The sequence below is a fragment of the Piliocolobus tephrosceles genome, chromosome 3 (genome assembly GCF_002776525.5).
Source record: "Piliocolobus tephrosceles isolate RC106 chromosome 3, ASM277652v3, whole genome shotgun sequence".
NCBI classification, from domain to species: Eukaryota; Metazoa; Chordata; class Mammalia; order Primates; family Cercopithecidae; genus Piliocolobus; species Piliocolobus tephrosceles.
Window position 1 is genome coordinate 106,074,796 of NC_045436.1, and position 72,089 is coordinate 106,146,884.

The window sequence follows — 72,089 nt, forward strand, 5'->3', positions numbered from 1 at the left end:
TGTCAAACACCTCCATCACAGCACTAGTCATGAAGGCAGTTTCCTCAGGTCAGCTGCCGCGCCAGCCTATAGCACCTGAGCCACAGGGGGCCCTTGCAGGGCTAGCAGGGCAGTATCTACCACCTCCAGGCCCACATCTCTGCCCTGCCTCTGAAGTTCTCTGACCTTGACCTGCATGAAGGCCAAGTCTTTTTCCCAGCAGCCAGTGTTGGACATCACATATAGATGCCCCTCAGAAGTGCTGGTCACAATCAAGTCATCGGTAAACAGCAACAGTGTCCTCTGGTTTGGCCTCAGCTCGGCAATGTCTCCAACCACTAGACTCTGCGTCAGCTTCACCGGGTCGCCACCATGTATCTTGGTCTGTACACAACTAAGCGGATGACACAAGACAGGAGGGAATGCCTGTAGGAGAAAACCCCGATGGGCCACTGTGCTCACAGCCCACTGCATTGTCGCCTCTGACGGGTGCAGACGGTGCACAGAGGCCACCACTCTGCCACACACGCTGGGAGATGTAGTTCTTAGCATATTTAAACACCAGCAAAAACTACAGTTATTAAAGGGAACAGGTAAGTATATAGATAAACTTAATGCACAGGAGGTGAGGAACTCTCTTTTAGACTTTCTTTCAAACACTGCCCACGGAGCGCTTTTTTCTTTAAAAAAAATTATTGCTCTCTCTTTTTTTTTTTAAATTATACTTGAAGTTCTAGGGTACATGTGCACAATGTGCAGGTTTGTTACATAGGTATACATGTGCCATGTTGATTTACTGCACCCGTTAACTGGTCATTTACATTAGGTATTTCTCCTAATGCTATCCCTCCCCCAGGTCCCCAGCCCATGACAGGCCCCAGTGTGTGATGTTCCCCACCCTGTGTCCAAGTGTTCTCATTGTTCAGTTCCCACCTATGAGTGAGAACATGCGGTGTTTGGTTTTCTGTCCTTGTGATAGTTTGCTCAGAATGATGGTTTCCAGCTTTATCCACGTCCCTGAAAAGGACACGAACTCATTCTTTTTTATGGCTGCATAGTATTCCATGGTATATATGTGCCACGTTTTCTTAATCCAGTCTATTGTTGATGGACATTTGGGTTGGTTCCAAGTGTTTGCTATTGTGAATAGTGCCGCAATAAACATACTTGTACATGTGTCTTTATATTAGCATGATTTATAATCCTTTGGGTATATACCCAGTAACGGGATCCCTAGGTCAAATGGTATTTTTAGTTCTAGATCCTTGAGGAATCACCACACTGTCTTCCACAATGGTTGAACTAGTTTACACTCCCACCAACAGTGTAAAAGTGTTTCCATTTCTCCACGTCCTCTCCAGCATCTGTTGTTTCTGACTTTTTAATGACTGCCATTCTAACTGGTATAAGATGGTATCTCATTGTAGTTTTGATTTGTATTTCTCTGATGGCCAGTGATGATGAGCATTTTTTCATGTGTCTGTTGGCTGCATAAATGTCTTCTTTTGAGAAGTGTCTGTTCATATCCTTTGCCCACTTTTTGATGGAATTGTTTGATTTATTTTCTTGTAAATTTGTGTAAGTTCTTTGTAGATTCTGGATATTAGCCCTTTGTCAGATGGATAGATTGCAAAAATTTTCTCCCATTGTGTAGGTTGCCTGTTCACTCTGATGGTAGTTTCTTTTGCTGTGCAGAAGCTCTTTAGTTGAATTAGATCCCATTTGTTTATTTTGGCTTTTGTTGCCATTGCTTTTGGTGTTTTAGTCATGAAGTCCTTGCCCTTGTCTATGTCCTGAATAGTATTGCCTAGGTTTTCTTCTAGGGTTTTTATGGTTTTAGGTCTAACATTTAAGTCTTTAATCCATCTTGAATAAATTTTTGTATAAGGTGTAAGGAAGGGATCCAGTTTCAGCTTTCTACATATGACTAGCCAGTTTTCCCAGCACCATTTGTTAAATAGGGAACCCTTTCCCCATTTCTTGTTTTTGTCAGGTTTGTCAAAGATCAGATGGTTGTAGATGTGTGGTGTTACTTCTGAGGCCTCTGTTCTGTTCCATTGGTCTATATCTCTGTTTGGCTACCAGTATCATGCTGTTTTGGTTACCATAGCCTTGTAGTATAGTTTGAAGTCAGGTAGCGTGATGCCTCCAGCTTTGTTCTTTTTGCTTAGGATTGTCTTGGCAATGCAGGCTCTTTTTGGTTCCATATGAACTTTAAAGTAGTTTTTTTTCCAATTCTGTGAAGAAAGTCATTGGTAGCTTGATGGAGATGGCATTGAATCTATAAATTACCTTGGGCAGTATGGCCATTTTCACAATATTGATTCTTCCTATCCATGAGCATGGAATGTTTTTCCATTTGTTTGTGTCCTCCTTTATTTCATTGAGCAGTGGCTTGTAGTTCTCCTTGAAAAGGTGCTTCACATCCCTTGTAAGTTGGATTCCTAGGAATATTATTCTCTTTGTAGCAATTGTGAATGGGAGTTCACTAATGATTTGGCTCTCTGTTTGTCTGTTATTTGTGTATAGGAATGCTTGTGATTTTTGCACATTGATTTTGTATCCTGAGACTTTGCTGAAGTTGCTTATCAGCTTAAGGAGATTTTGGGCTGAGACAATGGGGTTTTCTAAATATACAATTATGTCATCTGCAAACAGGGACAATTTGACTTCCTCTTTTCCTAATTGAATACCTTTTATTTCTTTCTCCTGTCTGTTGCCCTGGCCAGAACTTCCAACACCATGTTGAATAGGAGTGGTGAGAGAGGGCATCCCTGTCTTGTGCCAGTTTTCAAAGGGAATACTTCCAGTTTTTGCCCATTCAGTATGATATTGGCTGTGGGTTTGTCATAAATAGCTCTTATTATTTTGAGATACCTTCCATCAATACCTAGTTTATTGACAGTTTTTAGCATGAAGGGCTGTTAAATTTTGTGGAAGTCTTTTCTGTATCTTTTGAGATAATCATGTGGTTTTTGTCATTGGTTCTGTTTATGTGATGGATTGCATTTATTGATCTGCGTATGTTGAACCAGCCTTGCATCCCAGGGATGAAGCCAACTTGATTGTGGTGGATAAGCTTTTTGATGTGCTGCTGGATTCAGTTTGCAAGTCTTTTATTGAGGATTTTCTCATTGATGTTCATCAGGAATATTGGTCTAAAATTCTTTTTTCTGTTGTGTCTCTGCCAGGCTTTGGTATCAGGATGATGCTGGCCTCATAAAATGAATTAGGGAGGATTCCCTCTTTTTCTATCAATTGGAATAGTTTCAGAAGGAATGGTACCAGCTCTTCTTCGTACCTCTGGTAGAATTCGGCTGTGAATCCTTCTGGTCCTGGACTTTTTTTGGTTGGTAGGCTATTAACTATTGCCTCAATTTCAGAGCCTGTTATTGGTCTATTCAGAGATTGAATTTCTTCCTGGTTTAGTCTTGGGAGGGTGTATGCATCCAGGAATTTATCCATTTCTTCTAGATTTTCTAGTTTATTTGCATAGAGGTGTTTATAGTATTCTCTGATGGTAGTTTGTATCTCTGTGGGATCGGTGGTGATATCCCCTTTCTCATTTTTTATTGCATCTTTTTGATTCTTCTCTCTTTTCATCTTTATTAGTCTTGCTAGCGGTCTATTAATTTTGTTGATCTTTTCTAAAAACCAGCTCCTGGATTCATTGATTTTTTGAAGGGTTTTTGTGTCTCTGTCTCCTTCAGTTCTGCTCTGATCTTAGTTATTTCTTGCCTTCTGCTAGCTTTTGAATTTGTTTGCTCTTGCTTCTCTAGTTCTTTTAATTGTGATGTTAGCATGTTGATTTCAGATCTTTCCTGCTTTCTCTTGTGGGCATTTTAGGGCTATAAATTTCCCTCTACACACTGCTTTAAATGTGTCCCAGATATTCTGGTATGTTGTGTCTTTGTTCTTACTGGTTTCAAAGAACATCTTTATTTCTGCCTTCATTTCGTTATGTAGTCACTAAGGAGCAGGTTGTTCAGTTTCCATGTACTTGAGTAGTTTTGAGTAAGTTTCTTAATCGTGAGTTCTAATTTGATTGCACTGTGGACTGAGAGAAACTTTGTTGTGATTTCTGTTCTTTTACATTTGCTGAGGAGTGCTTTACTTCCAACTGTGTGATCAATTTTGGAATACATGCGATGTGGTGCTGAGAAGAATGTATATTCTGTTGATTTGGGGTGGAGAGTTCTGTATATGTCTATTAGGTCTGCTTGGTACAGAGCTGAGTTCAAGTCCTGGATATCCTTGTTAACTTTTTGTCTCATGGATCTGTCTAATATTGACAGTTGGTTGTTAAAGTCTCCCATTATTATTGTGTGGGAGTCTAAGTCTCTTTGTAGGTCTCTACGGACTTGCTTTATGAATCTGGGTACTCCTGTATTGGGTGTATATATATTTAGGAAAGTTAGCTCTTCTTGTTGAATTGATCCCTTTACCATTATGTAATGGCCTTCTTTGTCCCGTTTGACCTTTGTTGGTTTAAAGTCTGTTTTATCAGACTAGGATTGCAACCCCTGCTTTTTTTTGCTTTCCATTTGCTTGGTAGCTCTTCCTCCATCCCTTTATTTTGAGCCTATGTGTGTCTCTGCACATGAGATGGGTCTCCTGAATACAGCATACTGATGGGTCTTGACTCTTCATCCAATTTGCCAGTCTGTGTCTTTTAATTGGGGCCTGTAGCCCATTTACATTTAAGGTTAATATTGTTATGTGTGAATTTGATCCTGTCATTTTGATGTTAGCTGATTATTTTGCCTGTTTGTTGACACAGTTTCTTCCTAGCATAGATGGTCTTTACAATTTGGCATGTTTTTGCAGTGACTGGTACCGGTTGTTCCTTTCCATGTTTAGTGCTTCCTTCAGGAGCTCTTGTAAGGCAGGCCTGGTGGTGACAAAATCTCTCAGTGTTTACTTGTCTGTAAAGGATTTTATTTCTCCTTCACTTATGAAACTTAGTTTGGCTAGATATGAAATTCTTGGTTGAAAATCCTTTTCTTTAAGAATGTTGAATATTGGCCCCCACTGTCTTCTGGCTTGTAGAGTTTCTGCCAAGAGATCCGCTGTTAGTCTGATGGGCTTCCTTTTGTGGTTAACCCAACCTTTCTCTCTGGCTGCCCTTAACTTTTTTTCCTTCATTTCAACCTTGGTGAATCTGACAATTATGTGTCTTGGGGTTGCTCTTCTTGAGGAGTATCTTTGTGGTGTTCTCTGTGTTTCCTGAATTTGAATGTTGGCCTGCCTTGCTAGGTTGAGTAAGTTCTCCTGGATAATATCCTGAAGAGTGTGTTCCAACTTGGTTCCATTCTCCCTGTCACTTTCAGGTACACCAGATCAAACTTTACTTTGGTCTTTTCACATAGTCCCGTATTTCTTGGAGGCTTTGTTCATTTCTTTTTGCTCTTTTTACTCTAAACTTCTCTCACTTTATTTCATTAATTTGAACTTCAATCACTGATACCCTTTCTTCCACTTGATCGAATTGGTTACTGAAGCTTGTGCATGTGTCACGTAGTTCTCGTGCCATGGTTTTCAGCTCCATCAGGTCATTTGAGGTCTTCTCTACACTGTTTATTCTAGTTAGTCATTCGTCCAATCTTTTTTCAAGGTTTTTAGCTTCCTTGTGATGAGTTCAAACATCCTACTTTAGCTCAGAGAAGTTTGTTATTACCGACCTTCTGAAGCCTACTTCTGTCAACTAGTCAAAGTCATTCTCTGTCCTGCTTTGTTCCATTGTTGGCGAGGAGCTGCAATCCTTTGGAGGAGAAGAAGTGCTCTGGTTTTTAGAATTTTCAGCTTTTCTGCTCTGGTTTCTCCCATCTTTGTGGTTTTATCTACCTTTTGTCTTTGATGTTGGTGACCTACAGATGGGGTTTTGGTGTGGATGTTGATGCTATTCCTTTCTGTTTGTTAGTTTTCCTTCTAACAGTCAGGTCCCTCAGCTGCAGGTCTGTTGGAGTTTGCTGGGGGTCCACTCCAGACCCTATTTGCCAGGGTATCACCAGTGGAGGCTCAGTTGGAAATGCAGAAATCACCTGTCTTCTGCGTCAGTCACACTGTGAGCTGCAGACCAGAGCTATTCCTGTTTGGCCATCTTGGAACAGGAAAAACTCTTTTTTGTTTTTAACCCCATTTATTCCTTCATGTAAGAAGACTGATAGTTAAATGTCTAAAAGACAGACAACAGATAAAGGCTAAGAGAAAAGTCATTTTTTTTAATCCTGGCATCACAGGCTTAATCATGTCAAGTTTCAAGACAACCCCAGCAGCCATCTGACCCTGTTCCTGCAGTTAACTAGTGGAAGGGTAGTGTCAAGAGTGACAAAGTGTAAGAGTAGTTACCTGTGATTTCCTTCTTAAAATAAAGTGGAGGCCAGGCACAGTGGCTCACACCTGTAATGCCAGAGCTTTGGGAGGCCAAGGCAGGATGATCCCTTGAGGCCAGGGGTTCAAGACCAACCTGGACAACATGGCAAGACCTCATCTCTACAGAAATTTAAAAATCAGCTGGGTGAGGTGATGCATGCCTGTAGTCCTAGCTACTTGGGAGACTGAGGCAGGAAGATCACTTGAGCTCAGGTGTTTGAGGTTACAGTGAGCTATGATTGCTTCACAGATTGTTGTCCAATCTGGACAACAGAGTGAGACTCTGTCTTTTAAAAGTAATTAATTAATTAATTAAAACAATAAAATAAAGTGAAGAAGATTCAAAGTCCCACTATCTAAGGTCTGTCAGGAGAAACAGATAATAGGGAAATGGTAACAGCCGGCACCCACAGAGTGCTACTTACTACGTGCCAGGTGCTGTCCTAAGCACTCTACATCTGCCAACTCATTATTCAGATGAGAGAACTGAAAGAATCTTTGCTTTCAACCATCAGTTATATTGCCTTTTCACAGGCAAGGCAACTGCAGTTATGTTGCAATTTTCAATTGCATCTGCAATCAGATGCAAAGGAATTGCTAAAGACTCAGTAGTTGAGGGCTATCTTTTGATCCAGGACCAAAGCAAAGAAGAACTACTTTCATTTTTAACAAGGGCCCAGATGCAGGAAGTAGACCTCTCAAACAGTGTGGTGTGAGAGCAGTATGGGGTGGCAAAAATAGGATCCAGGCCATCCTGGAAATAGTCCCCTGGCCACAGAAGTTAATTGTTACCATCAGTGCCTTAGAAAGGAAGAAGTAGCGACTGACATCAGGACTTCAGAATTGAGTCAAGTTCAGAATAGATGCAGTCATTCTTTACTTCTTTTGTCATCTTCACGAAATCGTGAATTATGAAATTCCTCTGGGAATGTTTATATGTTGATACCTGCACAAAATAGACCCTACCTAGTAATAATCATCTCTATTTTGGTGCATAGTTTTTTGTATTTCCTGTGTGCGTGTGTGTGTGCACACACGTGTTTGTGTGTGTGCATGTGTATGTGAGTGTGTGTGGTATAAATGTTTCCAATATGCATAAAGGGCCTGGACAATATGATATATATGTGTGTTTGTTACTTTCTTTTAATCTAGAAATAGGAATTTAGCATTTAAAGTGCCCTAATCAGGAATATACTCTCCAGGACAGGTTTGAAATTTTTTTTTTTTTGAGATGGAGTCTCGCTCTGTCACCCAGGCTGAAGTGCAGTGGTATGATCTCGGCTCACTGCAAACTCTGCCTCCCAGGTTCGCGCCATTCTCCTGTCTCAGCCTCCCGAATAGCTGGGACTACAGGCACCCGCCACCACGCCTGGCTAGTTTTTTGTATTTTTTTAGTAGAGACGGGGTTTCACCGTGTTAGCCAGGATGGTCTCAGTCTCCTGACCTCGTGATCCGCCAGTCTCAGCCTCCCAAAGCGCTGGGATTACAGACATGAGCCACCGCACCTGGCCTTGAAATGTTTTTCTCATGTCTCCACATTCCAGAGGACCTATTACAAGTGGTTTGACTATTGCTATCTCAATGTACTAGTTGTTAATATACTTTTCAAATGATAGAAATAGTTTTTAGTTGGCAAAATGTGTGGTGTTTAAAATATGTGGATTAGCTAGGCAAAGTGGCATGTGTGTGTGTGATACTACTCAGAAGGCTGAGGTGGGAGGATTCTTTGAGTGCAGGAGGTTTTTGTCTGTTTGTTTTTGTTTTTGTTTTGTAGAGATGGTGTCTTGCTATGTTGCCCAGGCTGGTCTCAAACTCCTGGCCTCAAGCAATCCTCCTGCCTTGGCTTCCCGAAACACTGGGATTATAGGAATGAACCACCATGCCCAGCCAAGCCCAGAAGTTTGAATCCTGCTTGGGCAACATAGCAAGACCCCATGTCTAAAAAGATTAAATTAAATTAAATTTTAAAAATAAAATGTGTGAGGCCAGGCGCAGTGGCTCACGCTTGTAGTCCCAGCACTTTGGGAGGCCAAGGTGAGCGAATCACAAGGTCAGGAGATTGAGACTATCCTGGCTAACATGGTGAAACCCCATCTCTACTAAAAATACCAAAAATTAGCCGGGCATGGTGCCAGGCGCCTGTAGTCCCAGCTACTCCAGAGGCTGAGACAGGAGAATGGCGTGAACCCAGGAGGCAGAGGTTGCAGTGAGCCGAGATCACACCACTGCACTCCAGCCTAGGTGACAGAGCGAGACTCCATATAAAAATAAATAAATAAATAAATAAAATATGTGGATTAATTAGCAATACTGTAGAAGAATTTGTGTCCTTATATGTACAGGAGAGCATAAAATTTATGAGCCCAGCAGCCTATCTATATCTTTCAGAGTGGTCTTCGTGGCTTAAACTCTGATTTGGACCTGAAGATTCTGGTACCTATTCTGAATAGTAAGTGAGCTTAACTTGCCTCTAGAATATTACTGCATCTGCCTTGATTAATTCTTTCCTGCAAGATACTTGGCAGTGTGCCAATGGTAGAGACAACCGGTTTTCTACCAAATAGTCCATTCTCCTCTTCTTCCTAGGGGCTTGGCTACCCCCTGCCGCCCCATCCAGCTCACCTAAGAGATAGCTGTAGTCATGTGGCTAAGTTTCACCTGATGGCGTGTGAATAGAAGAATGTATACCTAGATTTCTGGGCCTACACCTTAAGAACACGAATATGCCTCTTCTGAGTTCTTGTTCCCTTCTTGCCATTTGGTTGGCTAGAACTTTGCTATGCAGACAACAAAAGGCCCAGACAGTAGTGTAGAATCATGCTGGAAGGAATCTGAGCCCCTGAGTGGCTCATGAAGCAGACCACCTGCCACCTTGGAACATTCACCTCCGTCTCTAGCTTTAAACCGTTGTATTATTATTACAGCAGCTTTTCCTTATCTCAACTGATACAGTGCCTAAGGGACTGAGCTGAGCTTGTAAGAAGAGGATGCCTGCTTGCTAATGATGACAGAGGTAGCAGAATTCCATCTAGAGCTGGATACCAGGGTAACATGCCAACATTTAGTGAATTTGGAGGGAAGAGCAACACAGGCCTACCCTACCTCTTACATGTAGAGGCCTTCAGCATCTCCCAGTAAGAATCTAACAGGTGTTTTAAAATGCGGACTTTGTTCACAGCTAATATTATACACTACAGTGAAAATGGAAAGCCTTTCTTCTAAGATCAGAACAACACAAAGATGTCCATTCTTGCCACCTGTATTCAACATATAGTATTGGAAATCCTAGCTACAGCAATTAGGCAAGAGAAATAAATAAAAGACATCCCGCAAATAGGAAAGGGAGAAGTTAAATTACACCTGTTTGCAGATAACATGTCCTTATATATAGAAAACCCCCGAGACTCCCCCAAAAAACTGTTAAGATAAACAAATATAATAAAGTTGTAGGATCCAAAATCAACACACAAAAATCAGTACACTGAAAACTATTTAAAAATCATTAGAAAAATAGAAGAAGACACAAATAAATGGAAAGATAGCTCACGCTCATGGACTAGAAGGATTAAAGTTGTTAAAATGTCCATATTACCCAAAGTGATCTATACAATGGAATACTATTCATCTGTGTCTGGGTGCCTTAGACCACAGAATTATCTGCCCAACCCACTTGGAGCCTATTTACAGGGCCAGTACAGCCTCTTTCCTGATTAAATCCTCCTAAGGGCAGAATGCACAGCTGGAGTACACAACCCTAGAGGCTAAGGATGCCCAGGGGACGCACATTTTATGAAGTGGGTGTGGTTAGAGCTTAGCTGTGTAGCATCAGGTGTCCACACACGTGTCCACAAAGCCCTTTGCGGTGTAGGATGGAGCATAGGTAGAAATAACAGAGGAACTGCCCTCAGACCAGGGATGGGCAGCCAGGGAGCCAGCTAGCTCCATAATCTGGAGACCCCAAGGAGTCTGAGAATTCTAAATAGCAACCTGCCCTTCCAGATCATTATAAAAGTATATTTGTCAAGATGTGAGGGTAGAACATATTTTATTTAACAGCTTGTTACAAATATTTAGACCTGGCCGGGCACGGTGGCTCACACTTGTAATCCCAGCACTTTGGGAGGCCGAGGCAGATAAGTCACTTAAAGTCAGGAGACCAGCCTGGCCAACACGGTGAAACCCTGTCTCTACTAAAAATACAAAAAAATAAATAAAAAATAAAAAATTAGCTGGGCATGGTGGTGGGCACCTGTAATCTCAGCTACTCGGGAGGCTGAGGCAGGAGAATCACTTGAACCCAGGAGGCAGAGGTCGTAGTGAGCCAAGATCGCGCCACTGCATTCCAACCTGGGTGACAAAGCAAGACTCTGTCTCAAAATAAATAAATAAATATTCAGACCAATGTTATGTTGGCTTATTGCCCCAGACCTAGAGGAGTTGAGGGAAACAAGCTCCCAGAGGAAAGATGGCATTGGTGAGCCCTGATTTATAGCATGTGCCAGTTTACACGATATAAATACCCATCGGTGATTTCACACTATCCACGTGATGTCATTGAACGTGGAATTGACCCAATTGGCTCTCTTGAGCCAGTATGAACAGGCCAAAACTCATAAATAGTAGGGGCTGGTGTCTTAGTCTGTTCCTGCTGCTAACAAAACACCTGAGACTGGGTAATTTATAACAACATACATTCAATACTGACAGCTCTGGAAACTGAGAAGTCCAAGATCAAAGCACCAGCAGGTTCTGTGTCTAATGAGGGTTCAGTCTCAGCTTCCAAGATGGAGCCTTGAATACTGTGTCTTCACATGGTGGAAGGCAGAAGGGCAAAAAGGGCAAATACTGTGTAAAGCCTTTTTTATAAGGCATAAATCCCATTCACAAGCAAGGAGCCCTCATGACTTAATCACTTCCTGAAGAACACACCCTTTGATATTATATATTGGTGACTAAGTTTCAACGTATGATTTTGAGGCACACATTCAGACCATAGCCACCATACTGGCCCTGCATTCTATCCTCTTGCTTGCTTCTCTTCTTCTTATCCAACTTTTTCTCTTCCCTCCTTTTCCATCTCTTTTCCCTCTTAGGAACAACATGGCTTTTTCTCCAGAATGTGCAGAATAAATCTGTAACTATCTTCTGTTGCTTGAGCTGGACCTTGGTCTTATCCTTTACCCTCACTGGTTCTTTAAAGGACTTTTTTTTAGGATTTCAGGAATGTTGTCATTGATACATAATAATTATACAAATGAGTGATATTTTGATACATGCATACAACGCACAATGATCAAATCAGAGTATTAGGATATCCATCACTTCAAACATTTATCATTTCTTTGTGTTGGGAATATTTCAAATATTCTCTTCTAGATATTTTGAAATATACGATAAATTATTGTTAACTATAGTAACTTTACTCTGCTGTCAATACTAGAACTTATTCCTTCTGTCTAGCTGTATGTTTGTACCCATTCACCAACTTCTCTTCATCTCCCTACCCACTACCCTCCCCAGCCTTCAGTAACTGTCATTCTACTCTCTACCTTCATGAGATCACCATTTTTATTCCCACATATGAATGAGAACATATGATATTTGTCTTTCTGTGTTTGGCATATTTTATTTAACATAATGACCTTCAGTTCTATTCATTTTGCTGTGGATGATGGGATTTCTTTTTTTTTAATGATGAAATCATATTTCATTGTGTGTATATATATATATATATATATTTTATATATATATATACACACCACATTTTCCTTATCCATTTATCCATTGATGGATAGTGAGGTTGATTCCATATCTTGGCTATTGTGAATAATGATGCAAAAAACAAGGGTACAGATATCCCTTATATATACTGATTTCCTTTCCTTTGGATACCCAGTATTCAGATTGCTGCATCGAATAGTAGTCCCGGTTTTAGTTTTTTGAGAAACCACCATACTGTTTTACATAATGGCTGTAACATATTATCTTCTCACCAACAGTGTGTGAGTTTCCTTTTCTCCACATCCTCACCAGCATTTTTTTTGTTTGTTTTTTATAATAGCCATTCTAATTGGAGTGAGATGTTATCTCATGGCTTTGATTTGCATTTCCCTGATGATTAGTGATGTTCAACATTTTTTTTCAAATACCTGTTGGCCATTTGTATGTCTTCTTTTTTTTTGAGACGGGGTCTCACTCTGTCACCCAGGCTGGAGTGCAGTGGCATAATCACGGCTCACTGCAGGCTTGATCTCCCAGGGTTAGCCTCCTAAGTAGCTGGGACCATAGGCATGTACCACCTCAAGTGATCTTCCCACCTCATCCTCCCAAACAGCTGGGACCACAGGCACATGCCACCATGCCTTTTTTTTTTTTTTTTTTAATAGAGACAGGGTCTTACTATGTTGCCCAGGCTGGTCTTGAACTCCTGGGCCCAAGCAGTCCTCCTGCCTTGGCCTCCCAAAGTGCTGGGATTATAGATGTGAGCCACTGTGCCCAGTTTGGATGTCTCCTTTTGAGAAATGTCCATTCAGATCATATGCCCACTTTTTAACAGGATTATTTGAGGATATTTTTGTTTTATTTTGTTTTTACTATTGAGTTGTTTGAGTTCCTTATATATTCTGGATATTAGTCCCTTGTCATATGAATAGTTCTCATTTATTTTCTCCCATTCTACAGGTTGTCTCTTCACTCTGTCTTTTCACTCCGTTGATTGTTTCATTTGCAGTGCAGAAGCTTTTTAGTTTAGTATAGTCTCATTTGTCTATTTTTTGTTTTTGTTCCCTGTGTTTTTAAAGTCTTAGCCATAAACTCTTTCCCTAGGCCAATGTCCCAAAGCATTCTTCCTATGTTTTGTTCTAGTAGTTTTGTGTTTCAGATCTTATGCTTAAGTCTTTATTGCATTTTGAGTTGATTTTTGTAAGTAGTGAGAGATAGGAGTCTAGTTTCATTCTTATGCATATGACTATCCAGTTTTCTCAGTATCATTTATCGAAGAGGGTGTTCCTTTCCCAGTGCACGTCCTTGGTGCCTTTGTCAAAATCAGTTTGCTGTAAGTACATGGAATGTATTTCTGGTTCTCTATTCTGATCCATTGCTCTATATGTCTATGTGTATACCAATAGCATGTTGTTTTGGCTGCCATAGCTTTGTAGTGTGTTTTGAAGTCAGGTAGTGTGATGCCTCCAGCTTGGCTTTTGTTCAGTATTGCTTTGGCTATTCAGAGTCTTTTGTGGTGCCATATCAATTTTAGGGATTTTTTTTTTCTATTTCTGAAAAGAGTGTCAGTGGTATTTCAATAGGAATTACATTGAATCTGTAGATTGCTTTGGTAGTATGGTCATTTTAGCAATATTAATTCTACTGATCCATGAGCATGGTATGTTGTTCTGTTTTTGTGTTCTCTTCAATTTCATCAGTATTTTACAGTTTTCCTTATAGAAGTCTTTCACCTCCTTAGTTAAATTTATTCCTAGGTATGTTATTTCTTTCTTTCTTTAGCTATTATAAATGGAATTGCTTTTCTTTTTTTTTTTTAGTTTAAATACATTTTATTTTTAGACAACCTGACATAGTTTTCTTAAAAACTGCCTTCACTCCAAATAAATCATAGTCAAAATAAATGAAGAGCTCAAGATTATATCAGTCCCATCCATCTTAAGTACTGGTGTTGTATGGATGACAAGCAGCAGCCAGTTATGATGACAGGTGATAGATCCAAAGAAATTGTCAACTGTGTTACCATTTTTTCCATTTCTAAATCATCCTTAAAGAAAATCATATATGAAGTCATACCATTCTCATGGTAGCTCAGTAGGGCAACCATGCCATCTGGATTCATGTTTTCACCAATAAAGAACTGGAGTTTTTGAAATTAGCAAGGGTGTGCTTGATTGGTTCTGTAGCCTCTGTCACAGAACGTTTTACTCTTTCTGGTCTCTATTCTCCAAATTTGCCTTTGATTGATTTCATGTAATCTTTGATGTACTTCTTGTAGGCTTCTTTTGTGAAGCTGGTTTCCTGTAAGTGAGGTTCCTGACAATATTAACACCAGTGATTACTGTGCTTTAGGTACCTTTGCTCTAGGGGGCCTTCAGCAGAGGCATTTCCACCAGTGAACAAGTCATGAGTGTTACCTTCTGTCCTACTTACCATCTTTCCCTCCACCTTCAGGCAAGCCTGTCTGCAATCTCCCAAATCTTATACATGTTGGAGAACTATTGTGACTGATGATGCCAGGGTAGATAATCATGATAGCGGCTAAAGGGAGACCATGGGGGCACTAACTTAGTAGGAGCCTGCAGCTCAGAGTGAGTGCAGGGTAGCCAGAGTGGCACCGGGTGGGGAAGTGGGTGGAAATGTGGGATTGCTTTCTTGATTTCTTTTTAGTTAGTTCATCTTTGTTGTATGGAAACACTACTGATTTTTGTATATTGGTTTTGTATCCTTCAACTTTACTGGATTTATTTATCATTTGTAAGAGTTTTTTGGTAGAGTCTTTAGGTTTTTCTAGGTATAAGATCATGTCATCTGTAAAGAGGGACACTTTCACTTCTTTTCCAACTTGGATTATGTCTTTATTTCTTCCTCTTTCCTAATCGATCGGGCTAAGACTTCCAGCACAATGTTGAATAAGAATAGTAAAGGTGAGCATCATTGTCTTATTCCAGTTCTTGGAGGAAAGGCTTTCAGCTTTTCCCCAGGTGGTATGATGTTAGCTGTGAGTTTGTCATATATGGCCTTTGTTATTTTGAGGTATGTTTCTTTTATGCCTAATTTGTTGAGAGTTTTTATCATGAAGGATGTTAAATCTTATCAAATGCTTTTTCTGTGTTTATTGAGATAATCATACAGTTTTTGTCCTTCCTTTGGTTAATGTATCACATTTATTGATTTGCATATGTTGAACCATTTTTTGCATTCCTGGGATAAATCCCACTTGATCATAGTGTATTATATTTTTGATGTGTTGTTGGATTTAGTTTGCTAGTATTTTGATGAGGATTTTTACATCTATGTTCCTGAGAGATATTTTTCTCTCATAGATTTCTTTTTTGTGTGTGTCCTTGTCTGGTTTTAGTATCAGATAATGCTGGCCTTACAGAATGAATTAGAAAGATTTCCGTCTTCTTTAATTTTTTGGAATGATTTGAGAAGAATTGGTGTTCTTTATAAGCTTGATAGAATTCAGCAGTAAAGTGATCCAGTTCTGGGCCTTTCTTTGTGGGGAGACTTTTTATTACTGATGTAATCTCATTATTGGTCTGTTCTGTGGGGAAAAGAAAGATATCAGACTGTTATTGTGTCTATACAGAAAGAAGTAGACTCCATTTTGTTCTGTATTTGAGATGCTGTTAATCTGGGACCCTACCCCCAACCTTGTCCTTGCAAGAGACATGTGCTGTGGTGACTCAAGGTTTAACGGATTTTGGGCTGTGCAGGCTGTGCTTTGTTAAACAAGTGCCTGAAGGCAGTATGCTTGTGAAAAGTCATCACCATTCTCTTAATCTCAAGTACCCAGGGACACGCGCACTGCCAAAGGTCACAGGGACCTCTGCCTAGGAAAGGTAGGTATTGTCCAAGGTTTCTCCTCATGTGATAGTCTGAAATATGGCCTCGTGGGAAGGGAAAGACCTGATGGTCCCCCAGACTGACACCCGTGAAGGGTCTCTGCTGAGGAGGACTAGTATAAGAGGAAAGAAGGCCTCTTGGCAGTTGAGATAGAGAAAAGCATCTGTCTCCTGCCGGTCCCTGGGCAATGGAATATCTGGTGTAAAACTCGATTGTATGTTCTGTTTGCTGAGAAAGGAGAAAGCCGCCTTAGGGCTGAAGGTGGGACATGCCAGCGGCAATGCTGCTCTTTATGCACTAAAAAGATTTATGGAGATGTTTATATATGCATATCAAGGCACAGCACTTTTCCTTAAACTTATGTCACAGAGATCTTTATTTATACGTCTTACTGCTGACCTTCTCCCTATGATGATCCTATTATCCTGCCACTTCCCTTTTTCAAAGATGGTAAAGATAATGATCAATAAATACTAAGGGAACTCAGAGACCGGTGCCGGCGTGGGTCCTCTCTATGCCGAGCGCCGGTCCCCTGGGCCCACTTTTTCTTTCTCTATACTTTGTCTCTGTGTCTCATTTCTTTTCTCAAGTCTCTCATTCCACCTAACGAGAAACACCCACAGGTGTGAAGGGGCAGGCCACCCCTTCATGTTCTGGTTTTCTGTTTCTTCCTGGTTCAATCTTAGGAGCTAGTATGTTTTCTGGTATTTAATCAATTCCCTCTAGGTTTCCTAGTTTTTGAGCATATAGTTGTTCATAATTCTCTCTGATGACCTTTTGCATTTCTGTGGTATCTGTTGTCATGTCTCCTTTTTCATTTCTGATTATGTTTATTTGGATCTTATCTCTTCTTTTCTTGGTTAATCTAGATAGCAGTTTATCAGTTTTGTTTTTCTTTGCAAAAAACCAACTTTTTGTTTCATTGATCTTTTTCCTCTTTCATTATTTATCATTGAGGTTTGGTAGTTTTCTGTAGTGGTAACATTTGATTCCTTTCTCGTTCTCATTTGTGTATCTGCTATGCCAGTGAGTTTTACACTCTTGTGTGTTTTCTTGATGGTAGACATCATCCTTTCTGTCATGTGCATCCATGTGAAGAGACCACCAAACAGGCTTTGTGTGAGCAACAAAGCTGTTTATTTCACCTGGGTGCAGGCGGGCTGAGTCCAAAAAGAGAGTCAGCAAAGGGAAATAGGGGTAGGGCTATTTTATAGGATTTGGGTGAGTAGCGGAAAATTATAGTCAAAGGGGTTTTTTCTCTTATGGGCAGGGGTGGGGATCACAAGATGCTCAGTAGGGGAGGTTCTGAGCCAGGAGAAAGAATTTCACAAGGTTAATGGCTCAGTTAAGGTGGGGCAGGCACAAATCACAATGGTGGAATGTCATCAGTTAAGGTAGGAACCGGGCATTTTCACTTGTTTTGTGGATCTTCAGTTGCTTCAGGCCATCTGGATGTATATGTGCAGGTCACAGGGGATATGATGGCTTAGCTTGGGCTCAGAGGCCTGACACTTTCACTTCTAGATGAAGGACTCTCAAACATCCATCTTTTTTGTTTTTTTCTCTTTTTTTTTTTGTAGAGATGGGGTTTCACCATATTGACCAGGCTGGTCTCGAACTCCTGGCCTCAAGTGATCCGCCTGTCTCAGCCTCCCAAAGTGCCCTGAACCAGTACGCCTGGCCAAGTATGTCTCTCTTTAAATAACTCTCCCCCTTTTCTTGTGTTCCACATCATCCTGTTTGAAAGACACAGATTTCATTTTGCAGCATTTCTCCCAAGCACTTGACATCTTCTCTTTGGGAGTCTCTGTCCAGGGAATCTTACTATTTAGGAAAAATTTGTAGATGTGTCTTACCAAAGTCTCGGATATATATCTAATGATGGCCAACTCTCCCTATCATGAACTCTAGAATAACCTGATCACTTTTGCCCATGGGTTTCTGTCACTTCTACTTCTCAGACTAGTTCCTTCTTGTGGCCAGCATTTGGTACTTACTTCCTCCACTTTCTGTGAAGACTCTCATTTAGTTAGGAAAAAAAAAAAAAAAAAAATTACTGATGCCATGGAGCATAGTATTTGTAGAGAAAAAGGACCTAAGAGGTCAGCCCCTCTCACTTGTTATATGAAGCATCTAAAGTTCTAAGGACGGAGATGTTTGCCCAAGGTCACGTAGTTAATAAATATTATCTCTATCAGGCCACTTCGTATGATTGGGCAGGATGTTTATTACCAAAAAGCAACCACCTGAGGGGTCAGTAGGAGCTGAAATCCAGTCTGTGCTCCTCCTGCCTTGCCAAGCTGTGAGTCCTGCTTAGGATTGTGTGCCACCCCCCACCACCAGAGAAAAGGGCCTCTCTGTAATTTTTATAAAGGCACTATTTGGCTAATAGTGATGCTAATCTATATGTAAACTTTTCTTCCAATTATCTCCAACCTAAATGTTAGAAAAAAGTTAATTAGGAAGAAATTTTGCATTTTTATTTTTAAGGAATTAGTATCCTATAACTTTTATGTTCCTAACAGTTCTTACTACATCTTTTTCAAATACTGTTTGTGAATTCTTAAGCAATCTTGGCATTCACAGATTGGGTTGTTTGTTTATTTGTAGAGACAGGGTCTCACTATGTTGCCTAGGCTGGTCTCAGACTCCTGGGCTCAAGCAGTTCTCCCACCTCAGCCTCTCAAAGTGCTGGGATTACAGGCATAAGCCACCATGCCTTGCCAGATTTGATCATATTTGCTTCACCTACTCAAATTATGAGGATGGGGTACAGGTCCAGGCTAGGGTCTCCGGATCCAGGACTCGTCCTGAGAATGAGAAGGGCTGCCCCAGGATCATAGGGTGGAACCAAAGAGAGACTTAAGCCCCCACCCACACAAGGGCAGCTTTCTGTCTGATACAAAGGACCTAGTCCCAGGAGACAAGAAGTTAATCCCAAGGAAAAAGTCTGGAGTAGAGGACAGGACAGAGAGAATATTTCAGAGGCAGAGCTTGGAAAGATTTCCTGAGACAAAGATTTCCTGGGAAGTGTTCTTTTGTAGGGGCCTCCTGTGTGCTTTGGATAAAACTGGAAAGTTCAAAAGGCCTAGTCAGTCTGCAGAGTTCCAAGTCAATGCAACAATGCCACTGGAGGTCAAGAGGAGGCAATGACATCAGAGACCAACGCCCTGGTTTCAGTGGGACAAAACACTGCAACCAGAGCCCAACAAGAGCCCACTGGGCCAAACAAAAGCCCACTGTGAACCAGTCACAACCCCACCAATGCCAGGTGAGTGCGTAAACTTTCCCTCTCCCAGAGGCCATCTTGGCTAATGGAAGGGGAGAGAAGAAAATGCCTAAAACGTGGAGCATGTCCCCAAAAGAGATTAGGTTAACCCCAAAGTAGACTCTGGCTACCTTTACTTGGAAAGTTTCTGTTTGGTGATCTACTTTCACTTCATCACCCTATCTCCCCATCAGAGGAAATGGGGCTTTCTGGACAAAAGAGAGTAGTTACAGAAAACAAAAAGGCTACATGTTCAACCTTTGAGTTCAACTTAACCCCATTACACCTGGTCCCTCGAGTCCCAGAGGGCATGCTTTGCACATTATTCAGAAGTTATAGAGTTCAAATATAAACGTAGATGAGTCTTTTGATGCCCTTGAGGTTGGCTTTAGGCATAGAAAAAGGTTATTCAGAGGTTACTTAGCTTTAAAAATTAATATTTAATTTACTAAATTTACAACGTAAAAACTTCGTTTACCACCAGGCGTGGTGGCTCATGCCTATAATCCCAGCACTTTGGGAGGCCGAGGCAGGCGGATCACAAGGTCAGGAGTTCAAGACCAGCCTGGCCAACATGGTGAAACCCCATCTCTACTGCGAATACAAAAATTAGCTGGGTGTGGTGACGTGCGCCTGTAATCCCAGCTACTTAGAAGGCTGAGGCAGAAGAACCGCTTGAACGTGGGAGGCAGAGGTTGCAGTGAGCCAAGATCACCCCACTGCACTGCAGCCTGGGTGACAGACCAAGACTCCATCTCAAAAAAAAACTTCGTTTACCTTAAAATTTAAGTTCAACTTAGAATTCTTGTTGTTCTTTCACAAATACAGCAAATTTTCAAACCACTTGAAGGGCCCAAATATTGTTTGGTTCCATTAACAAATGCTATTAGATAAACTCCTTAAAACCTCTTAAGGTACATTTATAAATTTAACATAATTTATTTTCTTAATATCAATAATTATTCAATTTAATGTCAAAACTTTCCTGGGAACCTAAATAATGCATACAAATCTAGTAGATCAAGCATATAAATATGGTGATTTTTAAGTTCTTAAGAGATCTTAGTAAGAATCTGACTTAGAATGTAAGTCACTTACTCCCTTTGGTGTTTAGGAAACACAAGACTGATCTCTAGTTTCAACAGACCAAATTCTCTTAGACATTACAACTACTTACAGTAAGTAATGTATAGGTTCTGCATTAATACAAAAATATTAATACCATAGGTAATATCCTCTTAAACATTTCTACTCCTAAACCTAAATCTTCGCAAGGTTGAAATATGATTACCCACCATGTTAGTTTGCAAGAACTGCTATAACAAAATACCACAAACTGGGTGGCTTAAACAACAGAAATTTATTTCCTCGTAGTTCTGAAGGCTGGAAAGTCCAAGGAGTCAGCTGGTTTGGTTTCTTCTGAGGCCTCTCTTCCTGGCTTGCAGAGACCAGCCTTCTCACTGTGTTCCCAAGTGGTCTTTCTTCTGTGTGTGTACATCCCTAGTGCCTATTTTTGTGTCCAAACTTCCTCTTTTTTCTTTTTTTTTGAATTGGGGCCTTGCTCTGCTGCCCAGGCTGGAGTGTGGTGGTGCGATCATAGCTCACTGCAGCCCAACCTCCAGGGCTCAAGCAACTCCTCCCGCTCAGGTTCCTCAAGTGTACACAACCATGTCCAGCTAATTTTTGTATTTTTTATAGAGATAGGGTCTCGCTATGTTGCCCAGGCAGGTCTCAAACTCCTGCCCTCAAACAATCCTCCTACCTCAGCCTCCAAAGTGTTGGGATTACAGACACGAGCCACCACCCCCACCCCAAATTTCTTCTTATTATAAGGACACCAGTCAGGTTGGATTAGGGCCCACCCTAATGGCCTAATTTTAAACCAGTCACCTCTTTAAAGTCCCTATCTCCAGGGCAGGTATAATGGCTCACACCTGAAATTTCAGTGCTTTGGGAGGCTGAGGTGGGCAGATCACCTGAGGTTAGAAGTTCGAGACCAGCCTGGCCAACATAGTAAAACCCGCTATCTACTACTAAAAACACAAAAATCGCCAGGCATGGTGGCATGTACCTGTAGTCCCAGCTACTTGGGAGGCTGAGGTGGGAGGATCACTTGAACCTGGGAGGCAGAGTTTGCAGTGACCCAAGATTGCACTACCGCACTCCAGCCTGGTCAACAGAGTGAGACTCTGTCTCAGAATAAATAAAAATAAATAAAAAATAAAGACCCTATCTCCAAATAAAGTCCCATTCTGAGATACTCGGAGTTTGGGCTCCAGCATATAAATTTGGAGGGGGAGACACAATTCAGCCCATAACATTCACCAGGGAGACAGTTGTGCCGACCCAACAATTTGAGAGATGCCTTTCCAGGCAATGCCTTGCCAGGAGGATGACTGAATGTTGCCGGTGACCTTGATGGAACATACCGAGCCCTCCTTCGAGTGACTCTCATGGGGTGGTCCTGTAGCCCTTAGAGTCCACATAGTCTACATCTCTACTTCTCACTTTTGCCTCATTACAGAGGACCACATCCTCACCCAGGCTGCTTGGTCAGCGTCCATATTTCTGCAAATCTTTAATATAATGTCTTTTATCTAGCTCTGAAGACCATGAGCTAGATGGAATTTTGCAGTTTTTCCATATCCTTCTTTCCTGGTAGAATCACAAAACTCTTTTAGATATTAAATTTATTTCTTTCAAATTTTTTATTCTAATAAAAGCTGAAAGAAAATACAATAAAGACCCATATATCCTTTGCTCAGGTTCAATGGTTGTTAACATTTGACCATATTTGCTTTCTCTTTCTCTCTCTGTCTCTCTCTTTCTCTCTCTCTCTCTGTTTCTTTCTCTCTCTCTCTCTGTCTCTCTCTCTCTCTCTCTGTGCGTATGCGTGTGTGTGCGTATGTGTATGTGTGTGTCTATGTGTCTGTCTGTTTATGTTTGGCTGAGCCTTTTGAAAGTACTTTGTAGAAATCATGACACTTGCCGGGCGCAGTGGCTCACACCTGTAATCCCAGCACTCTGGGAGGCCGAGGTGGGCAGATCACAAGGTCAAGAGATCAAGACCATCCTGGCCAACTAACATGATAAACTTTGTCTCTACTAAAAATACAAAAATTAGCTGGGCGTAGTGGCGCACGCCTGTAGTCCCAGCTACTTGGGAGGCTGAGGCAGGAGAATCACTGGAACCCAGGAGGCAGAAGTTGCAGTGAGCCAAGATCACACCACTCAACTCCAGCCCGGGTGACAGAGTGAGACTCATCTCAAAAAAAAAAGAAAAAAGAAAAGATACTTCACCTTTAAATATTAATATATTAATATCCTAGAAATACAGACAGTCTCATACATAAACAATACCATTTTTATGTCTAAAAATTAATAGTAATTTGATAATATCCTCTAATTTACAGTTTATATTCAAATTTCACATATCCCATAAATGTCTTTTATAGGTGTGTTTTTCCAGAGTAGTATCCCATCATACATTTGCGTTTGGTTATTATATCTCTTTAGTTCCTCCGCTTTTTTCTCCATAAGATTGGAATATTCCCTTATGTGTCAAGGATGCTGTTTGAGCACTTGGTTAACATGGTGAGTGCCAGGTCTCCCTATGGTAACAGTTCTTTTCTGTTTGCAATTAGTGAACAATCTGTGGAGTGATTCTTTGTCACCATCAGGAAAGAGAAAGATAGATGATATATAGATAGATCCTAGAAAAGTTCTTTAGTTTTCTTTACAAAAATAGCAAAAGAATTTATTGAGACTTTGTAAATGTTAATATCTTCATTTTATTATACATAATGCAAGGTGTTTTTTCTCAAATGTAGGTAAATATATCCCCAGAGATATGCTGTAAAAGGCTGAGTTAGGCAAAGTGCACAGGACGGATCAGAACTTACAGGAATGATTTTATGTAGTGATACTAACACAATTGTAAAAACACTTTTCATGCTGAGACAATTGCAGATGTATTAATGGAGTGAAATGTAAAATCCACACATATTTTTTAAATGAAGCATGCAAATTCAAAGAAAATTTGAGCTTAGGGAGTTTAAAATAGGCTGCTTTGGACTATTTCCCTAGCTTCCCAGAAGTCCTTTTCTACTTTTCTGTCCTTAAGGGGATGGCCATAGGAAAGTGTGAGAAGTGCTGGCTTTAGAGTATGTATCTGTATTTTCTGCCTGAGGCACTGGTGGGAACCTTACTTCTAGAGTATCTAAAGGAATCGCCCCTGTTCCCATGTAAGCTACTCCACTTCTGCTGAAACCCCTCTTTGCCACTTTTCAGGGGCATGTTTGTGAAGCTATTCTGGGCTCATGTCAAATGCACTAGCTTTCTTGGTTCCTAGTCCTTATTATTATTTTCAGATTGTTCTTGGTCTTTTTTAATGCAATTTGTTCAATGTTTGACTTAAGTATCATTTATTAGTTGATTTTTTACAAAGTTTTCTCCCTTCAATATTCACTAGGCAATGCAGGCAGCCTGTTGTCTCTGTTATCCAGGAATCACACCTTGCTGTAAAGTACGCTTTTCCTTTATCGACCTTCCCTGTCCTTGCAGCCCAATGGATCGCTGATCCAGGAGCACATGTTACAACAAGCTGCCATCATTGGGGTCATCTGCCCCTTTGGGAAGGGAGCTTAATTGGGCTCCAAGGTGAAAATGTATTTCCCTTACTTACAATACTTTAACCAGTGCTGAATTATCCAACAGTCAGACAAAGTATGCATTTGACCAGTGTTAAAGGTAAACTAAGGCACAGTAAACTTTTAAAGAGTTTATTTGAGCAAACAGTGATTTGTGAATCAGGAAACACCAAATCAAAGCTGGTTTGGGCTCTGCCAAGGGGATGCAAGAGGAAGTCTTTTATAGGGTGCACATGAAGGTAAAGTGTCTTAATTTTGTGTTGCTTCACAGAATACCACAGACTGAGTAATTAATTTATAAAGTAAAGAAATTTATTTCTCACAGTTCTGGAGACTAGAAAATCCAGTATCAAGGTGCCAGCATCTGGCAAGGGCCTTCTTGCTGCATCACCCCATGGCAGAGGGTGGAAGGGCAAGCAAGCTAGCTTGCAACCTCAAGCATTAATCCATTCATGAGGGTGGAGCCCTCCTAGTCTAATCACCTCCCAAAGGTTCCACCTCTTGACATTGTTGCATTGGGGATTAAGTTTCCTACAAATGTTCTTGGGGAAACACATTCAAACCATAGCATAAAGCAAAGGAAATATTTGATTGGTTACAGTTACACAGTTGTCTTATTTGATCTTTCCTACTGGAAATTTCCTAGTTAGTTACTTATAAATTAGATGGTGGCTTCTGATTGGCTGAATTTAAGTTTCATTTTACTTTAAGGTAGACATTTACAAAACAAATAACCTCAAGCTAAGTTTCACTTACCTTTTCAAATCAAGCATGGTCAGCGTTGCCTCCATGGCTTAACTGCTTTGTTTGCTTTGTTTGCTCAGGAATTCTTCAAGCCTGGTCTCCATTCTAATTTGTAGCACCAGTAATAAAGCAGAAGGATCCAAAAATTATTTTTTGTGAGATAATTAAACATTCCCTCAAAGCATAAAATTTGTCAGCCTAGGCAAAGTAAGAACTTTGTCTGACCATCTTATGCTTATTTTACGATTTGCTGTAGTTTTAATTTGTAATTACATACCTGGGGAAGAAGGGAGAAATCATCTCTTCAGTGCTCAAGGTTTCTACTGGTCTCAGTGGGTCTCTGGGCCATGCGTGTCCTGACACCACTGCCAGGCATCCACCCCCTTGCTGGCAACAGCTCAGGTCCATCCTGGCATGATTACTCTCTGGCATGCACTGAAACCATTAGAAAAGCCACAATTTTGGGAACATACCTACATTTCCCTTAATTGTAATCCTTTGTTGGGAATAGACTTGTGGTCTATCACCTTTGGGGTTACCATACTTAGGTACTTCTAACAATGAGAACTAAGCTCAGAGTTCATGGCCACCTTTGTTCCTGACCATGGAAAAGGGAGTATGGCAGTGGCTGAGAATTAAGCTCTAGAGCAGTTTTCCAAACTGGATCCAGAACCTTGGAAGGGGGAGTAATATATCTTTGTTTTCACTAACCTTAAAATAAAATTTAGCATTTTGCTTAATTATGAGTGTAGGCAAGAAACCCCAGTAGTTTTAACAAAACCCATGACTTTCCACTAGTAAAAATCACAGATATTTTCAGAGCCAATTCAACTGTTAGACATGCCTTGAAATACCATTTCACTCACTACTGCTTCAAAATTATTGAAGTTTTTTGACCCCTGGTAGGTACACAGTCTTCTTGTAATCAATGCTATTGAGCAATTATCAGCCTATGTCTCCCGTGTTCTATATTACTCATTCAGAGACAAACATTGTTTCTCTGTAATTCCATGTCTACAAAGTTGTCTGTCCATTTATTTAAGAAGAGAAAGCTAAGTACATATGGAGACACTTAAAACTCTTTCAACAACTATTTCTGTCATAATGGCATCAAAGCTGAACCATGAATTCACAGTCATATCCTTTTTAATATAAGTTGTATTGGTTTGAGACTAGCCTGGCCAGCATGATGAAACCCCATCTCTATTAAAAATACAAAAATTAGCCAGGCATGTGATCCCAGGTATTCAGGAGGCTGAGATAGGAGAAATTCTTGAACCCGGGAGGTGGAGGTTGCAGTGAGCTGAGATCATACCACAACACACCAGTCTGGGTGACAGAGCAAGACTCCGTCTCAAAAACAAAAAAAAGAAAATTAGAGTTGAACTTTAAAAGTCTTAGATAATTCTGGTGTTCCTTGAGAGAAGCCTTGAAAAATGAGATATGAAAGCTGTCATTTCATTTGCAACAAAATATCTTTGTAAAACAAGATTTTTAACACTTGTAATTATCAAAACAAAAAATAGACAATGTCTACGATGTCATGCATATTGCGTTGTTGTTTTAAAATGTAGTTTTTCATATTATTTAGGTATGGCAAGACCAACAGATCATGAGATGACTGCCACTGACACGACAGTTGGTTATATTCACAGATCTCAAGAGAAGGGGATGCACCATGCCATGGGGGGCTGAGGGATGTGACATGTAGAACACAGGGGTCAGTCAGGAGGCAGAGACGGGAATACATGGGCAAGAGCCTTTTGTGGTCTCCTAGTTAGTTACTTATAAATTAGATGGTGGCTTCTGATTGGCTGAATTTAAGTTTCATTTTACTTTAAGGTAGACATTTACAAAACAAATAACCTCAAGCTAAGTTTCACTTACGTTTTCAAATCAAGCATGGTCAGCGTTGCCTCCATGGCTTAACTGCTTTGTTTGCTTCCTTGAGAAGGAACAGAGTGGGCAGCAGGGTAAGTAGGCCTCGCATTGGCTGGCTTGAATAATTTCAGTGGGCTCTGAGGTGGAGGGACTGTCTCTAGTTGTCAGGGGCCAGGTACCAAGCCCTGGGGTAATTAGGCCTGGCAGACAGTGGCCTAGAGTGTAAGAAAGCAATAAAGGAGGTGATTGAAGCCAGGCACAGTGGTGCACACCTGTAATCCAGCACTTTGGGAGGCCCAGGTGGGCAGATCAGTTGAGCTCCAGGAGTTCAAGACCAGCCTGGGCAACATGGCAATGCCCCGTCTCTACTAAAAATACAGAAATTAGCCAGGCATGCAGTGAACTTAAATCACTCTATTGCACTCCAGCCTAGGCAACAGAGTGAGACCATGTCTCAAAAAAAAAAAAAAAAAAGACTAGCTGGTTTGCATATGAAACTCACACTCCCAGGTGGGTAAATCATTTATTATCGCTAGGCTTTGACTAGCCCTGGGAATGGCAGTCTCTCTAGGGTCACAAGGCCCCAAATGTCAAATATCAAATACAGAAACCAGAAAATGTGGTTATTACACTTGACAACATTTGTCCCACTTTCTAATCCTCTTATTCAAGCCAAGGAACAAAGCCTTCATGCCAATATGTCTTAAAATACAAAATCTAACTTTAATTTGCCTGTATTTCAGACATGCCTTCTCACTAAGACCATATGTATATATATCCCAAATTTATTTTATTTTAATAGGTTGACATATTATTTATCGCTGCATAGCAAATGGCTTCAACCCAAGTGATTACAAACAGCAAACATTTATTATCTGTGGGTTTGGAAGGCAGGTGCAGCATAGCCACGTGGTTCTGGGTCCAGTTGTGTCACAAGGCTGTAACAAGGTGTCAGTCAGGGCCTCAGTTCTCCAAGGCCGCACCAAGTGGGGATCTGCTTCCAAGCTCCCTCACGTGGTTGTTGGAAGGCCTCAGGTCTTAGACATAGGGACCTCTCCACCTTACAGCTGCCTTAGGACGTGGCAGCTGGTTTCTTCCAGAGGGAGCAACTCAAGAGAGAGCGAGAGAAAGCATTCAAGAAGCCACAATATCTCTGGAACCTAATCTCAGAATTGGCATCCCATCATTTCTCCCATCTGTTCATCAGAAATGAGTCACTAGGGTCCAGCCCCAACTCAAAGGGAGGAGATTACATGAAGGAATAAATATCACGGGTGGGGACCACATTCGAGGCTGCCTACCACAGTTGAAAACTATACGTCGGTATTTCAAGGCCAGGTGTGGTGGCTCACGCCTGTAATCCCAGCACTTTGGGAGGCCGAGGTGGGTGAATCACTTGGGGCCAGGAGTTTGAGACCAGCCTGCCCAACATGGAGAAACCCCCTCCTTACCAAAAATACAAAAATTAGCCAGGCATGGTGACGTGTGCCTGTAGTCCCAGCTACTCAGGTAGCTGAAGCAGAAGAATCGCTTGAACCTGGGAGGTGGAGGTGGAGGTGACAGTGAGCTGAGATCGTACCACTGCATGCCAGCCTGGGTGACAGAGAATTGCTTTTCTTTGTACTATGTATTTTATCTTTTGCATTTGAAAATCATATTCTGAGAAGAAGTCCAAAGCCTTCACTAGCTATATGTAACACAGATAAAGAGTCCCTGCTTCAGTGCCAGACAGATTTGGGTCCAAACCCTGCCTTACCCACCAGCCATGTGGACCTTGAGCAATAACTTCACCTTTGCAGGCATCGGTTGCTCCAGCATAAAATGGGCATAATAACAGCATGTACCGTAGACTTGTTGTAAGGTTGAAATGAGATCATGCAAAACATTAACATTCTGCCAGAATATATTAACAAATGGTAGTTATTATCAGTTTAGAAAAGAGCATACCTAAATTTCATATGTATGCATAGTGTTCTACTTCACATGATTATAGAAGCCTGGGATCATGTTTATTAGTGGTTAGGTTCTACTCTTTCTTCCGTTGTATATTTTAAATATCTTAACAAACGTGATGAAACCCAACGTGTTTGTATCTGCTCCCTTACCAAAAGCACCACATAGGCTGGGTGTGGTAGTTCACACCTGTAATCCCAGCACTTTGGGAGACCGAAGCAGGCAGATAACTTGAGGTCAGGAGTTGGAGACCAGCCTGGCCAACATGATGAAACCCTGTCTCTACTAAAACTACAAAATTCAGCTGGGCATGGTGGTGTGTGCCTGTAATCCCAGCTACTCAGGAGACTGAGGCAGGAAAATCACTTGGACCCAGGAGGCAAAGGTTGCAGTGAGCCAAGATCACGCCACTGCACTCCAGCCTGGGCGACAGAGCAACACTCTGTCTCAAATAAAAACAAACAAACAAACGAAAAACAAGAAAAAAACACACAATAAAAAATACCGAGTATTATTATATCCGGATATATTATATTAACACAAATGACATAAGCATAATAACCAAATACTGGGCCAAAATGTCCGTAGCGGGGAAATGCATAATCCAGCAACCTTCTCACCCACAAAATCTCAGTCCTGATGGTTTGCATTTTCAATGCATTGGCCACCTGTTACACAGTATGCAGGTGACTATCTTGGAAGATGAGTCGGACTGGAAAAAGATTAAAACCCCTTTCTTCCAGCCACCTGCTTCAGACCAGGTGTTCCTTCCTGCCAATGCAGTACAAAAAGGAAGACGCAGACAAGGACTGCAGTTACTCTGTTATCATGTGATCGGTAACACATGAATCACATTTGACAGAGGGCTTGTGCTATCCAGGAATCCAGTGACCATTCAAAGTCAGCGTGGACACCTGAGAGTCAGGAATGGCTTGCTGCCTCCTTTTGTTAGTTCCCCTGAGTCTGGAGACCAGAAAGGCGGGATCTGGAATGGGCAAGTGCAGTGTTTTCTCATATTCTGACTTGGAGTCAGGACACAGGTAGAAACTGCTGGTTCTACTTTGGTAGAGAGCCTCTCCCCCAGCTGGCCTCCTTTGCCCTGGCATGTCCAGCACACAAAGGAGGACATCATTAATATAAATGAGGGGACAGCATCTGTTGCCAGAGAGACTTAATTAGTCCCCAGCTGGGACTGCCATGGACACATTGCATGTTAGTTGTGATTTCCCAGAAACAATGAGGGAAGACTGAAAACACGTTGTTCCTCCACAGCCCCGCCCTCCCCTGCAACCTCACTCTCAATTCTGGGTTGTAGTTTTTCAAAACAGTACCGGAGAGTTTGATCTGAAATCTCTTGGTTAGTACTGGAATGAAAATGAATTAAAATTAAGCAAATTGTACACGGGATCTCTTGGTACTGTTTCTTACCAACTGCATGTGAATCTACAATTACCTCAAAATAAAAAGTTTAATTTTAAAAAATCAAGCTGCTCAGAATTTACTGTGACAGGAAGAAAGAAAGAAACTGAAAAGATGGAGGAGGAAGAGGAGGGAAAGAAAGCCCTATTCTGAAAATCAACTTTCTGTTTTTTTTCTTAAATGAATTTCCTCAATCAAGCTATACGTATCCAAATGATGTTCTGTGCCTGGCGAAAGGTTGTGGAACAGAAAATGACACCTGCTCTTTTCCTCTCCTTTCCCCTGACCAATCTGACAAGATCCTTAAGAGCAACTGCAAAGAGTATCTCTGGTATTATAAATGAGAGCTGGTAAAGGCCGCCCGCAGTGGCTCAGGCCTATCATCCCAGAACTTTGGGAGGCTGAGACTGGAGGATCAATTGTACCCAGGAGTTTGAGACCAACCTAGGTAACATAAGAAGACCCCATCTCGCCGGGCGCGGTGGCTCAAGCCTGTAATCCCAGCACTTTGGGAGGCTGAGACGGGCGGATCACGAGGTCAGGAGATCGAGACCATCCTGGCTAACACTGTGAAACCCCATCTCTACTAAAAAAAAAAATACAAAAAAAACTAGCCGGGCGAGGTGGCGGGCGCCTGTAATCCCAGCTACTCCGGAGGCTGAGGCAGGAGAATGGCGTAAACCCGGGAGGCAGAGCTTGTAGTGAGCTGAGATCCGGCCACTGCACTCCAGCCCGGGGACAGAGCGAGACTCCGTCTCAAAAAAAAAAAAAAAAAAAAAAAGAAGACCCCATCTCTACAAAAAAATGTTTTTTTAATTATCCAAGCGTGGCAGTGTGCGCCAATAGTCCCAGCAACTTGGGAGACTGAGGCAGGAGGATCACTTGAGCCTGGGAGGTCAAGGCTACAGTGAGCTATGATCACACTACTGCACTCTAGTCTGGGTGACAGAGTGAGGCCCTGTCTCAAAAAAATAAAAATAAAGAGAGCTGGTCAGAGTTGCTGCCTCCCCTCTAGAGAGAAGGACAGAGAAGATACATTTTTCATGATAAATCCTTTTAGACTTCAAATTTTGTAGTATGTATATATATTACCTAGTCCCAAAATATTATTCCTCAAATCTTATATAAGGTCTAGCTCAAACAAGTCCTTCTTGATTAAGCCTTTCCCGTTTTACTACTTAGAATTCACCACTAACAGAGGGGTAGTGCTTAAGCCTGGCTGCCCGTAGAAAAACCTGAGAGCTTTTTAAAAGATGCCCAAACTCAGCATCCTCCCCAGACCAGCGGACTGAGAATCTTGGAGGGGAGGAGGTCAATCTGGGTATTTTTCAAAGCTCCTCAGGTAATTTAATATGTACTCGGGGTTGGAACTTTTGCCCCGACCCTTTATGGAGTCCATATTTAAGCACTCACCCTACGAGTAAACTGAGTGATTGATTAAAAAGTAAAAAAAAAAACACTTTCACACCTTTTATCTCATTTTGTCTCTACCACAACAACATGTAAACTGGGCTTCATTTTCCCACAGCACAGAGGAGGAAGTGGAGAGTTGACCTGCTAGAAGTTACCAAGGTCCCTTTGAGATCTTCTGTTCTGCACTTCCTTGTATTTGATCATCTCCCCTGAGATTAACAGATTTTGCTCTCCCCACTCAGAGCCCAGTGTCGTACCTTTCATTCAAGTAGTTCAACTTCAATAACCAACACAGTGAAAAATGAGTAGCTCAGCAGGACACCAAGAAGTCACTCCCAGTGACAGAACCCCACAGGGTGGTTCAGCTTCCTCAGAGATTTCTCACATTGTGGGTAACAGTTCATGTTCCTGTTTCTCTCACTTCTTGTTTACCCCTATCAAAATCAATTCAGTTGCATGTTTGAAATGCATTTTCCCAAGCCCCAGATTAATCAGGATCCTTGGGGGTGGTGTTCAAGGATATCTTGTGTGTATGTGTGTATCTGTGGGAAAATATACTTAAAATTCACCATCTTAGCCCATTTTGTGTGTGATTTAAGCAACAAACATTCATTTTCTCACGGTTCTGGAGGCTGGAAGTCTGCAATCAGAGCAGCAGCATGGTCAGGTGAGGGTCCTCTTACTGGCTGGCAGGGGCCCACCATCTCAAGGTGTCCTCACTTGACCTATTTGGCCTTTGCAGAAGACAGGCAGATCTGGAGAATGAGAGATGACTACAAACTTAATCAGGTGGTGGCCTCAATTGTAACTGCTGTTCCTGATGTGGACTCATTCTGGAGCAATCAGCCCAGCCCCTGGTGCCTAGCAGGCAGCTATTGGTAGGCGAAGGCTTTCTTCTCCATCCCTGCATCTTGTGGCTCGCTACCATGCACGTGAGCCTGGCATGCCAGGGCCACATGCTGCGCGAGTGGCTGGGCTTCCAGCGAGGTACACAGAGGAGGCACACACCTTTCAGGGGGAGAAAGGGGCAGGGAGGGCCTCTAGTGACACCACATCAGGATCCTCCCACTGCACCCAGGCCTTGGAGTGGGCCCACCTGCCTGGGACCCATCTTAACCATTTTTAAGTGCACTGTTTAGTGGCGGTAAGTACATTCACATGTTGTACTGTCATCACCACCATCTATCTCCAGAACTTTTTAATCTTCCCATACTGAAACGCTTATTATACAACTTCTTATTCCCTTCTCCCCAGCCCCTGTTAACCACTATTCCGCTTTCTGTTTCTAGGAGTTTGACTACGTCATTAGATTGCTGCAAAAGTAATTGTGGTTTTGATATTAAAAAAAAATGGCAAAAGCTGCAATTAATTTTCTTTTTTTACTTTTTTTTTTTTTTTTTTTTTTTTGAGACAGAGTTTCACTCTTGTTGCCCAGGCTGAAGTGCAATGGCACAATCTCAGCTTACTGCAACCCCCGCCTCCTGAGTTCAAGCGATTCTCCTGCCTCAGTCTCCTGAGTAGCTGGGATTACAGGCATGCGCCACCACGCCCAGCTAATTTTGTATTGTTAGTAGAGACGGGGTTGCTCCATGTTGGTCAGGCTGGTCTCGAACTCCCGACCTCAGATGATCCGCCTGCCTCCGCCTCCCAAAGTGCTGGGATTACAGGCATGAGCCACTGTACCCAGCCTGCCTATTTTTTAATTGAATTATTTGTTTTTATGTGGTTGAGTTGGAGAAGTTCTTTATATATACTGGATATTAACTCCTTATCAGATCTATGGTTTACAGATATTTGCTCCCATTCTGCAGGTTGCCTTTCCACTCTGTTGATTGTTTCCTTTCCTGCACAGAAGTTTTTGTAGTCCCATTTGTCTATTTTTGCTTTTGTTGCCTGTGCTTTTGTGTCATACGCTAGACATCATTGCCAAATCCAATGTCATGAAGATTTCCTCCTGTATTTTCTTCTAAGAGTTTTATAGCTTCAGGTCTTACATTTAAGTCTTTAATATATTTTCAGTTAATTTTTGTACATTCAAGAGTCCAATTTCATTCTTTTGTAGGTGGATATCCAGTTTTCCCAATTCCATTTGTTGAGAAACTATCCTTTCCCCGTTGTGCTGTCTTGACACTCTAATTGAAGATCATTTGATGATATACATGAGAATTTATTTCTGTAAATAAATTTACTCCTTATTTATATATAAATTTACTCCTTATTTATATACTCCTTATAAATAAACGGGCTCCTTATTCTGTCCCGTTGGTCTGTATGTCTGTCTTTATGTCAGTGACATTCTGTTTTAATTACTCTGCCTCTGTAATGCCTTAAAATCAGCAAGTGTGAGGCTTCCGGCCTTGTTTTCCTTTCTCAAGATGTTTCAGCTACTTTTGAGATTCTATATGGATTTTAGTACTTTTTTCTATTTCTGTAAAGAATGACATTGGAATCTTTGATTAGTATTGCATTGGATCTGTATATTGCTTTGTGTAGTATGGATATTTTAATGCTTCCAATCCGTGAACATGAGATGTCTTTCTGTTTATTTGTGTCTTCTTTAATTTCATTTAGCAATACTTTACAGTTTACTGTATGCCTTTCACTTTCTTAGGTAAGTATTTTATTTATTTGATGCTATTGTAAATGGGATTGTTATATTAATTTTTTTCAGATTAATCATTGTCAGTCTTTAAAAATGCAGCTGATTTTTGTGCACTGAATTTGTATCCTTCAACTTTTGCTAAATTTATTAGTTCTAACAGTTTTTTATTTTTCTGGAATATTTCAGATTTTCTACATATAAGGTTATATTATTTGCAAAGATACATAATTTTTTTCTTCCTTTCTAATTTGAGTGCTTTTTATTTCTTTTTCTTACCTAATTGTTTGGGCTAGTACTACCAGTAGTATGCTGAGTAGAAAGGTAGACTGTCTTGTTTCTGATCTTGAAAGAAAGGCTTCAGTTTTTCACCACTGAGTATGATTATTAGCTATAGCCTTTATTATGTCAAGATAATTTGCTTCCATTTCTAATTTACTGAATGAGACACAGCTGAGCCTGTACCTGCTCCTGTACCTACTCCTGTACCTGTTCTCAGACAAAGCCAGCTATGGGTGAAGAGACAGTGTGGAGAGAGGCCCACCAAAAACCTCACAGGCTTCAGAGCTTTCTAGTGCTGAATGGTCAAGTGTCCCTCTGGTCTGCTTATCACTTCCTCTACCTGACACTTCCTCAGAAATCACTGTCTTCCCTCATTGAAGAGGAGGAGAAAGAGAGTGAACCTTGTACCAAGTGCTGACATGCATTATCTCGTTGAAGCCTCACTAAGTATTACTATCCCCATTTTGTAGATGAGAGAAGTGAGGCTCATAAAGTTTAAGCAACTGAGACAACCAGCGTCAAATAAGTGGACAATTAGAAGCGGTGGAGATTGGGCCCCAAAATGAGTCTCTCCAGACATAATACCCAGGTTCTTCCCACTGTAGCTACTTCTCTCATTCATTCAAGAAATGCCTACTACGTGCCTTTCCCTGTGCTAGGAGCTCAGATAACTACAAGGAAAAGCAAGATATGGCACCTGCATTCAAGGAAACCACTGCTAAGAGAGGATATAAATGCCAAATCTGTAATTATAACACATAGAAAAAAGTGCTACGGGGTGTAAACACTATAGGAGCACAGACAAGCAGGGATTCTGGGGTATGAGTTGAGATCTGCTCACCCAAAGCAATGTCCAGTCCTGCAAGTTCCATTTACGGTAAGTACCCTATATAGGTGTACCATTTTTAATATTTTATACTGTATTTGTATTGTACTTTTCCTATGTTTAAATACACAAATACCATTGTGTTATAGTTACCTAGAGTATTCACTATAGTAACATGCTGTATAGGTTTGTACCTAGGAGATATAGGCTATATCATATAGCCTAGGTGTGTTGTAGGCTATACCATCTAGGTTTGTGTAAGTGCACTCTATGATGTTCACACAAGGATGAAATTGCTTACCAATGCATTTTTCAGAGTGTATTCCTGTTGTTAAACGATGCATGACTATATTATCATCATTATTATCCTCTGATCAAACTCTCCAATGCCTTCCACTCTAACTCAGATAAAAGCTGAAGTCTTCACAATGGCCTATGAAACCCAACATCAGGAGTGTCCCATCTTTTGGCTTCCCTGGGTCATATTGGAAGAATAATAGTCTTGGGCCACACATAAAATACACTAACTCTAATGATAGCTGATGAGCTAAAAGAAAAAAAATTCTCATAATGTTTTAAGAAAGTTTACGTATTTGTGTTGGCCGCATTCAAAGCCATCCTGGACTGCATGAGGCCTGTGGGTACCTGCGGATTGGACAAGCTTGCCCTACGTGTTCTGCCCCCAGTTATCTCCTGTTTCTCTCACTCATGTTTTCTCTACTTAAGCCATCCTGACCTCTTTACTCTTCCTTGAAAGTGCCAGGCATGCTCCCACCTCAGGACCTTTGTACATGCAGTACCTTGCCTGGGGGGCTCTTCCCCAGGTCTCTGCCTAACTCACTTTTTTTTCTTACCTAATTGTTTGGGCTAGTACTACCAGTACTATGCTGGTGACATCTCCACATTCCTGCTCAAATGTCACTTTCCCTGACTACCCTATCAAAAATTGCAAACAACCCCACTCCAGTACTTCCCTATGGTATTTTTCTCCATATTTTCTATTACCATCTAATATACCTATTTATCTGTTTCCCTCACTTAAGCTCTACCAGGGCAGAATTTTTGCCTGTTTCATTCACTTCTGTAACCCCAGCATCTACAACAGTGCCCGACACAGAGTAGGCATTCAATAACTGTTTATTCATTATATCAGTTAATTAATTAATGGCAAGTCTGCACTGACACTCCAACATCTCTGGCTTTATTAAATGTCTCATAACTGTGGTGATTATTTCTGTATTGGCAGACATGCATTTCATCCATTATGTCCAACATGCAAACACTCTGTTGGAGACAGATACAGTGACATATGAGACACGGCAGTCCCTTGTCTCCAAGAAGCTGTGGTTTGACCATAAATGGAATATCTGAAATTGAGACAGTTCTCAAAAGTCTGGAAACTGTGGTTCCCGGTATCTCAGACTGGAATCTGCAGAAACAGCAGCAGAGAAAAAGTCTTTGCCATGTCTTAATAATTAACTGTCTGGTCCAGTGGTCCACGGAGCATGTTGTTCATTCTGGGCCTGAGAACATCTAGTGAAGATGGCTAACGTTCATATAGTTCAGCGAAATTAATACTAGCTAATTAACAACCAGGTACACCATGCAAATATCTGAAGAAACCTGCTCCCTGGTTTTAATAGAGGAGCGGGTTCTTGCCTGTGTTACCGTTAACTTTTGCAATTGTGTTTTGTTAATGCTCTCCTGTCAATTTTTCCCATGATTGTGTCAATTTAGGGGAAGAGAGCAGAGTAGACATCATTTTCTCAAGATTTACATCAAGTCAAACGGCATTTTTTCCCCCTCACAAACAGGACCATACTTGTCCTTTCCTTTGCTTAAAGTAGCATAACATAGTAAGTGATAGGTCAGGTGTTAGTTCCTTGCCCAGGTGTTAATTCTAATTTTTGCACCAAATTGGCTATATTTAAGCAGAAACCTCATAGAGGGTGTGTTTCACACTGTGCACATACTAAAGCCAGTTTCAGCTGGTGTGGGTGCCCACAATTCAGTTTAATCCACCTGGGCAGTAACTACATCCTCCCACAGAACAAAACCAACTTGAAGGGCTACAGTCAACAGGGTCCTGAAACTGTTTTCAGAAGGAAAATTCTTGTCTGTCACACCCTCCACCACCCCCACCCACACCCACAACTCAGCCTAGGTGGGGTTCTTGAGTTTCATTCTCCCAAAGCACCCCTTTGCAGTACTTAGCATGTCTGTAGTTGTGTGTTCGATTGTGATTATCTGCCTTCCCTCACTATAGTGTCAGCTCAGTAAGGGACTGTATTTTCGCACTTGCTGCAGCATTCAAATGCCTTGCTCAGTAAGTGTGCAATACACATGCGCATTGATGAGTGACTGACAACTTTCTAGCTGTGCCAAATGTATGGGGACATAAAGAGGATCTCCATATTTAACCAGAACACCCACCTTTAATCCAAACTCTGCCCCCTTCTAGCTTTGTGACTCTGGAAGTCCTTCAGCCTCTCTGAGCTTCTATGTCTTCATCTGTAAAATAAAAATGATAATGATATTCTCCTCTGAGGCATTTCTAAGGAGTAAATAAGACTGACTTCTAAGTGCTTAGTAGACATTCAGTGGTCATAAGACAGATTCATTTAAATGGCAAACATGTTAAGCACTAATGTTACAAAATAACTGTATAGTGGCAAATAAGATGAGATTTTAAAATTGAGGATATGGTCATCTATATCTTTGCCATTTAAAATAAGTTTGAGGGAAAAAAGGATACCCATAAGCATGTAGGAAATTATGGAAGTGGCCACAAATAAACAGGCATTTATTGTCTGCTTTATATTTTCTAGCCTACAGGTGCCTTGTGCCAGAGATCCTACTTTATTTTCGAGAGCCGAATCCAGCCTAGGCACAGTCGATACATATTAACTAAATGGATGATCACCTGACCTATATCATTTCTACATTTCCTCCAGCTGTTAATCTGCCCACTCCTTCGAGCACAAGGCATTTGGCTAATACCTGGGAATTAAATTGCTTTACCTGGATTTAAACAGTCTTATGATGTTTATGAATCCAGCTCTGAATACTGCTTTCTCTTTGTTTAAGGTTGTATGAAGCTACTGATTCTGTGGATTAGCCAAAAGACTGCCCTAATTCTATGGGTACCTAGTGACTCTGGATTCTGACTTCTCAGGGATGTGGTAAGGTCACCCACCACCCGGGCAGGTGAGGACAGAGAAAGACCCTCTCATATTGTTTTATATTGTTTTATACTCAGTACCTGTTTTAAGAAAAAAACAAGGAAGTAAAACCAAAGACAGGCAGCCTGGTGCCAGGCCCAAAACCAGGCCTGGGCCTGCCTGGCCTAAACCCGTAGTTAAAAATCAACTCATAACTTAGAAATTGATATTATTCATAGATTCCAGGCATTATATAAAAGAACGTAGTGAAACTCCCAGCCCTGTTTTGTTTCTCTCTGACCACTGGTGCATGCAATCCCTGTCACGTTTCATGTGAAATCTTTAGTGAGCCCTTAAAAGGGACAGAAATTGTGCACTCCGGGAGCTCGGATTTTAAGGCAGTAGCTTGGCAATGCTCCCAGCTGAATACAGCCCTTCCTTCTACAACTCAGTGTCTGAGAGGTTTTGTCTGCGGCTCGTCCTGCTACGTAGGGACCAGTCCAAAAAAAATAAAAGTAGGACCGGGCACAGTGGCTCATGCCTGTAATCCCAACACTTTGGGAGGCCGAGGCCGGCAGATCACCTGAGGCTGGTAGTTCAAGACCAGCCTGACCAACATGGAGAAGCCCCATAAAATTACAAAATTATCCGGGTGTGGTGGTGCATGCCTATAATCCCAGTTACTCGGGAGGCTGAGGCAGGAGAAACACTTGAACGCAGAAGGCAGAGGCTGCGGTGAGCCAAGATCATGCAACTGCACTCCAGCCTGGGCAACAAGAGTGAAATTCCATCTCAAAAAATAAATAAGTAAGTAAGTAAGTAAATAAATAAATAAATAAATAAATAAAAGTAACCATCAGGATGGTTGTCATCCTGGGGGAGGAGAAAAGGGGGAGTTGTGGTTTTCTGGGTACAGCATTTCAGTTTTGCAAGACGAAAAGGTTCTAGAGATAGGTGGCACAACAGTATAAGTTTACTTAACATTAGTGAGCTATACACTAAAAATGATTAAGGTAAATTTTTTGTGTTTTCTACCATAATTTAAAAAATGTAACTGTCAGAGTCTCTACAATACACTAAGGAAGCCACCATGAAATAAAGATGCTGTATTTTATTTTATGGCCGTGAATGGAAAACTTGGGGTGTCCTTCACTCCAGAATTCTTGCAAACATAAGAACAGGTCTATAGGACCAAATAAGAATAAAATATCTTCCAAATATTTCACATTGCAAAGATGAAAACTGAGCTTACAAAATGACTGTCTACACTATGAAATAGTGTGTGGAAGTTATTAAATATTTGTACAAAATACATGAACCCCAATTAACTCTGCTTTTTCACCAGAGACAAATCAAAGTAATTGAACTGAAATTTATTGCAGCGCTTGGGTTTTGAACAAAGGCCTAGCAATGATAAAGCTTCTCTAGCAATGACTACAGACCTTTTGGGGTGAATACACACCTGGTTTCGGCTCACAGAGTTCTCCAGCTCTATTCAAATTACTCTGCTGAAGTAATAAGCCTTTTGTCTTCTTGCTTCACAAAGCAAGGTTACCTAGGGTTCAATGCCTAATGGTAGTAGAATGGGTTTTCAATATCTACATATACCTTCTTTAGAAATCAGACTAGCCTCATCCAACAGCTTTGTCTCTTGTCATATTTCAGCCATTGTTTTAGGCAGTAACATTCTAAATACAGTTAATCCAGAGCTTTTCTTTTTTTTTTTTTTTTTTTTTGAGACGGAGTCTCGCTCTGTCGCCCAGGCTGGAGTGCAGTGGCCTGATCTCAGCTCACTGCAAGCTCTGCCTCCCGGGTTCACGCCATTCTCCTGCCTCAGCCTCCCGAGTAGCTGGGACTACAGGCGCCCGCCAACACGCCCGGCTATTTTTTTTTGTATTTTAGTAGAGACAGGGTTTCACCGTGTTAGCCAGGATGGTCTCGATCTCCTGACCTTGTGATCCGCCCGTCTCGGCCTCCCAAAGTGCTGGGATTACAGGCTTGAGCCACCGCGCCCGGCCCTATCCAGAGCTTTTCAAATTCCTCATTTGCTTTTGTTTCTTAAAGCATTCAATACTGCTGATCATGTCTCCTTTTCAAAAAGTTCTCTACAGCTTTGTCTCTAGCTGTGGTTTTCTGGTTTTCTTCCTCCTCTGACTCCATACTTCTTGCTGCCTTTGATCCCTTGCTTCTTTCTCTTCTATTCATTCAATGAATATGATGGAGTGAGGCACTCTCAGTGGGGAGCAAAATAGATGTGAAGCCTGCTCCCGGGGGTGCAACTGAGAAATGAGAGACAGGTGTGGATCAAATCATTCACAGTAACAAGAGTCAACTTGCAATGACTGCCCATGCTGGGGACACTGGGCCATGAGTGGTCAAGGAAGGCTGCTGGGGCTGAGATTTGAAGCATGAATGGGTGTGTACTGATGAGGTGAAAAGGCAAGGTCATAACCCCATTGTTCACTCCCTAGGCAGGCTCCATCCTTTACCAAAAGCCTTAATTTGCATTGTGCTTACTGATTTGCAAATCACTTCCACCTATATCTTGTCATGCTAATATTCTGAATGAGGAAAGATGGGTATTATTAGCCCTTCATAAAATTGAAGACACAAGGTTAGAGCCCTTAAATGGCATACCCAGAGCCAAGAGGTCAGTAAGTAGCACCACTGGACTGACCATGAATCCTGGGAGTACCACATCTCTTTCTTAGTGACTCATTCACTCACTGTCATGACCTCAACTCTCACCTCAACAGAAAACTCTTAGATTCCCCCTCTCTGTCCAGATGTACATTTCGTATTAGCTGCTAAATATTTCCACCTGGACATTCCAATAATGTCACCTAAATAAAATATCTAAAACTGTTAGTCTTCTACAAAAGTCAGTTTTGCTTTTGAAATTTCTTACATTTGTTCTAATGGTATTGTTCTGCCAGCCAGTTGGGGCCAAAGCCTGGAATTCATTCTCTTCTCTTTCTCATTTCACCATGGCTCCTGGGTGAGTCACCAAATCCACTGAGGATCCCTTCACAAAGATGTGTCCATCTATCTGTCCAATTTCATCTCCATTTCTGTTTCTACTCCCTACATCAGTGTGTCATTCACAACTGTTGGGCAGCAACCATCTGTTGCTCCTACTCTGTCTGTGATACCATCTTCCCCTCAAGGAGTTTACAGCCAATAGGGAAGATTACACATCCACAAACACCCAGAGATCATAATCCAAAGTTGAAAATGCTATGTCATTACATAAACGCTTATTAACCGCCTGATGTGTGTCAGGAATTCTTCTGGAATTCCTGCTGCAATTCTTGCTGCAAGCTAATTCTTCCTTTGCTCTGGAGCATTGGACATATAAGAATAAGACTGGAATAATAAGAAGACATGCTTTCTGTGCTTGAAGGGGAAAGAAAGAACCAGAACATAAGCTCCATGAAGGCAGGGAGTTTTGTCTGTTTTGATTCACCACTGTATCCTCAGCTTTTAGAACAGTGCTGGACACTTAGTAGGCTCTTAGTGAATACTTGCTGAATGAAAGACTGAATGAGCAAATTTGTAACTGCACTTCTGGCTTCACTTGGCCATGTCTTAGAGGTCCCCTCCCTAGAATGCAAACATTGATTAAGGCTGAACTGGTTATTCATTTGCAAGATAGATACCATGAACTCATAATTTTCCCTCCCCTCTCATACTGAGACACTGTTCTTGACCCCAACATAGGACCCCTAATTCTTTTTCTCTTGGAAGGAGTTATTCCCTAGGGGGCTTTTTGAGTCCTCATGAGAATAGATTCTTGTAGGCCCACCCCATCAGTTCTCCTGAGTAAATGTGGACTGAAAACAGCTGCCTACAATCCTAAAATAGGATTCCCCAACCACACCCCAAAACTTCAGATCACCTGGATTCTCCTCACCTGAGATAAAACTTATTAACATTTTGATGGCATTTCCTTGATGCATCTCACTATATATTCATATATCTATCTATAATTTTACATAAAAGGAATCATACTATATGTAAGAGTTAAAGAAAGAGGAAAGAAACAAGAAAAATGGCTCAACAGTCAAAGGCAGGTTTACTTTGGAGAATAAACGTGAGAGGGGCTTCTGGCCAATTTCAGTCAGGAGCATTCTCTTTTAAAGACTAAGGGTATTTAAGGGTTTAGGAAGAGGGGAGCTTATCGCAGGCTCAGAATGTTTGTTTGTGAGGGAAAGTTTATTGCAGGATTGGAATGTCTCTGGTCGGTGGGGAGGCTATCTTGGTGGTGGCATGTTTGTGGTCAGAGGGGGGTTTATCTTAGGGTTGGAATGTTTTTGGTTATGCTGACATTAGCCATTAGGCTGATGTTTTGGGGCTGGATTTAGGTGGTTTTTTTAAATCAAGAGGAACTTAAAATGGTGGCGTTTGTCCAAGATGGCAATGCTACTGCTCTGTCAATCTAGTCCCTGTAGTTATAAAAAGAACAAGGGGCGGCATTTTCTTTTTGGCTACTTCCTGCTGAGGGGTGGCAGACAGAGAGTTCTTTGGTCTAGGATTGATTACAGGAGTAAGACTGTCTGTAGATGTTTTGGGGTAATTGTCTGTGAGATGGCCATGATCCTATCAGATAAAAATCTTTGAAAAGGGTTAATTAAGCAGGATAAGAACATTAGTCCTAGGCGTATCATTAGGAAAGGCCCCAGGAATGGGATGACCCATGTTAGGATTTTGTTCCTAAAACAAAAATCTATTTGGTTTTTTGGTATTCCCTTAGCTTTTTAGCCCTTTCCTTAAGTTTTTCAGCAGTGTCTCTTACTAGGCCCGATTGGTTGAGATAGAAGCAGTGTTCCTCACTCAATGAGAGACAGAGGCTCCTTTTTCAGTCGTTATAAGATCTAATCCCCATCTATTTTGGAGGACTACTCCAGCCAAGGAACTACTCCAGTAGTTCTGTTGAAAGAGGTTTAAAGTATGTTAAGAAGGTGATCAATCTGCCTACTCCCAATCCAAGCCCAGAGGTTATACCTAAGGCAGCCATTGAAGAAATGACTTGAATGGTGCTCCTTTTTCTAACATATTGGACAGATGGAACGGTTAAAGATTGATTAGGAGTAACTAGTCCAATGGAGGGAGAAAGATAAACTAGGGTACAGGTTCTGATCCAGTTGATGGGCAGACAAAGATACGTGTGGGTGCCACACAAAAAGAACAAGCCTTTGTCGTAAATACAAGTGGAGATGTGGAAAGAAAATAAGTGAATTAAAGATGGGGTGTTTCTTTCCAGTGGTTCATTACTCCAGGTGGACAAGGAGGAGGCCAGGGAGACACCCACTATAGTAGGGATATAGGAAGAGTTATTTTTTACACATTTAGTGTGATTAGATGCTGCACCATTGATATTGAGCCACGGAAAAAAGTGAGCATCAGGGACAGCACAAGTTAGGCCAGAGGCATTTGTTGAGGGAGAGGCTGAAAAACGAGCCGCTGGCAGAAATGCTCTGTTTGCTTCAGATGATACGGTAGTCAACCCTGTTAGTCTGAATGGTCAGAGGGGTGTTTAACAAGGAAAGTGCAGCTGCATTGATTAGAAGTCAAAGACCCTATAGGGAAATTTTGCTCAGAGGCTGCAAAGCAAAGTGAGGCTTGTTGTAAAAGAAGGGTGGGGCCAGGCGCGGTGGCTCACACCTCTAATCCCAGCACTTTGGGAGAACGAGTGCAGTGGATCATGAGGTCAGGAGTTCAAGACCAGCCTGGCCAGCATCGTGAAACCTCATCTCTACAAAAAATGCAAAAAAATTAGCTGGGCATGGTGACATGTACCTGTAGTCCCAGCTACTTGAGAGGCTGAGGTAGGAGAATTGCTTGAACCCGGCAGGTGGAGGTTGCAGTAAGCCGCGATCGTGCCACTGCACTCCAGCCTGAGTGACAGAGTGAGATTCGGTCTCGAAAAAATAAGAGGGTGTGTTTAGTTGTGGGCCCTTCAATGGGATGGCCTTGGGCATAAGGCGTTGTGGGAAGTTATAATAGGTTTGAAATAATTTGTTGGCCTGATTGACCCTGGAAGTGGGATAATCGCCAACCAGGGAGTCAGCTCTTTCAAAAAAGAAAGCTCCTTTTTGCGGTTTGTAAATTAGAGTTATGTTTCCTGTTAAAAGGTCATGAAGGGGTGTAGGAAGGGCTGTGCAAGCTGAGGAAGACAGCGATAAGCACATCCAGCACTCCAGAGCAAAGGAAGAGTTAGCTTGCAGCAAGAGGGATTGTGTAAGGTTTATAGAGCGTTCTAGTTTGAGAGCAGTGAGGAGTGGTTGTATTGGTGAGGTTGATGTGATTAGGGAATTTATATTGAAAGAAACAAGCAAAAAGAGAAAAAAGTTATTTGGGTAGGAGTAAAGTCCTGGAAAGTTCCTTGAAGCCATAGGTCCCATAGAACAGTAAGGAGCTGATCAGGATGTATGATGGGAGCTTTGTAAGGGTACCAGTGAAGGTCTGTAACAAGGTTGGTTAGGAAGTGATGAAAGTTTGGGAAAGGGACATAAGCGGCTTATGTGGATTTCTCCTCCTTTTCCTCCGGGATTTGGGTGAGGCAAAGAGAAGTGGGTCCTGTGGAGACACAAGAGAAGACTGAAGGGGTTTTAGATTGGGTTGTTTGAGTATATGATGAAGGCAAGTCTGTTTTTTTGAGAGAAGTATAATGAAACGGTTGGGGAGTCTCTGGAGTTTTGCTGCCGTGGGTGTAGTAAGGATGGTCTGGTAAGGTTCCTTCCATTTAGGTGTGAGGAGGTAGTTGGGGGTAGGACTGGGATCTTTTACCAGAACTCAGTCTCCTGTCTGTAGAAAGGGATTAGAGGAGTCAGCAACAGGTTGTGGCAGATATTTGTCAGCATATTCCTGAATGAAATGGCAGATGGTATGTAGAAGAGGGGAAACGAGAGGGGTTGGCAGAGGTGGGGCTTGACCCTGAGGTGGAGGACAAAGGGTGAGTGGTCTCCCATATACGAGTTTAAGAGGGCTGAGCATTGAAGGTTTACGTGGGAGTGTCCAAATTTTTAGAAGGGCTACAGGCAAAAGTCTTTACGTGTTTGGAGTGAGTACCTGGTGAGGGTGCTTTTTAGAATGCCATCCATTTTTTCAACCTTTCCTGAAGATTGAGGTTGATAGGGGATGTGTAGCTTCCAGGTGATGTATAGGGTTTGTGCAAGTGTTTGAGTAATTTGAGAAATGAATTCAGGACCATTATCAGATTGAAAAGAAAGAGGCACCCTGAACCTGAGGATGATTTCTGTTATTAATTTGGAGGTGACAGTAGAAGCTCGTCTGTGGGTTGTGGGAAAAGCCTCAACCCCTCCCGAAAAGGTATCAACCAGAACTAAAAGAAATCGAACCCTTTTTACTGGGGGCATATGGGTAAAATCAATTTTTCAATCCTGTCCTGGAAGATGTCCCCTGGTTTGATGTGTTGGGAAAGAAGGGGGTCTAGTGTTGGAGTGAGGTGAATCTTTTTGGCAAACAGAGCGTTGATGGGAAATGGCTTTTAACTGTTCCTTTACATCTGGGGTTATGTGTATATGGGAACTTAAGAAATGTTGTAGAGGGGGAAAATGGCTAGTGTGGACGAGGTTGTGAATGTCCCGTAGAAGAGTTGTTTTTTCAGGGTCAGGTAGAACTAATTTGTTTTGTATGAACAAATATGGGGTTTGAATTGTGCCCCCGCCATGATTAGTTGTTGTGTTCGGTGTTCTGAAAAAAAGGAGGGGATATATTGTATGAGGGGAAATAGGTATTGGGGAATTGGGTCATTGGTTGAGTTGCGTTTTGCCCAGTAGTCAGCCTCATGGTTCTCTAAAGGAATGTGGCTTTTGTCTGATTGATGTCCCTGGCAATAATAACTGCAACATTTTCTAGAAGTAGAGTTGCCTTTAATAGATGATGAATGAGTTTTCCATTAATGATCGGGGTTCCCTTAGCTGTGAGAGAGCCCTGCTCACTCCAAGTTTGGGCATTGCAGTGGATGATGTTATAGGCATATTTAGAATCAGTGTATATTTTAACTTGTGTGTTTTTTGCTAGGGTTAGTGCTCTTACTAGCACTAATTCTGCTTGTTGGGGGATGTGTCCAAAGGCAAGGAGGCAGCCTCTATGACTCTTCTAGGTAGGAGAAAGTGGGTACTATCATGATATCCTTCAATGATGGCATATCCTGGTTGGAGGGGATAGATTTTTGATGCACTGCCATTCATAAACCACTCTGGGGCTCCTTTTATGTGAGTGGAAGTAAGATGGTGAAACATGGTGAGAGAACTTTCAATTAGATCAGAGCATGAGCGCTGCTCAGGGTCCAAAATTGGTGTTGAAGGTAAAAGAGAGGTGGGATTATGGGGGGAGCATCTATGAAGAGAGATAGACGGTTGAAGGAGGGTTGAATGTAGGGCTTGCATGTGAGAGGATGAGATGGAGGTGAGCGCCTTATGGCTGAGCATATCTTGTAGATTGTGAGAAGAAAATACCTGAAGAGGCTCATAGAATGTGAGTTTTTGTGCCTCAGAGATAATTAAAGAGGCTGTGGACAAAATTTTTAAGCAAAAGGGCCAGCTTTTATAAACGGGGTCTAGTTGTTTTGAAAAATATGCCACTGGTTGGAGGGAGTCTCCCATGGGTTGAGCTGATAGTCCAAGGGCCTGATAATGAGAACTGTGTAAATATAGATGAAAAGGCCGTAGGGGATTTGGAAGGCCTATAGCAGGGGCCTGTAATAAGGCACGTTTTAGGTGAGAGAAAGCATAATAAAGGTCTGGAGTGGAAGTGAGTGGTTGGTCAAGATTTCCTTTTGTGTGTCCATAAAGGGGTTTAATGATAATGGCAAAATTTGCTATCCATAATCGGAAATATCCCAGTAATCCGAGGAAGGAAGATAAGTCCCTGTTTGTTTTAGGAAATGTGATTTGTTGAACAACTTGCTTTCATGCTGGCAGCATTTCTTGGGTGTTTGGAGTTATGATCAGTCTTAAGTATGAAACTTTTGGAGATGTTAATTGGGCCTTCCTTTTAGATACCCAGTACCTGCATTCAGCCAAAAACTTTAAAAACTTGATGGTGTGTTGAATACAATGTTCTAGACAGGGGCTGCAAGAACCAGACCTTGTCTCAAAAACAAAACAAAACAAAAAACCTAAATCATTCTTCTGAAAGATCACATTATATTCCATAAAACGGGGATGTATCACAGTTTGTTCATTCATTTCCTTTGACATTCATTTTGTTTCTAGCTCTTTGCCGCTATGGACAATGCTATAACAAATATGTTTGCATGTATGTTTGCACCAATGAGAGCGATTTCTGAGAGTGGAATTGTTGAGTCAACAGGTATATGCATCTTGTTTTTCAGAGAACTTTTGTTTACTTAACAAGAATGTACATAGCATTTATTATATGACAGACACTGTTTTCAGCATTTCTCAGATATTAACTCATTTATTAATCCACATTGCCTTCCAGAAAAAGCCATAACACTTTATGTTTCCACCAATAGGTATGATGACATTTTTCTCATATCCCACTAGCAAGTGACAGTATGATTCCTTTGAACTTTTGCCAATCAGATGGATATCAAGTACAGGTTGAAGTCCCTTACCCAAATGCTTGGAGCCAAAAATGTTTCAGATTTTGATTTTTTTCAGATTTTGGAATATTTGCATTACCCTCTGGGTATCATGTGGGCGTTCTGGACATTTTCAGCAATCTTTACATGACAAGGGAGAGAATAAGCGGAAAAAACCACAGTGAGTAATGCACATAGGTATTTGCCCCATGTGGGGTATCGTGGCAAACCTGCCATTGGCATATCTGGTCTTCACACCTACCATTCTAAGACCTTTTGTGGGTTTGCTTGTGTGAGGGAATCTGGCCATGCACAGGAAAGATACGCCATAGCTGATGGGGGCCGAAAGGATCTTGATTACCTTGGAGATGCTAAATAAACCGTGCACTTTGCATCTGCGTTTTGACTGAGATCTGTCACGTGAGGTCAGTGTGGAATTTCCCACTTATGGTGTCATGTCCACACTCAAAGTTTCTGATTTTGGAGTATTTCAGATTTTCAGATTAGAAATGCATAACCTGTAATATCTTATTGTTACTTTAGCCCGTATTTCCCTAACTTTAGTGAATTTAAATGTCTTTTCATATGTTTGTGGGTCTTTGGATTTCATTTTCTCTCTATTGTCAATTCATATTGGTTGCACATTTTCCATTGGGTTTTTGGTCATTTTTCTTGTCAATTTGTAAGAGCTCTTCATCTATTTTTTAAAAATCAACCCCTGGCCGGGCGCGGTGGCTCAAGCCTGTAATCCCAGCACTTTGGGAGGCCGAGACGGGCGGATCACGAGGTCAGGAGATCGAGACCATCCTGGCTAACACAGTGAAACCCCGTCTCTACTAAAAATACAAAAAACTAGCCGGGCGACGTGGCGGGCGCCTGTAGTCCCAGCTACTCCGGAGGCTGAGGCAGGAGAATGGCATATACCCGGGGGGCGGAGCTTGCAGTGAGCTGAGATCCGGCCATTGCACTCCAGCCGGGGAGACAGAGCCAGACTCCGTCTCAAAAAAAAATAAAAATAAAAATAAAAATAAAAATAAAAATAAAAATCAACCCCTTTCCTATCATATGCTTTATTATTATTTTCAAATCTATTGTTATAGACTTTGTTTATGATTGTTTTTGTCTTAAATTTTAAAAATGTTTTATATAATCAAACACGGCTACCTTTACTTTATCACTTGTAGGTTTCTATTGATCACATAGTTACCTAGATTTCTTGAGTAGAGTTTTAAAATTTATATCTAAGCTTTTAATTCATCTGCAGTGTAGTTTCATATATAGTATAAGACAGAATCTTTTTAAATTTTCTTCCAGAAAGTAGTCAGTTGTTAATTAAATGGACCATTTCTTTCCTCCTGAATTAAATTACCACATTTGTCTATGTGAACATGTCCTCAGAATCTAACTCTATATCCATACTTGCACAGGTTTGATTATTGTGGCTTTAGTTTCTGATTAGCTGGTAGGGCAAATCTCCCTTACTGTTTTTCTTTCTCATAGTTTTCTTAACTAACAAAAATTGACTTTTCTATGATCTAAGATGTCCTACCCAAAAACATGGAAGGCTTTTTCAGCTATTCATTTTTTTGTCTCAAAAACATTGTAAGAGTTTTTCCTCTATATTTTCTGTTACTTACTTGTTAGAACTATTCCTAAAGAATGTCTAGTTTATTTCAACATTACATATGCATAAATATATTCCCATTCTTATTTTTAGTTGGTTCCTATTAAAGTAGAAAAAAACTACTGTGGGCTGGGAGCAGGGGCTCATGCCTGTAATCCCAGCACTTTGGGGAGCCAAGGCAGGAGGATCACTTGCAGTCAGGAGTTAGAGACCAGCCTGGCCAACATGGTGAAACCCTGTCTCTACTAAAAATACAAAAATTAGCTGGGCATGGTGGCACGTGCCTGTAATCCAAGCTACTCATGGAGCCAGTGGTACCCATGCCACTGTACTCCAGCCTGGGGACAGAGCGAGACTCTGTCTCAAAAGAAACAAAATAAAAAAGAAGGCGGCCGTGCACGGTGGCTCAAGCCTGTAATCCCAGCACGTTTGCCGAGATGGGCGGATCACAAGGTCAGGAGATCGAGACCATCCTGGCTAACTGGGTGAAACCCCGTCTCTACTAAAAAATACAAAAAACTAGCCGGGCGAGGTGGCGGGCGCCTGTAGTCCCAGCTACTCAGGAGGCTGAGGCAGGAGAATGGCGTAAACCCGGGAGGCGGAGCTTGCAGTGAGCTGAGATCCGGCCACTGCACTCCAGCCTGGGCGACAGAGCAAGACTCCGTCTCAAAAAAAAAAAAAAAAAAAAAGAAGGCAAAAAAATTACAAGACATATTAAGAGAATGTGATAAGAAATATGGATGCAACATGGATACACGGAAACAATAGCTTTTTTCTGTTTTTCTTTTTCTTTTTCTTTTTTTTTTTTTTTTTTGGTCACCTAGGCTAGAGTATAGTGGTGCGATTTTGGCTCACTGCAACTTCTGCCTCCCGGGTTCAAGTGATTCTGGTGCTTCAGCCTCCTGAGTAGCGGGGACTACAGGTGCATGCCATCATACTCGGCCAACGTTTTATATTTTTGGTAGAGACGAGTTTCGCTATGTTGGCCAGGTTTGTTTCAAACTCCTGGCCTCAAGAGATCCTCCTGCCTCGGCCTCCCAAAGTTCTGGGATTACAGGCATGAGCCTGTTTTGCCTTCCTAATTATCTTGAGTTTTCTAAATATACAACCATATCAAAAGACATGTTTTTATTTTTTTCTTTTCTGATGTTTATACTTACTAGTTAACTTTATTCTTCTTGCATTTGCTAAATTATCTAAAATAATATTGAATAATAATGATGCAGGTATCTATCTGTTTCTTGACTAAAAATGTTTTTACTGTATCTCTATATAAGATAATATTTGCTATTGGTTTCTGGTAGCTTTTGTCAATTTAAATTTTTTTTATGCCTACGTAGAATTTTCATTAGGAATGGCTGCTGAATTGTATCAATTATCATTTGAACAGCTGCTGATTTTTTCTTCTGTAGTTTATCAGTGTAATGGATTAGGTTACTGGGATTTGGTTATTGAACCATTCTTGCAGTTGTGGAACAAACCTTGCTGTTCATTGTATTTTACTCTTTTGAGATAATGAAGATCTATATAAGCTAATATTTTATTTATAATCTGTATTTCTAAATCATAAATGAAATTAGTCTATAATTATACTTGTAATTAACAAATATTAATCTATCCTTTTTTCTTTCTTATGTTTTGGTATTAAAATTTTATTGGCTTCAAAATGTGAATTTAAAAGATTTTTATATGGCTTGGAGTAGCTTAACCTGCATTTCTAATCAGCATCTAGGTGGTATTAATACTACCAGTCCTTGGACACACTCTGAGTAGCAAAGGTTTAAATAATTTAACATTGGGTCAGGTGCAGTGGCTCATGCCTTTAGTCTCAGCTACATGGAGGGCTGAGGCAGGAGGATCAGTTGAGGTCAGAGTTTGAGACTGTAGTGTGCAATGATCATGCCTGTGAATAGCCACCGCACTCCAGCCTGGGCAACATAGCCAGACCCTGTCTCTTAAAAAAAAAAAAATCACTTAACATTGGAATTATCAGACCTTTAGAGGTAAATTATCAGAACTTTAGAGCTTAGCTAAAACTCAGCTACATATGTACAACTATTACATATTACTTTTAAAACAAAAAAATGTACAACTATTATATATCAGTTAAAAAAGAAAAAACAAACTCAACTCTAAGGCCATCTGGCCCTAAGGTCTTTTCAACAGTAAACATCCAATCACTTTACCGTTACTTCTGTAATAATTGGTCCATTCATGTAATAATTGGTCCATTCACGTTTTTCCTCTCTTCTTGGATCAATTTAAATAGTCTGTATTTTGCAAAAAAAAATCATGTTTCTTACAGCTTTTCATATTCACTGTCATAGCATTGGCTATGGTGAGTCTCTTGAATCTTTTAATCTACTTCAGCTTCCTAATCTCTTTTTTCTTTTTTCCCCTTCAAACTTGTAAGCTGTTTATTTTATTAGTCTATCCAATAAACATTTGGAGTTGTTTTTAGTAGATTTCACATATTTTTCCCTCCTACTGTTCTTTATTCTTTCTTTTTTCTGAATCATTTATTCTAAATTTGACTTTTGTCAATGTCAATTTCCTGATTTCTGTTTCTAAATTTTTTTTTTTATGAGATGGAGTCTTGCTCTGTCACCCAGGCTGAAGTACAGTGGCGCAATCTCGGCTTACTGCAAGTTCCGCTTCCCGGGTTCACACCATTCTCCTGCCTCATCCTCCCAAGTAGCTGGAACTACAGGCACCCGCCACCATGTCCGGCTAATTTTGTGTGTGTGTGTATTTTCTTTTAGTAGAAATGGGCTTTCACCGTGTTAGCCAGGATGGTCTCGATCTCCTGACCTTGTGATCTGCCTACCTCGGCCTCCCAAAGTGCCAGGATCACAGCCGTGAGCCACCGCGCCCAGCCTGTTTCTAAATTTTTGAAAGAATATTCAGTTCCTTTATTTTTTGGTTTTATTTTTAAGTTGCGAGGCATTTGTGAACTCTAAATGTTCTCTGAGTACCATTCTCAGGGTCCTATCTGGTGGAATAGAAAGTGATTTCCTTTTCATTGGTTTCTAGATACTTTGCAAGTCCCCTTTTACTTCCTTTTTGATCCAAGACTTATCTAAGAGTTTGCTTTTTCATTTCTACATACATAAAGTTTGTTAGGTCATTTTATTATGTATGTGAAATTTTTCAGTTTTTGATTTGAGAATATGACCTATAAATTCTGTTGTAGTTGTTGTTGTTAAAGCTTTCCTTGTGACCAAGCATATCAAAATTGGCTGTACTTGGGATTTTTCAGTTACATAAGCCAAGAAACCTCTTTATTGCTTAGTAGTCTGTGACTTGCATTAGAAAGAGTCCTGACTGATTTACAACCCTTGGCCAATGTGTCAGGCCAGAAGTGCGGGAACTGTCTTCACCTCTTCCCTCTTCCTCACTGTGCACAGCCGGTGTGGCAAGTCGGCACATTCTACTTCCTCAAATTCTTTTCACCCTGGTTCCTTTTTTCACTCCTCTAATTCGAAGGGAGGGGCCGGAGAGAGGGTAGGGGAATGAATATTTGCTGAGTACCTGTTAAATACTTATAGACTGTGCTAGGACTTGTGAACTTTTTAACCCTGACAACAACCCCGTGAGAAATCTAAAGCCCAGAAACAGTGAATAGCTAGTTCAAGTCACACAGTGAGTGAGTGGTGATACCAACTCCAGAGAGCACATTTGACACCACTATGCCATACTGTCTAGACAAATGTTTGCTGAATGGTTGATACCTATAAAGGCAATGCCTACAGAATTTGCTGCAGTCAACGTTCTACATGGCATTGGCCTACTCAGTCTTTTCTGAAGATAGCAATGACCCAAAGCAGTCTAATCATTGTCAGGAGTCACACACATCTGTCCCGTCCTGTTTTTTCAGGGAGTCCATCATCAACCACTAAATATACCTATTCTCTGCCCAAAGCTTGCTGAGTCTGTTTGTAGGGAAAGGAGTCACACCAGCCAGGTTAGGGCCATGCCACATTAATCAATCATAGAGATACAAACCATGTCCTGGAGATTTTCCCAGCATTAATTCACACACACACACACACACACACACACTCTAGTCTACCAGTCTGACTCCTTAAAAATCTAGCTCTCTACTGAGTCTTTCCTGAATGGCCCTGTAAAAATATTTCTACCCCCATTCCTGGGCTCCTTACAATATCCATTAGAATGTTTATTGCTTGTTCCTCAAATCTGCTGAGCTCACGCTGGGATGGTGGCCCTAGACCCAGAGGCTTCTCCCCACACAGCCAGCACCTGTTCTTCCTTTGGGTCTCACTCTTGACTTCAGAGGCCTTTTCTGCCCGTCACACCTAAGATAGACCCCACTTCCTTCCACCACTTTATTCAGAATCTCAGCCCATTGGTGGCTTCCTTTGAAGCTTTTAGAACAACATGCAACTATTTGTTTCACTTGTGTGCTTACTGCAGGTTTGTTTGTATTCAAATATTTCTGTCTTGTGTCTTTCTCCTTTAGTAGAATAGAATCAAATGGGCATCTTGAGAGCAGGAAGCCTGCTTGTTGCCATTGTATCTCTAGAGCCTCACATAGGCCTCATGTGTGTATATAGTAGATGCTTAATATATATTTGTTGAATTAATGAAAAAAAGAATCTAAGACTTCGAACCTGAAGGGCTGATTTTATCCCTGTCACCGATGATCTGGTGGATCCCTTTTAAGCTGCGTGATTGGAACAAATGGGTGAAATCCCCAAACTCTGGATCCGTCTCTATTTGATAGACTTTGGTTGTCTCTGAATGATTTTTACATTCTTTTCCTATTTTGTGTGGCTGGTTTAGACCACAGTTCTAAAGGCATTTTATTTTATTTGTTTATTTATTTATCTATTTTTGAGACAGAGTCTCACTCTGTTGCCCACACTGGAGTGTGGTGGCACGATCTCACCTCACTGTAGCACTGACCTCCTAAGCTCAAGTAATCCTCCTGCCTCAGCCTCCTGAGTAGCAGGGACCACAGGCACGCACCACTACACATGGCTAATTTAAACAATTTTTTTGGTAGAGATAGGGTGTCACCACGTTGGTGTTGAACTCTTGGGCTCAAACAATCCTCTCACCTAAGCTTTCCAAAGTGCTATGATTACAGGCTTGAGCCACCATGCTCAGCCTTTGAAGGCTTTTTTTTTTTTTTTTCTTTGAGACAGAGCCTCACTCTGCTGCCCAGGCTGGAGTGCAGTGGCCTGATCTTGGCTCACTGCAAGCTCCGCCATTCTCCTGCCTCAGTCTCCCAAATAACTGAGACTACAGGCGCTCGCCACCACACCTGGCTAATTTTTTGTATTTTTAGTAGAGATGAGGTTTCCTCGTGTTACCCAGGATAATCTCCATCTCCTGACCTCGTGATCCGCCCACCTCGGCCTCCCAAAGTGCTGGGATTACAGGCGTGAGCCACCGCATCCAGCCTCTGAAGGCATTTTAAATGTCATCCCATGGAATCCTAAATTTCTGTTATGCCTTTGGCTTGGCCTAAATGATACGGCTCTGATGAGTGGAGGAACACCAGAGCTCTTGTCTCACCTCCAATTAGATAAAACAACCAGACTCGCGTGGAGTGGTTTTAAGGAGCAGAGAGTTTAACAGGCAAGAAAGGAAGAAGGTGGAAGGAAGAAGCTCCCACGTACAGAGACAGAGGGAGAGGGCTCCAAAGCCCAAAGAGGAGACCCAAAGTAGGGTGGAAACCAGCCAGGTGTATGTAGAGGCTAGAGGAGGTGGTGTCTGATTTGCATAGGGCTCAGGGGATTGGTTTGACCAGGCATGTCATTCATGTAGCCCAGAAAAAACTGGCCCTTCCATCCTAGCCTTTTAGTATGCAAACACAGGGAAGGGTGATGTTCTACACGCGTGGGGATATGTGGGGGCGGCCATGTTGCCAGGCACATGTGGGGACAAGAGCAAGGAGAAGAGGGCAGGAATGGCCATGTTTGGGTGCACCCAGTTTCTACTGGCCGCCATTTGCATGTCAAAGGTTGCTGGGCTGGCTTTCCTGCTAGACAGGAAACGTTCCTGACTTTAAGAACAAAAACTTCCCAAGGACCCCTTTTCATCTCTATCTGCCTAAAATAATTTCTTCATAACTCCTACCACATTAACTCTAAAGTAGTGACAATGGCAAAGCCCCATCCTGCTCCTTCAAAGGGCTGGCCTTCAACTGGGGAAGAGGCAGATGAGCCATCCCAGCCATCCCACCGTGGAGGAGAGGCGTAACCAGGAGATGGTGGTGTAGCAGGAGGAGCAGACAAGAACCCCTCAGACCCGGAGTTGTGGAACAAAAGGGCTTTACTCAGCTGGGAGCATCCGCCGACTCACATCTCCAAAAACCGAGCTCCCCGAGTGAGCAATTCCTGACCCTTTTATGGGCTTACGACTCTAAGGGGGTCCGCGTGAGAGGGTCGTGATCGATTGAGCAAGCAGGGGATACGTGACTGGGGGCTGCATGCACTGGTAATCAGAATGGAACAGAACAGGACAGGGATTTTCACAATGCTTTACCATACAATGTCTGGAATCTATAGATAACGTAACTGGTTAGGTCAAGAGTCAATCTTTAACTACCAGGCCCAGGCATGGCGCTGGGCTGTCTTCCTGTGGATTTCATTTCTGCCTTTTAGTTTGTACTTCTTCTTTCTTTGGAGGGAGAAATTGGGCATAAGACAATGTGAGGGGTGGTCTCCTCCCTTAGTGAAAATGCCCGAAAAGCAGAGCCATGTCCTGAGGAAGGGCAGGGATGGCAGCAGAGGAGGAAAACAACTCCATGGCATATCTTCCATGCATCCAGGCTCTCTTCCATAGCATTTCATTTCATCCTAACCACAGTCTTATGCAGTTGATGTTCTTACCATCATTTTGTAGTTGACGGTGGAAAAGCATGGACTTTTGTGTTAGGTAGGCCTAGGTTCAAATTCCATCCTCCCAAGTTATACACTATAGGCCTCTTGGGCAATGAGAGAAGAATATAGGGAGGAAAAATGTGCTTTTTTTTTTGAGACAGAGTCTAACTCTGTCACCCAGGCTAGAGTGCAGTGATGTGATCACAGTTCATTGCAGCCTTGACTTTCCGGGCTCAAGCAATCCTCCTGCTTCAGCCTCCCAAAATGCAACCACAGTTGCGTGCCACTGTACCCGGCTAATTTTTTATAGAAATGAGGTCTTGTTCTGTTGCCCAGGATGGTCTCGAACTTCTGGGCTCAAGTGATCCTCCTACTTCTGCCTCCTAAAATGCTGGGATTACAGGCATGAGCCACTACACCTGGCCACAAGTGCTTTTTCCTATCCTCTCTCATCACTCAATAAAATCAACACAGCACTTCTGACACCCGATGTGCGGGAGGTCTTTCCCTGGACACCAAGCAGTGAGTGAATCCTGATACCAGATTCAGGAGCTGACACCAGCTGGGTGTCCTCTTATTCAATTCAATTCTGACGCTACATACCTGGAGGTAGTGTCAGATCCCATGGGTTAAGGGCTCAGTCCCACAAGGCTATCTCCAATTCAGATGCCAATCAAAAGCCCCATGTTGTAGCCTATGCTTCTGGCTGACCGGCTGTAAGTCAGGGTTCCCATAACTTCCTCTCAGGTTCAATTACTTTGCTAGAGTGGCTCACAAAACTCAGGATAACACTTACTTATATGTACTGGTTTATTATAAAGGATGTTCATGGCCGGGCGCGGTGGCTTACGCCTGTAATCCCAGCACTTTGGGAGGCCAAGGCAGGTGGATCATGATGTCAGGAGTTCAAGACCAACCTGGCAAAGATGGTGAAACCTCATCTCTACTAAAAATACAAAAATTAGCCAAGCATGGTGGTGGGCACCTGTAATCTCAGCTACTTGGGAGGCTGAACCAGAGAATTGCTTGAACCCAGGAAGCGGAGGTTGCAGTGAGCCAAGATCGTGCCACTGCACTCTAGGCTGGGCAACAGAGTGAGATTCCATCTCAAAAAAATAAAAATAAAATAAAGGATGTTCACAAAGCATATCAATGGAGAGAAAGGTAGGGCAAGGTATGCGGGAAGGGTTAAGGAGCTTTTCTACGCTCTGGGGCACGCCACCCTCCAGGAATCTCCACATGTTCAGCTAACTGGAAGCTCTCTGAACCCAGTCCTTTGGGTTTTTATGGAAGCTTCATTACATAGACAGGATTAGGGCAGATCACCTGAGGTTGGAAGTTCGAGACCAGCCTGACCAACATGGAGAAACCCCATCTCTACTAAAAGTACAAAATTAGCCAGGCATGGTGGCACATGCCTGTAATCCCAGCTACCTGGGAGGCTGAGTCAGAAGAATTGCTTGAACCCGGGAGGCAGAGGTTGCAGTGAGCCGAGATCGCACCATTGCACTCCAGCCTGGGCAACAAGAGCGAAACTCCATCTCATTAAAAAAAAAAAAAACAGAGATCCAAAAACTCCAACCTCAAATAACCTCCAAGTCAGTTTTTTGAATGGGGAGAAGCATGAAACTCAATTACACATGCGTACATTTCTCCCCTCATAAATATTCATGACTTTCTGACAGCTTATAAATATGTATATTTAGCCACTCTGCTCAGTATAAATTCTTGTTCCCTTAGTCCTTGCCTTAAAGTGTCTGTTTCTGGCTTCTGAGTGGAGGCTACACTTCCCAGACTGTCAGAACAGCCACCCTGCAGGCTGCAACCCTTTATGAGAAATAAAGTTCTCCTTTCCAAATTTATGAACCCCATTATTCTCCAGTTGACATTGGTTAAATCATGGCCATTGTTGATTAACTTAACCTTCAGCTCCTGTTCTCTCCCTGGAGGCTGGGGCATGGGGCTGAAAAGTCCCAACCCTCTATTTGTACCTTGGTCTTTCCTGTGACCAGCCCCCATCCTGAAGCTACTTAAGGGCTTCCAGCTACAACTCAACTCATTAACACACAAAAAGATACTTATCGCTTTGAAGATTCCTAAGACTTCAGGAGTTGTAGGTCAGGAAACAGGGATGAAGACCAAATGCATATTTACAGCATTACAGGCAAATTACTTAACTTCTGGGCTCAATTGACTGATATTTATAATGAGACTAATACCAACTAGAGTTGCTATGAGTACCAAAAAATATATAGATAGATAAATTCATCAAAATGAAATAATACCAGCCTGGGCAACATAGAGAGACCCCGTCTCTACGAAAAATTTAAGAATTAGTAATCCACTGTGGCTTGTGCCTGTGGTCCCAACTACTTGGGAGGCTGAAGTAGGAGGATCACCTGAGGCTGGGAGGTCAAGGCTTGAGTGAGCTGAGAGTGTGCCACTGGACTCCAACCTGGATAACAGGTGAGACCCTACCTCAAAAAAAAAAAAAAAAAAAAAAAGGGATTTTGTGCTTGGCACAGTAAATCACAGCACCTTTTTTTTTGGTTCTTTTTTTTTTCCCCGACACAGAGTCTTGCTCTGTCACCCAGGCTGGAGTGCAGTGGCGCAGTCTCAGTTCACTGCAACCTCCGCCTCCCAGGTTCAAGCGATTCTCCTGCCTCAGCCTCCCAAGTAGCTGGGATTACAGGCATGTGCCACCATGCCCGGCTAAATTTTGTATTTTTAGTAGAGACAGGGTTTCACCATGTTGGCCAGGCTGGTCTCGAACTCTTGACCTCATGATCCACCTACCTTGGCCTCCCAATCACAGCACTTCTTAATTAAGAGATTTACCCAAGTTCCACCTTGTTCAGTGGCCTAGAACTTGATGGCATCTTGCTTTGTAAGATCTTATGGGTATTTTCCATATTAGCTGTGTGGTTTATCTCATCTCCCAGGTTGTGAGTTCTTCCAGGACAGGGATAATGTCTCCTACCTTTTGGATTTAGTGGCCTGTATGTAAAGTGACTTTACTTACCTGCATTTATTATGTAATATTGAGTTTTCTATTCACTGGTATGTGTAAATGTTAATAGATTAGGCAAATGTCTCTCTGACCTAAGTAAGCATCATTTTCCAGTTATCTTCTATCTCCAGGACCAACTCTCTCCATATATGTCTGACCAGGGAGACCATAAAACGGGGATTTGTGATGTGAGACATTCAGGTTTTATGTTCAAATGTCATGAAAGAAAATGCAACTTGTTACAGTCACATGGATAGGAATGAACGACAATTTAACCTTAGCTAAACTGAAGAATCCTGAAAACATTTGAGGTTTTTATATACAGTATTGTGTATATGTGTGCCTGTTTAATGATCCATTAAGCAACTCATTTCCTCTCTTATTCCTCCACCCAGCTCCTGAGAACTGCCAAGTTTCCCTAGTATCATTTTCTGTTACATCCATCCTCTTGCCTGCCATCCCTTTTCAGGCCCTCAGTATCCTTCACTTGCTCTGAAATGCTCCTGCAGTGGCTCTTGGATGTCAATCTTACCTTCTGGAATCTAGGCTCCACACTGGCACCAGACGAGTGACTCCAAAATGCCATTGACCTTGTCCCTGCTCTGCCACCCAGTCCTTCAATACCAACTCTTGTCTACACCATACAGTTCTTTACTTGGAACATAAGGCCCAATAACCTGGTGTTGGACTCAGAACACTTTGACATACTGAGTACTTTAAACTGAAGGAGACTGGAAGGCCTCAGAAGGGAGGTCTCTCTGACCTCTCCGATCCTCCTGTCTCCCACCTGTCTTTCTCCTCTGAGGTGATTCATAGAAAGCAGAATTCCTCTTCCCCAAGGTAGGACATAGAAACTAGAACCCCTTTCCCCCAAAGCAAGCCATAAAACCTAGAAAGGCCACTCCCTTTTCCTTCTCCCTTCTCCCTTGAAGACCCTCATTTCAGAGGGGTCCTGCCCCATCCCCAGGAGGAAAAAATGCTTCACAGGCCAAGAAAAATCTCAACAGACAGGCCTTTCTGGATTCCCCTCCCCTGCCCCAACCTCAGTTATTGCCATTAGATCACACTCTTTTTGTCTAATCACATTCCTACATGGCTAGTCATTCTTCATTGAACCTATGCATTAAAATAGTTTTCCCTGGGTCATTGGGTCTTTATTTCTGAAGACACTTATATAATGTAAAACTTCGATTAAATAAATGTGTTCTGCTTTTCTCTTGCTAACCTGTCTTCTGTTACAGGAGTGTTGACCATGATCCTTATAATAGGTGAGGAAAGATGTCACCTTTCTGCCCCCTATAGTTTCTGGCACCCAAAGTAGGGGTGGCTGAGACAGCTAATTTGCTCTGGAGCTTGCAGAATAGATCCTGGGACAACTGACAAACAGCCAGCAAAGAAAAGGTAAGAATTTTTTTACCAAGGTCAGCTCTCCCAGACCTCTGCCTCTAGTGTTCGGTTAAGAACTGAAGGTAAAAATTTCTCTATACCTTCCATTCCAAATTTAGGTTGACAGGAGAAAATCATTTGTTTGGACTGTGACTGTTGTGTAAATTTCGTTTGGGGGTACCATTTGTTATTGATCCTTTGCCTCCCGGGGACGGCTGTTTCCTTCCTGTTTGTCTCATTTTGTGTCCTGAGTGTTTGGCTTTGTGACCAGTGAGAGTAGTGTCTGGTCTCTGCCATCATTGGGCAAAGCATCAGCTTACATCAGGCAGCCAGTTGAATAGGCTGGGAGCCTCTTCTCTTTGTCAGAGTGTGTCAGCTCTCAGATGACTCTGTCTTACTGAGAGATCCCAGTTCATAAGAGGCTTTTGTTGTCTCAACCTTTGTTGTTTGGTCCTGTGGCAACAAAGGTGTTTCTTTTGACTGTCCTTGAGAGTGGCTCTGCATCTTGGGAGGGCTGCCTCTTTTGAGTAAGTCTCTTTCATCCTTGGTTAACTTATAAAACACTTACTGGTTTTGATTCTATAGTAAGTCACTTGGTAGATACCTCTGGTCTAAATGGGAAAAAAAAAAAAGCCGGGAATATTTATTATTTGCTCCAGCTAAAATCTAATAATAAGGGACTTGAAAAGTTTTTTTTGTTTTGTTTTTTGTTTGTTTGTTTGTTTTGGAGCTCTGTGGTCAGAAGTCAGGTTAATTGGAAACTGATATTCAAGATATAATTTTTAAAAGTTATTTCTGTTCTCTCTATTGGATCTTGCTTACCCTAGGAGAACATCTCAGTTGACTGAAACCCTCTTCTTGAACCCCTGCATAATATACGCTCAGTCTTTCTGCCTACTTCCTTTCTTGTTGGCATAATTTTTGCTAAGGATAATGTGGAACTTCACTGGGAAAATTAAGAGTTCTCCATACTGACTTCTGAAGACTACTTCTTCTGTTTACTTCTGTCCCTGCTTCTTTTTACCACCCTCGATCTTCCATTCAGTTCTTTTAATCCTTTCAAGCTCCTATCTCCTCCATTTGGTGATTGATGGATGGAAAACTACTAAAAGGAAACATCAGAGGTAAGAAGCAGTCAGGTTTCTATGGCCAAACTTTAGTCAGGTTTCTGAACCTTCTCCAAGGCCCGTCTCTGTATTTCCTTGTAAAATCCTATAGTAATGCTGGGCGCGGTGGCTCAAGCCTGTAATCCCAGCACTTTGGGAGGCCGAGACGGGCGGATCACGAGGTCAGGAGATCGAGACCATCCTGGCTAACACGGTGAAACCCCGTCTCTACCAAAAATACAAAAAACTAGCTGGGCGAGGTGGCGGGCGCCTGTAGTCCCAGCTACTCCGGAGGCCGAGGCAGGAGAATGGCGTGAACCCGGGAGGCGGAGCTTGCAGTGAGCTGAGATCCGGCCACTGCACTCCAGCCCGGGTGACAGAGCGAGACTCCGTCTCAAAAAAAAAAAAAAAAAAAAAAAAAAAAAAATCCTATAGTAAATTCCTCTAAGTCTATGTTGCCTTGACATCCATCTTGAATCTTCCTCTGGTCTCACCTAAGTGACACACCAGAACCTCACTCTCCTCCTGGTCTGGGCTCTCATAAAGAGTGGCTTTTTTGATAGGCCCATCAGGGCAGAGGTAGAGTTTATAGCCACTCTCTAGAAAGAAATCTCAAGACCAAATTAGAGAAAAATGCAAAAATTCAGTTTTAGCAGAAATAAATGTCTTGTTCATTCACATGGGTCTTTGGAGTCAGTTACCTGCTAGATGTCCCTTCAGTCACCAGCCTAAAATCTAGTCCACAGCTTCCATAAGATTGACCTCTGATAATAGACTTTCTCTAGTCACTGTGTTTGAGAAAGTCTATTATCAGAGGAACTTTGACATATAAATTTCCTACCCTGTCTTCTCTAGAACTTGATGGTTATCTTGTGGAAATACAAACTTCAAAGAGATGATCATCAGAAAGAGAACTATTTAGAAACTGGTAAAATAAAAAGTCTTAAAATCTTTCTCCACAATACTTCGGAAAAAGCCTTAACCATCTGAGCAGGTAGCCTCAGCTTGTCCCGTTCGCCAGATATAGTTAGTAAGTCTTAAATTATCAGACCTGGCACATGGCTAAACATTTTAGAATGAAAGCTGTAAAATCTGCTTCTGTTGGTATGTTTAGATTATTAAATAAACATTTTTGCCTGGGTTTACTGATCATACATGTTTGTGTTGTCTCTGCTGGATGCTTAAGACCATGAAAGTGTAAATCCAACCTGAGAGCAGAATGCACACTAAAAATACACTGCCTGATGCATGCCAGTCATGGAGTAGAAAAAAGGAGAGGAAACAACCACATTTAAATTTTTAGTTTCTTGGCTTCTGTAGTATTTTTGGTACTTGCCTGATTTACCAATAACAACAAAAAATACTTAAGATATTGGCCAGCTTTGCTTAATGTCTCATAAAATTTTCATGAACAGTTCAAGCATAATTGTTTAAAGTAAATTAAATGAATATAAGTTGTATAAAAGTTTAAGTGAGGTTTTATTAATAATTGTTTATAAAATGTCTATTTTAAAATGGCCTCAAAAATCTTTTTGATAACTTGAAACTTTACAATAAAATTAAGTAAAAGATACCCATTAAATGTTTGAGTCATTTTCAAGTAAGTTAAAATATTGAAACAACAATTACTAAGCATTAATTTAAGTCTATATACTTTGTCATCTTTTTTTTTTTTTTTTTGAGACAGAGTCTTGCTCTGTTGCCCAGGCTGGAGTACAGTGGCACGATCTCAGCTCACTGCAACCTCCACCTCTCGGGTTCAAGCGATTCTCCTGCCTCAGCCTCCCGAGTAGCTGGGATTACAGGCACTGCCACCACGCCTGGCTAATTTTGTATTTTTAGTAGAGACGGGGTTTCTCCATGTTGGTCAGGCTGGTCTTGAACTCCTGACCTCAGGTGATCCACCCACCCTGGTCTCCCGAAGTGCTGGGATTACAGGCTGGAGTGCAGTGGTATGATCTCAGCTCACTGCAACCTCTACCTCCCAGGTTCAAGTGATTCTCCTGCTTCAGCTTCCCAAGTAGCTGGGATTACAGACATCTGCCACCACGCCTGGCTAATTTATGTATTTTTAGTAGAGATGGGGTTTCACTATGTTGATCAGGCTGGTCTCAAACTCCTGACCTTGTGATCCATCCACCTCAGCCTCCCAAAGTGCTGGGATTACAGACATGAGCCACCGTGCCCTGCACCAATGGAAATTACGTAAAACCCGTCACCAAACCTTTCACTTAGGCATCAATAGCACCCATCAGATGGCCAAATTATTATTTACTGGACCAGGCCTTTTCAAAACTATCAAGCAGATAGTCAGGGCCTTTGAAGTGTGCCAAAGAAATAATCTCCTGCACTGCAGGCCATACATTTCAATCCCTGTATCTTTAACCTCCTTGTTAAGTTTATCTCTTCCAGAATCAAAGCTATAAAACAACAAATGGTTCTTCAAATGGAACCCCAGATGCAGTCCATGACTAAGAATTGCCGCAAATCCCTGGACCAGCCTGCTAGCCCATGCTCCGATGTTAATGACAGCAAAGGAACCCCTCCCAAGGGGTTTGAGATTTCCCAAGGAAATCTCAACTGCACAACCCCTACTACACCCCAGTTCAGCAGGAAGCAGTTAGAGCGGTCATCAGCCAACCTCCCCAACCGCACTTTGGTTTTCCTGTTGAGCGGGGGAGCTGAGAGATAGGACTAGCTGGATTTTCTAGGCCGACTAAGAATCCCTAAGCCTAGCTGGGAAGGTGACTGCATCCACCTTTAAACACGGGGATTGCAACTTAGCCCACACCCAATCAGGTAGTAAAGAGAACTCACTAAAATGATAATTAGGCAAAAACAGGAGGTAAACAAATAGCCAATCATCTATCACCTGAGAGCACAGGGGGAGGGACAGTGATCGGAATATAAACCCAGGCATTCAGAGCCGGCAACGGCTACCCGCTTTGGGTCCCCTCCCATTTTATGGGAGCTCTGCTTTCACTCTATTAAATCTTGCAACTGCACACTCTTCTGGTCTGTGTTTGTTATGGCTCAAGCTGAGCTTTCACTTGCCGTCCACCACTGCTCTTTGCCACCGTCACAAACCTGCCACTGACTTCCACCCCTCCAGATCCAGCAGGGTGTCCACTGCACTCCTGATCCAGCGAGGCACTCATTGCCGCTCCCAATGGGGCTAAAGGCTCGCCATTGTTCCTGCATGGCTAAGTGCCTGGGTTCGTCCTAATCAAGCTAAACACTAGTCACTGTGTTCCACGGTTCTCTTCTGTGACCCACGGCTTCTAATAGAGCTGTAACACTCACTGCATAGCCCGAGATTCCATTTCTTGGAATCCATGAGGCCAAGAACCCCAGGTCAGAGAACAAGAGGCTTGGCACCACCTTGGAAGCAGCCCACCACCATCTTGGGAGCTCTGAGAACAGGGACTGCCGGGTAACAGAAGAATGGAAACAATTCTTTCTCCCTGCCTGGTACCTCCAGAATTCAGCTGAAAACATGAGACCCCAAAGTATGGCACTTTGGTATGCTGAGTACTTTGAAGTAAAGGAGATTGGAAGACCTTAGAAGGAAGGCCTTTCATCTCTCTTTTTTCTCTGAAGCAAGTCATAAAAACTAGAAAGCCCTCTCCCATCTCCCTTCAAGACCCTCATTTCAGAGGGGTGCTTCCCATACCCAGGAGGAAGAAACGTTACACAAAGAGGCCAAGAACAATCTGAACAAACAGGCCTTGCTGGGTTTTCCCCTCAGTCTATTATCATTCAATCATACCCTTTTTGTCTAATCACATTTCTACATGACTGTGCATTCTTCATTGAACCTAAGCTAAGAACAGACAGTTTTCCTTGGGTCATTAGGTCTTCATTTCTGAAGACCCTTGTGTAGTAGGAGTTATTAAGAAATTATTTTAGGCAGATAGGAAACGGGGTCCTTGGGAAGTTTTCACTTTTTAAAGTACCTCCAGAAAAGTGTCTTGTAAAGTCCCAGTTCTTAAAGCCAGGCTGGCAACATTTGATATGCAAATGCAGATCATTAGAAACTGGGTCCACCTAAACACGGTGATTCCCATTCCTTCTTGCCCTTTCCCCACATGTTCCTGGCAACATGGCTGCCCCCACATATCCCCATGTGTGTAGAACATCATGGCACCATGCATTTGCATATTAAAAGCCTAGGGTGGGCCAGGCTCAGTGGTGACTCACGCCTGTAATTCCAGCACTTTGGGAGGCTGAAATGGGCCGATCATGAGGTCAAGGGATCAAGATCATCCTGGCCAACATGGTGAAACCCCATTTTTACTAAAAAAACAAAAATTACCTGATGGGTTGTGGCCTGCACCTGTAGTCCCAACTACTTGGGAAGCTGAGAGAGGAGAATCACTTGAATCTCGGAGGTGGAGGTTGCAGTGAGCCGAGATTGCCCCATTGCACTCCAGCCTGGTAACAGAATGATACTCCATCTCAATTAAAACAAACAAACAAACAAAAAAAAAAAACAGCTAGGGTGGGAGGGCCAGCTTTTTAATGGGCTACACAAATAACATGTCTGGGCAAACCAATCCGTATGCAAATCAGACACCACCTCCTGCAGCCTCTGCATATATACCTGGCTGGTATCCGCCACACTTGGGGACCTCTTCCTTCAGCTTTGGAGTCCCCTTCCCTCTGTCTTTATAAAGGGGAGCTTCTTTCTTCTGTTCTCTCTCTTCTTGCCTATTAAACTCTCTGCTCCTTAAAACCACTCCATGTGTGTCCGTGTCATTTTATCTAAACCGGGATGATTATCAAGAAACATGGTGTCCTGGTGTTCCTCCTCTCATCGAAGCCATATCAACTTGTATCACGAAAAACTTTGATTAAATAAATTTGTTGTGCTTTTCTCTTGTTAACCTGTCTTTTGTTACAGGACTGTTATGATGGATGAGGAAGGGTATCACACCTTTCTGTCTCCATACTGGCAAGAAGGAAGTTTGAATATCTCTAGCATTTCTGAGACCCAAGACCAGCTGCTTAATTCTTGCATCTAAGCACATTTCAAGACCCTTAAATACCTCAGGAAGTAAATCAGTTCTAGAAACCCTCAATCAATAAGCATTAGACTTTGTGAGTTCTTGCCCAATCATAAGTAAATCATGCTGTCTAAGAGAACAATGTTGTCAGGCAAATGTCACATAAAATAAATACAGCAAGATAAAATACTGAATCTACTCTTTTTAAATAGAAAAACATTGACCCCTGGGGTGGCAAAGAAATCCCAGGAAAAAAAAAAATGTTTTAATTGCAGCTGTAACACAGTCATTCAGTGTTCTGCTAAGCTTCTCTTGTCCTAGGTTCTGGTGGTCCTCTGTTAACCTGAGTGTGATGAGTATATTTTGCAATACAGACTATATGGCAGTGTTGCAAAACTATTGTCTTTCCCATCCTCTTTCAGGAGAAAAAAATTATTTAAACAAAGTAATATACTATGATGCAAATAAAATTTTACTATGTAACTAACACAGCCAAGGAAGAATTGAGTGCTAGGTGTTAATTATTTCCCTAGGTGAATCTTTTAAAAACCCACAGGTCTGCAACATGAATTGTCTTTTAAATTAAATTTGGCAGTAGTCAGCATGTAACACTGCGTGGAAACACACAGGTTTTCCTTGGGGGAATGAAGACAGAGACAAACGTAGGGCAGTGAAGTCAGAGACAAAGCCACTTAATGGCTGTCCCCTTAGTGCATACACCATGTTTGGGAAGAATGCATCTGGAGGCTTTAGGGAAAAATAAATATTTCATAATCAAGTGTTTGCCTAGGATGCTGTCTTTTTCCTGAATGAAATTTATCAACATCTAACTGTTTCACGGCCACAATCTGTGAGTATCATGACTTTTTCTTTAAAAAGTGCTACTACAAGATCCATTTTTTTCTCTAAGAGACAATTTTTTTAATCGTTAAAGAAGAAATCATTGGCCGGGCGCGGTGGCTGAAGCCTGTAATCCCAGCACTTTGGGAGGCCGAGACGGGTGGATCACAAGGTCAGGAGATCGAGACCATCCTGGCTAACACGGTGAAACCCCGTCTCTACTAAAATACAAAAAATTAGCCGGGCGTGTTGGCGGGCGCCTGTAGTCCCAGCTACTCGGGAGGCTGAGGCAGGAGAATGGCATGAACCCGGGAGGCGGAGCTTGCAGTGAGCTGAGATCCGGCCACTGCACTCCAGCCTGGGCGACAGAGCGAGACTCCATCTAAAAAAAAAAAAAAAAAAGAGAAGAAATCATTGTATCACCAGTAAGAGTAGTGTATTTAAACAGAACACTACAAATGCCCTCTAGAAAGTTTATTTTATAAACTTATTTTGTAATTGGTTTCAAGATTTGCTACTGGCATTTGTTTTGCTGGGAGGAGGCATAATTTCTGTTTCAGTCATTTTGAAGTTTATTATTATTTTATTGTCAGAAGTTAAATCTATATATGTTTTTATATAACAAACACAATTTTGAAATCATTACCATCTGGCCACTTGTTTTCTTAGCTGATTTGTAGCCTTATTATTACTGGCAATATTACTGTAAGGCTAGTCGAGAGAAAGGACAAGTAGACCTAAAGTCAGGCAAGCAAGTTTATTAACCTGCCGGGCTGCTCCCTAACAGTCAGAGGAGGCAGCCCTGAGCTCACGGAATGAGGGGTTTATATGGCGTCAAGAGAGGCCTAAGGGAGTTTCTGGGTATAACCACATCCTGGGGTTGTTGGTTATCTTTACCGCCCAGAGAATCCATTCGTTTGTAACAGACACAAAGGTGGTTTATCAGCTTGTGATAGACTTATAACACATCATCCCCTTACTTTTAAGGCGGCACTTAGACGAAAAACAGGAATTTACAAGAATGTGTAACTAAGGTTTGTTCACGTTTCCCATGACTTCCCTGGTGCTGCCCAAATGGCTGTAATTAGGGTTTGCTCCACTTAGCATGTCTGGTAACTTTGCTGTGGCACCTAGATAAGTGTTTAAGTATGCAGGTGCAGAGTATTCAGGGTAAGGGGAGGTTGGGGGGTTTTCTGGGGCAGCTTGTCCCTAACAATCACCAAAGCAGCTTTCTGTATTTTCACTCTAGTGGGAAGGATTAGCCTTTCTCATTTGCATGATTTAAGGAAAGGGGAAAAGGGAAGCTTTTTTTTTTTTTGTCTCCCTCTTCCTAGTCTTTAAGGCAAACACATCACTTAAAGATGGTTGATTAGGGGAAGTGGACAGGCGTTGGGAGGTAATATTTCTGTGATGTCTAGATGTCTAGAATAGAGACCCCTAAATTGTGTACATGAGACTCACAGTTCTGTCTTCAAACATTTGTTCATTCACTTATTTAAAAAAGAAATGCTCATTGAGCAGCGACTGTGCTCCAGGTGCTGTGGCAGAATTAAAAGATGACTGACTGGCACCTGTGGAGCTCAGACTAGGGTAGTGGGAAGAGACCTGAAAACAACTGACCTTAAAATATAACCAGGACCAAGCAAATGTCTTTAGAGGCCTTAAACACACTGAACAGTGTGTGACATGCTACCCATCTATACCCTTCCATGTGGTATAGATATGTAAATCTATACACATATGTAAATAAGTGTAAAGAAGTCCAATGTAATTGTGATTACTTTCCTTAAAGATGACATTTACTTGAGGAAGGAGGAGCTACATATTTTTCCACATTTTTATTTTATTTTGTTGCCCTAGCTTTATGAGTGTCCTAAGGCTATGCTTCCATTACCTGGGAAATCCAACCCTAAGAACAACGCTAAGAGCGCTTGAAGGTATTCATAAAACTCAGAGGAATCCCTGAGGACTGGGCAAACACTTGAGAAGTGGCCATCAGTTGTATTGAGCAGTTAGCATGTAACACTGCGTGGAAACACACAGGTTTTCCTTGGGGGAATGAAGACAGAGACAAACGTAGGTCAGTGAAGTCAGAGACAAAGCCACTTAATGGCTGTCCCTTAGTGCATACACCGTGTTTGGGAAGAATGCATCTGGAGGCTTTAGGGAAAAAGAAATATTTCATAATCAAGTGTTTGCCTAGGATGCTGTCTTTTTCCTGAATGAAATGTATCAACATCTAACTGTTTCACGGCCACAGGATAATTGCATGTTTATTGAAGTTTCGAGATCCATTTATACTGGCTAGAACACTCATTGAACAGTTTTGTGGTCTTCTTATAAAATATTAGATGGGACTTGTTAAAGTTACAGATTATAGACACCACCCAAATTCAACATTCTGTAAATTTTTACCATCAGTTTTGCAGCTGAGGCTATCTTAGCTCTCTTGACTTCCATCCCTAGTACAAGTTGTTGGCATTTTGTAAGGAACCCTTCCCCCTTTCCACAAGAAAACAAAATTTAAAATAATTTAACAAAGTCGACTGTTCACTGAAAAAGTTAAAAAAAGAAACAAAAGGCAGGGTGCAGTGGCTCACACCTGTAATCCCAGCACTTTGGGAGGCTGAAGCGGGCAGATCACGAGGTCAGGAGATCAAGACCATCCTGGCTAACACGGTGAAACTCCATCTCTACTAAAAATACAAAAAATTAGCCAGGTGTGGTGGTGGGTGTCTGTAGTCCCAGCTACTCGGGAGGCTGAGGCAGGAGAACGGCGTGAACCTGGGAGGCAGAGCTTGCAGTGAGCCGAGATTGCGCCACTGCACTCCAGCCTGGGGGACAGAGCAAGACTCCATCTCGAAATAAATAAATAAATATAAAAGAAGGGAAAAGAAAAAAAAAATGATCAAGTCCCTTTTTAAAAAATTATTTATTTATTTATTTATTTAGAGATGATGCCATCTTGCCCAGGCTGGTCTTGAATATCCTTGGCTCAAGCAATACTCCCACCCCAGCCTCCCAAATTGCTGGAATTACTGGTATGAGCCACTGTGCCTGGCCAACCAAGTCCCTTTGAGTCATTTTGTACCAAAGTGAATGCAGCTGTTAGCTGGATTCTGCCCAGTTAAGTGATCTTCAGCTCACATGATTTGAAGAACAGGCAATTCCAATTCACATTTGAGTCACAGCGAGATTTAAAATACAGTGCTGCACTTTACAGGTCTTCTGCCTTTTTCAGCCAAGATGTTAAATGTGAGACATCTAAAGGACTATTCTGTGAACATGGCCAGATACCAGATATGCTAAGTATGGTTAGAGCTGAGCCCTCTGCAAATCCAGGGGGCTGATAGGTACCCTCTTCTGCTTCTGGGATTCCTCTCTGCTGAGCTCCTATTGGAGACAAATAGTTCCAAGACAGATGTGAAGAAACAGAATAAAGGCAAAACATGAGTCTGGGGAAATAAGTCATTGCCTAGGTAAGAAATCTGATTTTAGCTGAGGGCTTTTAGGATATCTGCATATAAATTGGGACTTTTAAGGTAACTCAAAGATTTATTCATTAAATCAATAGTATTTCAGCCCTTGGGATGAACTCAAGTTCTTGACTTTTTTAGATAGACTCTACCCTTTCACACCAACTCAAGAGTTATGGTAGGGGCATCTCAACTAATTAGGTAATTCTGAGCTACAGCATAATTGGATGCCAGTTTTAAAAGAGATGAATGCTTGCTCTCTACGTAAAACAAACAGAAAGGAAAGCAGCCTTCTCCACATCACAGGAGAAATGGTTTTATTGCCTCAATTGGGAATATCCTCATTAAAAACTGGTCCTGCACACTAACGATTGTTTTAATGGACAAAATGGAAAGACATACATTGAAAATGTCACAGGTAGTTAAGCTTTGTATGGTGGAATTGCTAGAGATTTTTGTTTTGATACTTTTGTAATTTTCAGATTTTCTTCATTGAGCATATTATTCATTCATTCATTCATTCATTCATTCATTCATTTTTAGAATCAAGCAACACTTCAGTCTGTGCCATAGAATGAGTGCTTCCTTTGGCTTAATTTTTTTAATTATACATGTTTTTGGGAGCAAATTTAAGTGGTAGGCGAAGTTTGAAATTGGGAGGAAATGTATTTTATTATTGTATAAAAGACTCAGGATAGACTAATTCAATACTCAAAAATCATCATTTCCTTTAATGTAGTGGTTCTCAACCCTGGCTGCACTTTGTAATTACCTGGGAAGCCTTAAAAACACCAATTCCAGATCACTTACTCAATCTCTCCAACCAGACCAAATGGTTCAGAATCAGAATAGGGCCAATTGTTAGTATTTTTAGAAGATCAACTTATTACTATATCTAAGGTTCCATACTGCAATTCTTTTATCTTTATAGCATAGACTAGGAAGTTACATTACAGACATTCCCTAACTTACAATAATTCCACTTACAATTTTTCAACTTCTTGATGAATTTATCCGGGTACTAAATGCATTTCCAATTATATAATTTTTTTTTTTTTACTTACAATGAGTTTATCTGGATATCACCCCATATA

The 72,089-nt window shown here is 41.7% G+C and overlaps 1 long non-coding RNA gene and 2 pseudogenes across 5 annotated transcripts; all 3 read right to left on the reverse strand.

The window, feature by feature from the left end:
* The window catches only part of LOC111549302, a 1,006-nt pseudogene extending 553 nt beyond the window's left edge, over positions 1-453 (reverse strand).
* Positions 454-13,830: 13,377 nt separating this feature from the next.
* LOC113225227 lies at positions 13,831-15,111 on the reverse strand (annotated as a pseudogene).
* Positions 15,112-15,333: 222 nt separating this feature from the next.
* Positions 15,334-31,631, reverse strand: LOC111549304. 5 transcript variants are annotated; one of them, XR_004228886.1, is made up of 4 exons: positions 31,509-31,631; positions 24,863-25,020; positions 24,598-24,690; positions 15,334-15,622 (listed from the first exon to the last, which is right to left on the reverse strand). It is a non-coding gene; the product is annotated as an uncharacterized LOC111549304 (long non-coding RNA). The 5 variants fall into 5 exon arrangements; XR_004228887.1 differs by lacking the exon at positions 15,334-15,622 and adding an exon at positions 26,473-26,530 and having other exon boundaries at positions 22,419-24,690; positions 31,509-31,627; XR_003309897.2 differs by lacking the exon at positions 15,334-15,622 and adding an exon at positions 26,473-26,681 and having other exon boundaries at positions 22,419-24,690; positions 31,509-31,611.
* Positions 31,632-72,089: the final 40,458 nt, after the last annotated feature.